Genomic DNA, 54391 nt, shown 5'->3' on the forward strand with positions numbered 1-54391 from the left:
CAATTACAAATAACTCATTAAAACCCCTTAAAAAACTTATTAAAACAACAAAAACATATATAGGAAATGACTGAAATATCCCTTTATTTTAGGTTATATATCCATTTCATTTTCATACTCTCTCTGAAAGATTGCGATGAAAAATAAAAAGCTTAATACATCATTCGGTTCCTTAACTTATTTTATTTTCTCAGTTTTGTCCCTTAACTATTAAGTGTATCAATTTGGTCCCATAAGTTTTCCTCCGTTTACTGATGTGGTCTTCTCCGTTAGTTTTTTTATTTCTAATATTTTTGATATGCTTTCAACCATTCGATTGCAGGTCTATTGTATACAACAATGAACCACCAACACCTAATTCTTTTTCTTTTCTTCTTCCCCTTCCCTCTTCTCCTTCCCTCTCCTTCCTCTTGATCTTCGTCATCTTAAATATGAATATGAAGATCATGTAAACCTAGAAAATTAGAATTGAAATGCAGCAACACAGCGTGGTTTTTTCTTCTGAAAACATAGTAAAAGAAAAAAGGGTCAAAGAGGGAGAGAGAAGTAACATTAAAAGGGTGGTTTTTTCTTCTTCTAGAAATAGTGATAAATCTCCAATTCCCAATTTCTTAATTCGAAACCCTAATTTTCTTTCTTAGTTCCAAATTCCCAATCCATTCAATGGCACCAAAGGGAGAAAAGAAGCCAACAGAGAAGAAACCTGCAGAGGAGAAGAAATCCACCGTCGATTGATTTTTCAAAAGAAGAAGATTAGGTCGATTTTGCAGTGAAAAGAACTTAAACGAAAATGGAGTAATGAAACCAAATGGAAGAAGAATGGTGGAGGATAACGAAGGTTTTTTTTTTTTCTTCCTGGGTTTGTGTTGCTGTTTTTTATGGGTTGCCATGATGATTATGCTGATGATTATGAAGGATAAGAAGGAAGAAGATGAACAAAGGGAAAAAAAATATTAATTGTAGGTGGTTTACTGTTAGATACAATACACCTTCATAATTCAACAATCCTTTTTTTTTAAAACAAGATCAAAGGGTTAAAAATAACAATTTAACATGGTCTATGGTGGACCATCTATAACATTAGTCCACTTTAGATATTCAGGGTTAAAAACTAACGGAGAGGACCAAAATAGGTAACGGCAGAATACATAAGGGACCAAATTGAGACACTTTATACTTAAGGGACCAAACTGAGAAAATAAAATAAGTTAAGGGACCGGGGAATGTATTAAGCCAAAATAAAATACTCCATGAATTTTTTGGAGAAAGAGAAAGTAGTTAACATTTTTTTTGTTTCGAGAGAAAGATAACACACCAACTTTATTGAAAAAAGATAGTGTGTGTAAAAAAATATGAATTGTTAGTGAATTACAAAGAGGGTATAATAAGAAGAAAAATACCTGAAAAAAGAACAAAAAACGTATTAAGATAAGCTAAGTTGTGTCATTAGCGACAGAGCCAGAAATTACACGTCGAAAGGATCAAGTCAACAAAATTTAATTTCATAAAGAAAAACTATATTTTGAAGTACTCTAACGCATACAAAATTAAAGAATTCAAAAGTAAATTAGGGGAATGAATTGTTTTTCCCTAACCATCTTTCAACTAGGGGTGTTCAAAACCGAACCAATCCAATAGAAAAACCGCAAACCGAACCAATCCAAACCGAAACCGTAAAAAACCGCATTTGGTTTGGATGTATTCAGATCACTTTTTTACTCAACCGCATGGATGGTTTGGTTTGCGGTTTTCATTTTACGAACCAACCCAAACCGCAACATAAGAAAAACTTTAATTAAATTTATGTCACCTAGACCAATACTCATAGAAACTCAATGAAAACTTTTATAAAATGACATATTTTTTTCTCTTGTTAATTTTTTTTCTTTGCTTTTTATTTCAAAAATATATTTAAGTGCTACTTGAACCTTTATATTTCTTACATAATAGAATTACTTTGTGTTCACGTTTTTAATTCGGTTTATGTTTTTTTGGTGAAAATGAAATTGTAATGTGAAATGAAATTAAAAACATTGTCTAAAATATGTTCAGTTTTACCTTTTTAACTCGATTTTAATCTTGAAAACAAAAATTTCTATTGTCTCAAAAAAACCGAACCAACCGATCCAACCCAAACCGCATTGGTTTGGTTTGGTTCGGATTTTATTTTAAAAGTCAACCGAACCAAACCAAACCGCATGCTTTTTTATCTTGCAGTTCGGATGACTTTTAGACTCAAAACCGAACCAGACCGCACCGCAAACACCCCTACTTTCAACGTTAAAAAATAGACTTAATTGATGTACATCGTCAATTTGAAAAGCTTCTACACAATTAATGGATTATAACATATAATATTATAACGTTTAACTTTTATCATTGATTGTGATGTACTCTTTTTCTAGTAACGATGCTTAAAAACTAAACTCTAACAAGGTTGGTACACAAAGTTTCAATTAAATTTGGTTAAAAATAATTGGTCAAATATATATATTTTGGTCCTTTAAGTTTGATAAAAATATTAGGTTAGTTCTTTAAGTTTTTAAGTTTCAAACATGTCTTTATTACCCTTTTAAGGATTTATTTGAAACTTAAAAACTTCAAATAGGTGCATTGAATTAACAAATTAAATAACGTATTTGAAATTTTAAAAAACTTAAAAGACTTGTTGAAAACTTCAAGAAACTTAAAATTTTTATTTAAAACTTAACAAACTTAAAAGACTAGACTTGTATTTTTGTCAAACTTAAAGATTAAAAGAGGTATTTTACCAAAAATATTATTATGCCACCTTTTCAATTCAATAACGGTGCAAAGAATAATATTAATTCATGGAAGAAAAAATTTAAAAGATTTGTTTTACTTGATCTTAAAATAAGTTAAGCATTTTTATTTTAATGAAAAAAATAAACTAAAAGTACATACAATTTTTTTATAGCATTGATAAATAAAAATAACTATATAAAAAACCACATGACATATATGATTGAATATTTGTTAAAAATATATATGACTAAATATTGATAAAAGCATAACAAAAGTGTGGTCGTACACCCACTTGAGTTGACATGATAATGTTGGACTTGAGATCTTAGAATGAGTTCCTCTCAATATCTAGGGTTCGATTATTACATGTGCTAACTTCGATAGACTAGTTTGCCGTATTAAAAAAAATTGTGCTCAAACAAAAGAGACGTGCCTCCCCTGCCATATGTTAAACCCCTCAAAAAAATGTCTTATGTTAAACTAGACTTGATACATAATAAATGCAAATCAGTTACTGAGCAAAAGTGGAATATGTGGAAACTAATGAACATGTTAAAGAAAGGAATTGTCATGATATGATATTGATGTCTAGTAGGATAAAGAAAGGAATTGTCATGATAACTTTTGTTTATCCACTTTTATTTACTGTGACATGTTGTCCAAGCTGCAGATCACCCGATATCAATCTCAACCGTGTAATTCTCCTCATAATTGGCTAGTCTAAAGCCGAAAATCCTCCTCGTACTTAACAATGTTCACCCATATATCATCACCAAAAGACAGTCATGTAACATACTCCCTCCGGTCTCAAATGTAAGCAACTTTTCACTTTTTAGATTCATTCAATAAATGTTGTATGTGGTCCATAATATAGGCCACATACAACATTTATTGAATGAACCTAAAAAGTGAAAAGTTTCTTACATTTGAGACCGGAGGGAGTATGCGTCAAAATTTTGATAACAATGCAACAATGCTGACAACATCGGATCACCCATGTGCACGTGATATGTCATAAAATTAATATGCAACTGACCATAATGCATCAACCAAATACAAACTATGAAGTCGTTCTACCACTTTAATCCTCCAAACTCGCATCCATTCCCTGTTGTCATCATCCAAATTAAAACTACACCATAACTTGTAAGCAGACACAATGGAAAAATTTATACTTCTGCATCGAGCCATACTATAATTTCCATACCAAAATCCACTTTAGGGTGAATAATAGCCTACATAATTTTAATAACTTCCCTAGGAAGATAGACACAATATGATTATGCAGTTGGTCGAGAACGTATATATTCAAACCAATCACTCTCAAACCTAGTGCAATCCATTCAACACTCCAAACACTGGTTTATTCAATGTTTCCAATTAGAGGTGTTCAAATCCAAACTGATCCAAAATAAAACCGCAAACCGATCCAAAAAAACCGAAAACCGCAAAAAACCGAATGTTTTTGGATGTGTCTGGATGTTGTCTTGGAAAAACCGCTATGATCGGATCGAATTTCGGATTGCCGTTTCAAAACCGAACCGAACCAAACCGAACCGCAAAAGTAAATTTTTATACTTATTTATTATTTTATTAGTATTATATATTGCATTAATATATTTCTTATTGGTATTTAATCTTATATATTGCATTAATTTAATCTATATTATTACTACTTCATCTATTTCAAATATAATCAATCATTTTCATTGTGTAATGTTAACTTTTTTAATAAATTTGTGTCATATTTTGTATCAAACATATTATTTTACGGTGTATGAGTAATATTAATATTAATAAAAAAATTACATGTTGCACTTTGGATATCCAAAAACCGATCCAAATTAAACCGCATATATTTGGATCGGATCGGTTCGGATTTTTTTAACATAATCATCCAAACCGAACCGAACCGCACATGATTTTTATTTTGGATCGGTTGATTTTTTACCTCAAAACCGATCCAAACCGAACCGCAAACACCCCTATTTCCAATTAACCAATACGACAATTACTCAGTCTATGACCACACTAGAACCAACGTTTTCAACACCTCAACTTGGTCACTCTTCCAATTATATTAGTCATATTTGGCTCTGAGGACACTACACAAAAAAGAGTCACATGTGTCTTTCAAATTCCAACTTAATTTGAAAAGACACACCTTATTTGAATGCTATAATCTCTGAAGACCAAGCCATATATGGGACCTAGGTCGAGCCACCACGTCCCGTTTCACATAATGCATGCGTTATTTGAATGCTATAATCTCTGAAGACCAAGCCATATATGGGACCTAGGTCGAGCCACCACGTCCCGTTTCACATAATGCATGCGTTTGCCATTATCATATAACCCAAAATAAAGGACGTTTTTAACTTCTAAATTTCACTCAAAACAACATTAGGCAAGGACAAAGTCGTCGTAAGAAACATCCAAACTACTTTGATGACATATTTCACAAGAGTTGCTCTCCATGCAAATGAAAAATGGTTAACTTTTGACACAAAGAGTTTACTTTTAAATTGATCAGTCAAATATTGAAAGTCCTTGTTTTAGAAGCCTTACCCGTGAAATGAACTTCAATACTCTTCCCCAAATTATTAGTTTCCTGATAATCAAACATGTGGATAGACGTCCAGTACTCCGATTCACATGCTTCAAAAACAACATACAATTCTTCTCATTGTTCCCTTATTGTCTAGACATGGAACAATTTTTTGACAAATCACACACTATATTTGAACTTCAATAGCTTGACCAAATAATAACAAATGATCATCGACAAATATGAGATGTGACACTAACGTGCCATTCTTGCGAGCTCTCAACGCCTTCCGCTCACCGTTTGACATAACATTTGGCATTAGGCATTAAATTAAAAAGCATGTATATACTCAGGACAAAAAGATAAGTAGAGGTTGGATCACTATGCTTTATGCCTTTGTTCAAAGTAAAGAAATTGGACCTATCTGTATTTCTCCCTCATCACCATCCCAACATAAAAAATTCTTCTCCCTCATATCACAAATTACAAATAACTCATTAAAATCTCTTAAAAAAACTTATTAAAACAATGAAAACATATATAGGAAATGACTGAAATACCCCCTTTTAGGTTATCTATCCATTTCATTTTCATACCCTCTCAACCAGCCCCACCCCGCGCTTCTTCCGTTAATCACCCCCACACTCTCGCAGCTCGCATCCCTGACACCGGCGACGGCGCCGCCGCCCCTCTACTGCTCGCATCATTTCCATACCCCCTCCTCCAGGTCTTTTTGCACTTCACATTTTTTTGTCAATTGTTATCTTCATTTGATTCAATTCAATTTTGGTTAAAAACCATTCTATGTTGTTTGCTTAAAAATTGGGGGAAACTTGATCCTAAAAATTTAAAATTTGGGGGGAACTTGTATAATGTATTCTATGCCTTTGGTGAAAATCAAGAGCTACTTTGGTATTCAATAGTTTCTATGCCAAGAAAGAGATTAATTAACTGGTTTATCAAATTTCTCGGTACATGGAAAATGAAATAAAATGTAAGATATTTCTCTTCACCATTGAGAAATGGAGTCACAAACCACTTTTTACGAGCTTATTATTCTCTTCAAGTTCAATAGTCCTAGCTTTATTTGATTGGTTTACACTTTGGTGTTTTATGTTATTGTTTGTATTTTCAATTTTTTGCATTTTTACTAATAGTTCACATTTAGTTAGTATTTGTGTTTTGCGGTTACTTCAATAATCTGCTTTAACGAATAAATGTTGTCATGTTGCAAAGATAGTGATATTTTCTTTCTTTCTAAACCCTTTAAATTGAAGCAATACTATAGGAATTTTCATTCGAACTCATAACATCAATGCATGTTGGTCTCTCATCAGTCAAAGCAAAGAGTTATCCAGTCTCAGTAGTTTGTGCAATTGTTATTATCTGTGTTTTACAGTTAGTTCAATAGTTTGCATTCGAAAAAATTGGTTAGTATTTGTCGCTCCCTCAATATTTTAGGCAAGATCTACCACTCCGTTTCCACGTATTCTTCAACCTCCCTGCCCCGGCCCGGCAAAACAATATATCCACCTTTAATTGGGAACTTGTTTTTCAGGACAATCACTCCATGCATGGGGACCACGTTATAGAAAGTTTTTTTTTTTTAAATTTAAAATAAAGGGAAAGAACAAACTGAAAATAAAAACCTAGGTAAGGGGGAAACAAGGTGGATGGATGCTAACACTGGTTTGGTTTTTTTCACAGACATCTCTCTGCATCGGTGTTACCAACAAAAAGAAACAAAGATAATGGCGACAAAAGCTTTAGCCTTCATCCTATCTCTCAATGACTGCTTTGGTTCCAAATCGCCACACACTGCTTCAAAAGTTTCCGTTTTCTCTGTCAGATGTTCCGCTGGTAACCTTCCGTGCTCTTTTTTGTTCCACCGGTAATACTCATAGCTTACACAAACGAATTAATGCATGTATAGGTAATGGAGAAAGGCCATGGAAAAATTCAGATGCTAGACTTGTGCTAGAAGATGGTTCAATTTGGAAAGCTAAATCATTTGGTGCTTCAGGAACCCAAGTTGGTGAAGTTGTTTTCAATACATCATTGACTGGGTAAGTCAAATCATAAATCATAGGCTATTCTCTTCTTGTTGTTTTATTGCATTGCTTTTTACCCAATTGAGTGTGTTTTTGATTTGTTATGTCTGTGTTCCTCAGGTATCAAGAAATTTTAACTGATCCTAGTTATGCTGGACAGTTTGTTCTCATGACAAATCCGCATATTGGGAATACTGGCATAAATTTTGGTTGGTATCTATTTATATTCAATTCTCATTTGAATCCTTGTGTTTCGAGGTCGTTTTAAAAACCACCTTTGTTTTGTTGTCTGTCAGATGACGAGGAATCAACGCAGTGCTTTCTTTCTGGTCTAGTAATTAGAAGTTTGAGTATCAGGTTTTATTCTCATGCTCTGGAAATATTTTCCATTGATTGAACTTACTTTGTTTTAGTCTACCTACTCTTTATTTTCCCGTCTCTTTGCTATGGATATTTATTCAGTACCTCAAATTGGAGATGCGAGAAAGATTTAGGCGATTACTTAACAGAAAGGAATGTCATGGGAATTTGTAAGTAATTTATTTGAAGAGTTGTTATAACAAGAACATTACACTTTGCGTAGACTACAAGATTCAGTTTTTTCTTTTCTTTTGACATTGACGGTGTTTTGTGATGCAACAGATGATGTTGATACACGGGCAATCACACGCAGATTACGAGAAGATGGAAGCCTTATTGGTGTTTTGAGCACCGACAATTCCAAAACAGACGAGGAATTACTTCAGATGTCTAAATCATGGGATATCGTCGGTAAGGATTTGCATATTGGAGGAGATTATACAAATATTTTCTAAAGTAGAACTCAGTGTTGTTGAAGAGTGGCACTATTGTGCAGCAAATTTTTACAAACTCTTTTTGTTCCGCCATATGCGATTTAGTTCAAACTACGAAGTGTAGCGAAATTTGAACAAACTGCTGCTATTTTCTTCAATCTGCGATTGATAACACTGGCGGGATTATATGGCTTCTGTTTCGCTTTTGCAGGTATTGATCTAATAAGTGGAGTATCATGCAAATCTCCACATGAATGGATTGATAGAACAAGAGAAGAATGGGAGTTTAGCTCTAGTGAAGGGCCTAGAGACACTTTCCATGTAAGTTTATTTTATAAGTACAGTAAGCTGTTGGTCCTGACTCCCTTTTGTTGAATTTTGGGTAGCTAAAACTCTGTTTTGTACTGATGAATGAAATTTTAGGTAGTTGCTTATGATTTTGGAATCAAACATAATATACTTAGGCGGCTAGCATCTTATGGCTGTAAAATCACTGTTGTGCCATCTACATGGCCAGCTTCTGAAACTTTGAAGTTAAATCCAGATGGCGTGCTTTTCAGCAACGGCCCTGGAGATCCATCTGCTGTTCCTTACGCTGTTGAGACAGTAAAGAATATTATTGGTAAGGTGCCTGTTTTTGGGATTTGCATGGGACATCAATTGCTAGGCCAGGCTTTAGGAGGCACGACCTACAAGATGAAATTTGGTCACCATGGAGGAAATCATCCTGTTCGTAACCTTCGAACTGGTCGTGTTGAAATTAGTTCTCAGGTATGCAAACCAATGAAATTCTTTTTTGCACATTTATTTTTTAGCATTCCACCATAATCATAGTAATTACTTAAATCTATTTGAATCTAGAATTTAGATTTCTGAACTGAAAATTTATTAACTGAAAATGGTGAGCTTCATGCTCTTACAATGGTAGATGACTGAAAAAGAAAGATGAAAACTACAACAGTGTTATAAGAATTAAGAACTCCTACTCCAGAGCAATAGCTCCTACCAGAGAACTAGTCTTCTAACAAACTTCAAATTACTACACATGAATACCTCACTCTCCGTATTCTTCTCTTTTCATACATTGTTCTACCTGACTTAGTAACTAGCTGCAACAGACATAGTAACTAACTCTTATTTCACAACAGAATATCCCTCTAAAAACAAGGAAAATGCTAACTAACTCTTGGTGTCCTATCATTACAACCTCCTTTAGAAATAGCTATGTCCTCAAAGTTTGCATGTGAAGCTTGCTGTTTCAAGGATACTCTAGGTTCCCATCTTATGGTTTGCTTGTTCCCTTTACACTTTATTCATGGCATCCATATTAAGCTCCTTTTCCTATTTAACTCCCCGACTCTTAGAGCTCGTTTGGTGCACATGATAGGATAGAAGTAGGATAGGATAGAGAGTTGGATAAGAATAGGATATGATAGCGATAGGATAGACATCTATCCTATCACGTGTTTGGGTGCTCACATGATATGAAATATGAAAGATTCCATTATTTAGAGGTTCAACAAAAAAAAAAAAAATGTAAAACAAACGCAAACGGCTTCATCGCTGATATGTCGTGTTTTAGCTTTTTAACTTGATTTTAATGTTGGAAACAAAAAATTGCATTGTCTCGAAAAAAACCGCATCAACCGATCCAACTCAAACCGCATTGGTTTGGTTTGGATTTTATTTTACAAGTCAACCAAACCAAACCAAACCGCATGTTTTTTTATCCTGCGGTTCAGATGACTTTTAATCTCAAAACCGAACCAAACCGCACCGCGAACACCCATAGTCTTGCCATATGTTTCTCTTCAACCAAGCAGTCAATGACCTCAAACAAACAGTAAGTTTAGCACCGTATTTCCAATCTTAGTTTAGCAATTTCCAATCTTAGTTTGAACGAAAAAAAATAGAAAGTGGGTAGAGCTGTATTTCCAAATCTTAGCACCGTATTTCCAAAGAATATAGTAAATGCTGTGAGTTTTGAAGATTCCATAACCCAAAACTCAAACAAACAATGGGAACAACAAAATTTGAATGAAAAGGGTTTTGATTCTCAAAACGGTCAAGATCTGGAAAAAATTGGAACGAAAAAGGTTTGATTCTCAAAAGGGTCAAGATCTGGAATAATTGGAACGAAAAAACTAAGAACTCAAACAAAGAAATTAGTAAACTAAGATTGGAAATAGGGTGAGATCTGGAATACGTGTGAGAGAGGAAGAAGGAAGGCTAACGGGAGAGATGAAGAAGGAAGACACAGTGGTTGAGAGAAGGTTGGAGAGGAGAAACCGTATGGAGAGAAGCAAAGAAGATACGTGTGTTAGGTGAGTAATCCTATCAGGTCCATAACCCACCAAAAACTAAGGATTAAAATAACAAAGAGTGGATAGGATAGGATAAGTAATGGGTTTAAATTATCCTTTCCAATTGGAACAACAAACACCGGATTTCAGCAGGATAGGATAGTTTTATCATATCCTGTCTGCTTATCCTGCGCACCAAACGGACCCGTAGGATCTTGACATTGCAGCGTCAAATCTTCCTCCTTCCAGACAAAGTGGAATGCCCTTGCATCCCAATCAAACCTTACCTTACCAAGCTTGTGCGGCCAAGCCTCTCCCACAACCACGTTACTGCCTTCCAACTCTAAGACATAGACCTCAACCATGGTGGAAAATCCTTAAATTTGAATTTCGAGAACCTCACAATTCCCAACAGCCATGACACGACCTCTATTCCGTAGTTTTACGACTGTCGCCTTACTCTGGTCTGGTCTACTGGAAGTTGCAAAGTAGCCTACATTTGTGACTGGCCCCAGTGTCAACCATGAACATCAGGGACATTCCCTTCATGATACTTTCAAGAAGTAAAGGGTTGGGGAAAGAATTCTGGACTCTGTTTCCTTCCGGTGACCTACAACATCATAGAATTGCACCTACTGTAGCTTATTCGTCATTTTCCTTCAATTCAATCACAATCACTTCCCCCTCTTGATTCACCATCTCGTCGTCGCTGAGAATTACCAGAGGCAGCTGCTTCTCTGCACATTAGTGAAGGGGGTGGAAATTTTCTCTGCAGTGGGAAACAAAGGCGCCCTTGTCCTTGCATTCCATGAGTTATGAGTAAGGAAGATGACGAACTACTTTGCCATGGAAGTCGTTTCCACCTCCTGTGTCTTCTCTCCCCTGTCGCACAAAATTGGAATTAGCATCTGTACACGAGTTGACCCGGATTGGGCCGGTTTTGATTGCTACTGATCGCAGGCCCAAACCCGTTATTTCGCTTGCTCTGGTCTGGATTAAAACCCGGGCCAGATCCATTTCTTCCACTAGATCCGAAATTACCTTTTCCACCCGATCCTAGATCTGATTACTTAAATCTCCTTCCTAACCGCGATTCTCCACTGCCTAGATGAACCAAGGCACCACACAACTCAGTCTCAAAAACACGTGCAAGCTTCATTGCCTGGGTTTGATTCTGAGGGTTGAGGGTGCGCACTTTCAAATGAATGTCAGTGCGAAGATCCCCCAAGAAATACCCAAGATAATGTGCTTTGGCAGGCCCTCCTGAGAAAGAGAAAAACTCAAATTTTGTGATGTGTTTCTCCACATCCCCTGTTCGACGCAAATCTTTGAGTTCTTCGAATGGGTTGTCTCCCTCCGTATCTTTCCACCAACTCTTGTTTCAGTTTACCCCACGTCAAAGCGTCCTCCGTCTCACGTAGAAGGTTAAAATAATGGATGGTTGTGCCTTCCATACTCAATTTTGCTAATCTGATCTTCACCTCTTCTGATTTCCCCTGTACTTCAAAGTATGTTTCTGCGCGCGTGATCCATCCCACGGGATCACCGCCGTCAAACGGCAGCAATTCCACCTCCTTTACTGCTATCTTCTATTATGTGGCTACCTCCTCTGCAATCGTGGTCCCAGAAACACTACTTGGTGTAGGACGGCCAATAATCTTTTTGATTTCAGCCAAGATCGAGTTTTGGAACTCCTCCATTGTTTTCGCACTGAATCTTCCTTTGCTGCCATTCGTCCCTCAAGGGCATCAACTTGATCAGCCATCTTCGGTGGCACGGACAACAGTTCTTGATGCTAGCTCCTCCTCGAAACCCGGTTTTGTCGGATTTCGAGGAGCCAACATCAATAATTTATTGACTGAAACTAGAATTTAGATTTCTGAAACACAGAATTTATTGACTGAAAATGGTGAGTTCAAGTTCTTACAATGGTAGATGCCTGAAAAAAGAAAAATGAAAACTACACCAGAGTTCTAAATCCTACACCAGAGCAATAGCTCCTACCAGAGAACTAGTCTCGCAACAAACTTCAAATGACTATCAATGAACACCCCACTTTCCGTAACATTCTCTTTTTCTACATTGTTCTTCTACCAGATTTAGTAACTAACTGCTCAGACATAGCAACTAACTCTTTAATGTCATATCATGACCTTTTAGCCTTGTGATGAAGTAGAAATCAGCATAACGAATTCTGAGTACAGCAGCAAACATGTTGATGTGAAAATATCATGGGCAATCCTATATTTGTTGTGCCAATCATGTCTTTGAAACAAATTAAAGTCAATTTAGATAGCTTGTATTCTTCTTTTTTTTTTTTTTAGGGGAGATAGAAGTGTTCCATGTCATTCATTATATTTTGTCAAGAAAAATGTTTTCATTCATCTAGTATTTGTCCTTTTTATTCATGGCATTTGTATAAAAAATTGATATTTCTAAATTGATTTATAAATTGGCAGAACCACAACTATGCGGTTGACCCTGCTACACTGCCTGAAGGAGTAGAGGTTACTCATATCAATCTTAATGACAGTAGTTGTGCTGGTCTTGCTTTCCTTGCTCGAAAGATTGTGTCTCTTCAATACCACCCTGAAGCATCCCCTGGACCTCATGATTCTGACAACGGTGAGAGACTTTAAACTTGCACTGTTTATTAAAAGCATCTGTCTGTCTATCTGTTCAAGAGCATGATTGCGCGTTTTGTAGGATATAATTGTTGGATGCAATATGCTTTTACAATTTTATGCATTGACTTGAATTTGGAATCGAACAATAACCACTATTGTGTTTGGTTGATATTGCAGCTTTTAAGGAGTTTGTAGAGCTAATGAAGCAAGGGAAAAGCAAAACACCGAATGAAAACCTACACCAACTACAATCAGTGTAGGTCATTAAAGCGAGCTGCTATCCCACCAGGCTAGAAGAATTAAGCATTAAAGTATGTATAAAAGCTCAGCTTCTTAGTAGTTTCGAACTATGGTTTGTAGATGAATAAGGACTTCCTTGGGGTTGATCAAGATTTTCTTGTGTCCATTTTCTGTAGAAGGGCAGCCGATTGTCATAGGCTTGATAGTCTTCATTGAAGGTTAATGTGCTCAATGTAGTATCAAGAAGTACTCAATTCAGTACCAAGAACTGTGTTTTTAGCTAGCTATTTTTGTTAACCGGGTGGTTTATTACTGCTACAACTTGGGATGTTGAGAGTGAAACTTCTTATAATTTATTTATAACAGACCCTTGCTTTATTTGTTATGAATCCCTAAACCATTAGATGGAGTCAGCGTGCAACCAACATTTTATTTTTACTTGAATGGATATTTTTTTATTTTTTGTTTATGGGAGAATGAAGATTTAATTTTACGCATCATGTGAAAGCTAAACTTGATGATCGGATAACACACGCCATTGTTGATATGCATTCCTTGATCTCATGGTGCTAGAACATGCCCCGATGATAACAACTTTCTTGTAACTGTGGGGTTCGACTGGCCGTGCAGCATGCAGTTGGAAGAGGAAGCAGTCAATGGTGCTGGGGGGCAGTAATGTTGGTGGCTGAAATTCATTTTTTTAGATTTTTTTTTAGAATAGACTCCTAAGTTGATAAACAAATTAATAGGTGATATTATTTGTTTGTGTGTCTGGGGTGCTCTTTGTTTTCGCCTCTTTGCCTTGTTAGTCTTGGTGAATGTGTTTTGGTTCGGTGGCCTGGGTGTATCTCATAGCATCCCTTTGGGTGAGTGCTATGATTTTTGTGTTCTATAGTATTTTACCAAAATCTCTTGCTCGTCTTGTGCTAGAGGTTGTTTATTAATGAAATTAGCAGTTAAAAAAGTTGATGTTATACGGACATGTGTAATTTAAAATTAATCATGGTTGTTTAACTATTAACTCTATTTTCTCATTAGTTGTTATTGTCAAATCCATATTTTTTAAAGGTCTAGATTATAAGCTTTTGGAAAATTTTGAACAAACTATCCAAATCGAGCAACAACAACAAAAGAACAAAAATGATAAAATCAGTGATAAGAGATTCAATCTATACTCAACAAAGTGATTCAAATAAAGGACCTACAAATACTTTTTTCTCAAATAGAAATCAAAACTAAATTTGAACAGAACACTTGAAAATAACACTTCAACCCTGGAATCAAATCAACAATCATTGGAGTTGGAGGTCGATGGAGGAGGCGTCGTGACTTTGAGTGAGTGAGTGTGACTGAGATTTGGGGCTGTTTGGTTTCTATGTTAAGGTTTGATGAAGGTAGAAAATCTAATGAGCCTAGATTGGCTATAGCCACACGCATAATTAAAAAAAAAAAATAGAAATTTCTTATTTAGCAACCGAGTTTTCGGTCGTTGAGTATGAAAATCTGTCAATAATATGTTTAGCAACGGAAATAGTCATCTAAAATTTGGTTGCTAAATTATAAAACATTAAAAATTGACCACTAATATGTTTAGCGACTAAAATGGTGAGCGATATTTCAATCACTTTGTATAAAATATTAAAAATCAGTCGCTATTATTTTTTTTAGGGAAAAATCAGTCGCCATTTATTTAGTTACAATTGAAATGTATTTATAGACCCGTCGCTGCTAACTAGTGTGTTAAAATAATGTATTAAAGAGTGTATTGATAATCATTCTAAAAAAAGCTTTTTAAAAAAAAAAAAAAGAGATGGTCAACTATACTCCTCTTGTATATTTACTAAATATAATTTCAAGAACTTTTGATGAGCATCGCCTATTGTGATATATATATTATTATACACAATAAAATATGTATTGTAAATAAAACTAGGACGGTAACCTTTGAAAAAAAAAACTCAGATGGCAAAATACAATAATAGCCATTAAAGCTAATATTTTTTTTTGACAAAAGCCATTAAAGCTAATAAAAAATAGCTTATCATCTATTTTTTTTGCATGGCACTTGTGACGAGCTTCTAGAATATGCATTTCCTGTTTAGGATAGATGACAAAAAGATACCGCCCCCCTATACACAACTAAGCCCCTATTAGTGCATGCTAACCTCTGCCTAATACCAAAATTAAAGAATTTTTTTCCCATAATAGCACGGTTAAGCTACATGTGGGGAAGCATTAAAAAAAACTACATGTGGGAAAAATCCAACCAAGTTAGTAGCCAAATCATTGATTAAGCACCCATATTTAGAATAGGATACCCCATGACATACCACTTATATCATGATCTTCAAAATCTATCTACAAAGTTCTAGTTACTTTAGTGTGTCGAAACATGGTTGGCTTCAAATGCTCTAATAATTTAATTATATATGGAGTGAAACCTTCCCATGTGTCTAAATATAACAAGCAATACACTGTAGATAATTAGCATGTTGTCTGCGTCAATTTTTTATTATTCTGTTTCCTTCAAATGTAAACAACAAGGGCAATGTCAATGACTCGATGTCTTTATCTTATAGATCGCATGCAACTTTGCGTTGTATATTTAAAGATCTTGTGTAATTTATCTGATTGATTATTGGACTCATCAAACGACGCCTTTCAACTTTTGAAAGAGACTCTCTTTGACGAACGAATTACTACTATAACAAATTAACAATGTAGTAGAACCGTTGTGAATTCGATAAAAAATCACATCAATAAAATACTTGATGTGTGGAGCAAGTAATAATCAAGCAACCAAAATAAAGTGTATAAAGTTATATACACAAGCAAAAGTAGAAAACAACGAGATAAAAGAAAGAGAGAACACACGAAATTTGTTTACCCAGTTCTGTCCAATACTGACCTAGTCTGGGGGAGAGAGCAACCCTCCGTTCCACTATGTGATGAGTAACTTTACAAAAGAGATATCAATGGGTTACAAGAATAAGTCTCCCGCCTAATTCTACCCAAAGTCCCAATCTCTTCCCATGACGAAGAGACTCAATCCTAATAGTGTTTCCCAAGGTGAATCAACTCCAACCCTAGTGTTTGTTGCCAAGAGCAAACTCTATACAAACCCAAGTTTTCTTGTTGACTTCTAAAATATTGTTTTCAGACTCTCTACCTCTCTCAAGGTTTACACTGATACAAGGTCTATATTTATAGTAAAAGTATCCAAAAAAAAGCTGGAACAAATCTAGGCCCAGAAAATATGTTTCTGTTTTATGTTGTTACGAGAAATCGACCACCGATTTCCCTCCTTCGGCCGCCGAAAAAAGGCGAAACAAAAGTCTCCCAAAAGCAGTCAAAATCGGCCACCGATTTTTCTTCTTCGGCCACCGAATTTGCACATCCAGAAAATCAATTTTGAGTCACTTTCACAACAAGAACTATAGACCATGAAATAAAAACTCATTTTGTGGGCACATGGTATCTGTTGTGTTGGTTTCTGGTAACTTAGATGTGGTCCATTAGCCTACACGCAGGGTCGTCCTTATCAAATTGGAGACTTGACTCATAATAAAAATATGTCGTTAATAAAATAAAAACACAATTCTGCAAAGAAGAAATGATTATTGTGATTCTTTGAAATAACTTTCCAAATAGATTGATTAAGTGATTGAATACTTGTCTAAGAAGGAGAAATAGTGTCAAAAGGATAGATGTATATGTTCGATTGGCGCGTGGTTGAGAGATAGAGGTCAAGAGGAATCACGAGAGAGGTTGAGAAGAAGAAAGAAGTAGTGTTGTTGTTGGAAGAAAGAAGAATCAAGAACATGTTTTTTTTTTCATTGATTGGGGGCTGAGGGTGGGTATTGGCTATAGATTTTTTTTAGGCCCGTCACTTTTGGTGTCCCAGCTCGGTTGAGCTGTTTGCACATCCCCCAAAGACGGGTCTGCCTACATGTTCCATTGTGGTTGGATTGGACTCGTTAATGTGTAGATGATTGCTGATTAAACTCTTCAAATTGCTCAGTTTTTAGAAAATTATCTATAGAGAATTACGACGTCATTAGAATTTACTCACAAATGTTTAGATTTTCAAAAAATTATCTATAGAAAATTATGATTCGATCAGAATTTACTCACAAAAAATGTCGATCTAGAGTTACGACTTCAGCAATTTAAAGGACTTATTGAATAATAACGTAATGTGCAGTCTAATGACAATTGGATCGGCCCATTTAGTGTTGGAACAAAATGTGTTTAACAATAAACCTTGAGAGTTTTGATGATAACAAGGTATTAAAAATTGTCAATTGGACTAGCTAATATTTGTTCAAGTGTACAGGATAATATACAAAAATTTATATCTTAAATAGGTTCTAAATGAACAAAAGAGAGCTAAGAAATCAACAAAAAGGAAGCTTAAAGCAACTGAAGAGAAAGCGCTCCTGAAGACAAAAGTGCTCCTGAAGACAAAGTGCTCCTGAAGTGATGACGTCATCAAAAGCTGAAGCTCATCAGAAGCTGGAAATCACCAGAAGCTGAAATTCATCAAGATGGAAGAATTAAAGCTTCAAAAGCTGTTTAATGGATTCGAAAAAATGCAGAAGACTGGGAATGCAAAACAACGGTCATTTTGAATGGATTTGAAGGCATTGGATATATGTTTATCTTCAAAAAGCGTTGACAAAAGTACAATTGTACGAAGTGTACAACCACCTTCTCCACTACTCTGTTGTGTCTCTGCTACAAGACAAGAAAAACAGCTCTGTCTGCAGAAATGTTCCTTCACAATGGGAATGGATTTGAAATTGATCCTTCATAGGACAACAACCATATCAGGCAAAAGATCATTGGTGATTGATCAAAGCTTCAAACGACTCTTTTTTGATGTGCTGGCAATTTCACAACGTCTCTTTCACACATCTATATAAAGGAGTGAAGACTTAGAGATTGGTAGAGAGACTCAACAACAATTTACAAGTGTCAAAACTCTGCTGAAATTGTTCTGCATTCAAAGTTCACTTAGAATTTCTGTTTTCAAGTTCATATCTTAGAAATTCTAGAGTCTTAAGAGTCTATATCTGATTTGTATTGTGAGCACCTCTGATTGTATATCAAGTGTTCAACCTCAAACATTTTTCCTTGTAATTCTGTTTGATTAGAAGTCTCTTGCAGTTGTGCTTGAGCAATAGAAGTCTCTTGATTGTGTTCAGGAGCATAGGAAGTCTCTTGCTTGTGTGCTTGAGCAATTTGAAGTCTCTTGCTAAATTTAGCAGTGAGCAATTGTAATCAGATATTACATTTTAGTGAACTCTCCTTGGAAGTGCAAGGGGGACTGGACTACTTCCGGTTTGTGGAAGGAACCAGTATAATTGCTCTCTCTCTCTCTCTCTCTCTCTCTCTCTCTCTCTCTCTCTGTTTTTATCCGCTGCATACTAATCCTGAATACCACTTCAGAAGCAGTTCTCACTTTGCTTCTGATTAGTGTTTTCAGCTTAGGAGAAAACGAAGAAAAAACTAATACAATTCAACCCCCCTTCTTGTGTTTTTCTCACCTTCATTTAGTTCATTTATACAACCAAATTTCTCATGCTAGAGTAGGTTGAAACATGACAACCCATTTGACGGCTCTACTCAATAGTACTTTATAAGTTGGACTTTTTATAAATTAAATTAAATTAAGCTATTCCCATTGTGATGCGGTTATAGACGGGATAAATATGAAATAGAGATGAAGGATCAAGAGAAACTTGTGTATGATCAGACAATTTTGGACACGATATTTGGATGAACTCATAATTTTTTTTAAAAAAATTTCAAATCAGTTTCTTGCTTTTATATTTTATTCCTCAAAACAACTTAAAACTTACAGTGTATTTAATTTAGATAGAGTAATTTAAAATTCCTTGAAAATTAGAATTTTAGGAATTCAAATATTTCAATTGAATTCAAACGTATAGTTTAATTTTCTTAGAATTTCCAATTACACTATCCAAATTAAAATGCACTATAAGCTTTAGGTTGATTTGATGAATATGCCTAACTTTTTATGGTTTTAGATGATAATAATTTATCTTGGGACATTTTTAAAACTTGGTATTTTTAAATTTTCTTTTCATAAAATAAAACTATTTTCCGCATATAACTGTAAAGATTAATTCATATAATCGTAACTCATTTAATAGTGTTTAATTGTTTATCAATGTATAAATATAGTAAGAAAAGAAATGAAGGAAAAATGACAACCACAAAAAATAAAAAGTGGTTTCTGATTCCCAGACAGGTTAAACCATCAGCAAATTAAAACAGATTTACGTGAACACTGTACTATGTTGCTTAATAATGGCCCCATGTGACTATAGTTTCATCTCATCCACTCGAAACCTAATCATCCATTACCTAGGTAAGCTCGATGTGGCTGTTGAAACCAGCAAATCACACCACGCCATTCCCTCATCAGTCTCATCCCCCAGCCCGTACAAAACAAAAGTAGGAGCCAACAATAAGTTAACAGAAATATCAATGGCCGTGATCACTCCATCTGTTCTCGTTGTTTCATGCAAATGGGGTCCACAATATTGGACTAGATCGTCGGGGATTATTGAAATATCAAGGTGTATGTCTAAGTACTGGTTCCCACCACGACTATAAGGGGTAATGGGCACAATTGTATATGGGTTACTTTTGGTACTTCCATGTTACTAAATTCGGCGAATTAGGGCACCAACAAACGTGGCGTGATATTGATAGGTAGCTTTGAATCCAAATTGAGTCACAGTCTTTATCTATTGCACAATGGGTTGGTGCTCTCCTATTGGTTGGTTGTGTCTAGAGTTAACAAAAATCCTCTTTTTCTTAGGAGGAGTGATATTTGTACAACCAATTGTTGTACAACTTGTGTGACAACCCATTTTTCTCTCTTCTTATTGGATAAAAAGAATAGAGAGAGAATGAAGAAGAGAGAGAATAAAAACACATGTGAGTATGAGAGAGAGGGTTGTCACAACAGTTGTCAAAAATTGGTTGTACAAATATCATTTCTCTAAGAAAAGAGAAATAATTGATTTTGATATAATTTATTTTGGTTAAAAGTAGTTCTCAATAAAAATAATTTATTTTGATATAATTTATTTTGGTTAAAAGTAGTTCTCAATAAAAATAATTTATTTTGATATAATTTATTTTGGTTAAAAGTAGTTCTCAATAAAAATAATTTACATTTGAATACATTCATATAAAACTGAGTTGAACTATAAATTTGTATGTGAAAATCAATTTTAAAACAAAAGCTATAGATCATAGCTTCTAATTTTAAAATTGATTTTTACACACAAATTTATTGTTAAACTCTTTTTTAGTTGCTCATTTTAGAGAAGTCACGTCCTTGTTTAAATAACCAAAAACTTGTGCCTAGAAAGTTGTATAATTTTTACTTTTGCATATCTTTGATTTATATTTTTAAGATAAAATTGATTATAATAGAATTTTTAATGATGTCCTTAAAACCATTTTTTTTTAAAGAAAATTCCACTAAACACTTACTCCCTCCGGTGTCATTTATAAGCAAAAAATGATTTTTTAGATACATTGATTGAATAATTAATGTATTCGGTCACATTTATGGGTTAGATACATTAATTATTGGATGTATCTAAAAAGTTATTTTTTGTTTATATGAAGTATATTAGTTTATATTTTTCTAACATAGAGTAGGCACAAAATAACTCAAACCAGATTTCTACAAAGATTAGTGATTCATTTGAGCAAACTCCATATTAGAATTGGACTGATAAACTTTCATTTTCAACCTGGGGTGAAAAAGTACTGTCATTATCGAGCCGTCCAGCTGTTACTGCTATTGGCCGTAGCACCTCTCCTCCTCCTATCAAACGGTCAAAGTTTCACAATCACAATCCCCAAAATATAAACAATCTACGTGTCCCTCATTAGCCACTACCACTGTGCACTTCTATTTTCTCCATTGGTTCTCACAATTCACACTCTTTGTCCTTCTTTTCTAACCAGTATCTCTCTTCCTATCGCCACGTTTCTTCTTCAACCAATCCCATCCCTACCACTCTTCCCTATCTCCACTGTTCAAACACGTGTTTTTTCTTACACGTGTCCCTTTCTCACTTTCCTATAAAATAAAACCTACCTTCGTGTCCATCACTTACTTCATTCATCGTCTCTATGCATTTATATTCTCTCCTTCTTTTACATCACTTTTTGCCCTACAACACCAAACTGCAACACCAAAGAAAGATACAAAACAAAACTCACCAAAGAAAGATACAAAACAAAACTCTTGAGTTTATAAAGAGAGAAAAATCATTATGGACGGTAGAGGAGGTTGTTGCATCGTAAGAAATGGTGCACATGATATGTCTACCATGGAAAAAATAATGCTTAGGTTTCGTCCTATAGCACCAAAACCTGTAGTTCCCGGAACCACCACTGCTTCCGATGGTACTTCTTCATCGGACAGCGGTGATGCTTTGTTCAAAACCAGCAGAACTAGAAGAAAGTACGTTAAAAAACTGAAGCAAAATAATACCACTGATAAACGAAGGATCCGCCGGAAGAAAAACGTTTCTTCACCGGAACAAGTTCAACCGGTGCCGGTAACTCTTCCTTTACTGCCAGAAACTCCGGCAAAAGAGCAAACCCTAACAGAAGAAAATAATACAAATCAGTGGTTGAGTTTCAAGAATTGTAGCAAAGTAGAAGCTGAACCTTATGGTTGGTACAGCACGGTGGAGCCGGTGACGGTGCGGTTAACAGTAGAGTGCGTAACCGACGCATGGGTTGAGGGTGAGGGACTAGGGAATACAGATGAAGAGAGAAGTGCAAAGCTGATGGTGGACACGTGTCCAGGGTTTATATCCGACGGGTACGGGAGAGTGACGTGGACAAACGGTGCGTATAAGGAGATGATGGGTGATGGAGTTGTAGCGTTGGTGATGAAAATAAATGGTGTGGTTTTGTATCCGTCGTTCACGTGTAGGGTTAGGGTTGTGCAGTTTACGTGTGGGAATGAGAGAAACTTGTTTACGTTACCTTGTGATGTGTGCAGAATGGATTGTGGTGGATTTGCATGGAGATTAGATGTTAAAGCTGCTCTTAGCTTGAGATTAGGTTGCTAATTAGCTACCTAGTACTTAGCTTAACTCATACTATAATCTTTTTCCAAAGGTATCCCTCCTTGATAAGATCATGATATTGCAGTTTAATTTGCTTTACTTTTTGTTTCAAATTTTACATTTTCCTCCATAAAATATTGAACTTATCTTTTGCTGGAGGAAAATGAAAATTTTAAATGAGAAAGTGTTTTTTAGTAATATTTGATTAGAGTTAGAATCATAAATGTATAGAACAAAGCTAGCTTGCTTGCTTGACTGTAAATTAGCGCATGTAGCTTTTGTTCCTTTGAGCTTGGAACACCGGGGAGCCAATGAATGTACACTTCCTATGATTATCGTCATGTAATTTAAGTATTTTATTGGCTAGACTCAACTCATAGCTATTAGCTCCTGCAGCTTTCTGGATTAGAATTATTTTTATTTTTTATGCTCATTTTAATTACTGTAAATTAAATCATTATCATTATTTTTTAAATATTTTTTTTATTGACGATAAGTCTTAAGTGTTTTTTTAAAATCTTTAATAATATGTCCTTCAAGTAGTTTTTTGTCCTAAAATTAATGACTATTCGATTTTGTTAATTTTTTAAAAGGATATTCGATTTTTTTTAATGCTATATGTACACTACTACTACAAGAATATGCAATTTTTATTTTTTTATTTTTTTTGAGGAAGTCAAGAATCAGCAATTTTTTTGTGTAGCGTACCTTGGGCGAATACAATGAAGAGTTAGTTTTTTTTTTTTTTTCAAAATAAATGATGAAATAGCCTGTAATGTTTTTGGTAAAGTTTTTGGTAAAATTAGTTTCTTCTAGAATTTTTCTGGGATTCTTGTTGTTGAAGGTTGATGGAGATAATATGAAGATGAAAAAAAGGAGAAGAAGATGAAGAAAACCTAACTTTTTTGAATTAAAACTAATGGAAATGACCAAAATGTGTAACGGAGAGAAGTTAATGGACCAAAATAAATCGAATTTTAATTAAGGGACCAAAGCGATACTACCTAAATAGTTAACGGATCAAGAATGTAATTTAGCCAATTTTTTTTTTTTAGTGTACGTTGGGCGAATACAATGAAGAGTTAGTTTTTTTTTTCCTTTCAGAATAAATGATGAAATAGCCTGTAATGTTTTTGATAAAGTTTTTGGTAAAATCCAGATGCATATGGCTTTTAATTTCCCGTTTTTTTGTCAAAAATATATTTATTTTAACAATATAATCAGGTATACGTCATAAAAATTAATTGTTTTGAATGATAATTTGTTCTATGTATAGTTTTGCAAAGAGATGAATTACCTATTATTGCACCCAAAAAATATAAATCACGGAGATAAAAGAATCTATCCTTCATACAAGAAAATTACTAGTTTGATGTTTTATATAAAACATTTATTCAAATTTATTATGTCTTATATTTAGGGACTATATAGTTACTATATTGAAATTTTAATGTGTCCTTTTTTTAAATTTAAATAGTAGTAATTAAATTAAATGTCATAAAGAAAAACGAAAGCCGTATAATGTGTTGGGGGATACATGGAGGGTGGGGGCAAATGGCTTTTAAAACTGGGTTGAAAGTAGGAATGGAATGGGTACGTGGTCGTATTGAATTTAACTTGGGATACCCCTTAACTTAAGCTAGCTATGAACTCTGGCATTTGCTCATTGCACCACGTTGCTACATCCAGACAAACCATTTATAGACTGATATTAAACGAGCTTTCAAATTGCCAGCGTCAAGATTCTATTTCTTTCTTTTTTTCAAATAAAAACAAAATGTAAAGTTGATCCACTTTTTTTTAGCCGAAACTAACCCTCAATTCTTGCATGGTTTTGCTTTGTCAAATCGTTTGGTTTTGTAATACAATCAAAAGGAAAAGATGGTGAAGAACCTGCAACAAAAAGATAATGACGGTCTTTCCCATAATTGTTAAAGTAAGGAAGAAGCTAACTAGAAATTAAACATCCTATTAAATATGTAACTTTAGTAGGTTTTGTTTTGGTCAAAAGACTTGGAACTCAAAAGCATACACTATTGCACTTACCTACAAACAAATGAACTGAGAGGGAGAGGGAGTGACGTGTTGGTGGGAAAGGAGAATAGAACGGTGTTGAGGTTCAAATATTAAAGCAAATTAAGGTTCAAATAGGGAAAATAACAAAATTATTTTTAGTCTTAAAAAATAGGCAAAATTACGATGATAGCCATTCAAGTTTGACCCTTTGTTTTAGATTGGTCTTTTAATTTTTATTTCCTCAAATTGTTCATGTATGTTACATTTTTAGATTACATGTTGTTGGTATAAAGTTTATCTCGGGATCCATCAAAGAATTTGTGAGACATAAAAGATGGATTTTCACAACAATCATATATTGAACCCTCAACAACTTTCTCAAGGGGCATTTATGTTGCATTATATTTGCGATTGTAACATTTTCTTTTAACAAATTGTGTTAAAAAAAAAAAAACATGTGTGACATGTCGCACAAACAAATAACTATATAACCAGACCTAACATCGTTATGAAGTTTTACTAACCTTGTGTCTCATGTGATTATCGTTTTGAAGTTTTACTAACCTTGTGTTTCATGTGATTGATTAAATGTAAAATTACTATTTTTTATTTGTAGTATCTTTTGACGCATCGAAAGATTGACTACGAGTGTAACCCATTTTTTTTAATAGAGTAACTTTTTTTTTTTTTAGAAAGATAGAGTAACACACTTGTTGCTTTAAACTATATTTGCATACATATAATTATAAGTGCATATGTCACCTTATTTAGTATTTACATTTGAGGTTTATGGTGTCACAATGATAAGTAATGATAAAAAAAATCATCCATTAATCACCCTCCATGACAAACTTACAATAATCCTCAATATCAAACTTGACCATGACAAAACCATTACCAATATCCATGATTTCAAAACCTCATGGATTTTCCCACGAGATTTACAACTAGTGCAACCCTCCAGGATTGCTCAAGACATTCAAAACCTTGTCATCAATGTGCACCATAGGGTGTATGTGATTCTTGTCTTGACAATCAAGTTATCCAAGATTCTCTTTGTCACGTGGAGTTACGGCGACATTCTGACCTATGGCCTTTTCCCTGGACGAGGCTTTTGGTTGATTATCATTTGATGGTAGTAGAACGTCGCCATAGCTCCACGTTAAAAGAACATATAAAATAACAAAATAATATGTGAGACCTACTCTGAATAAATAATTTCCGTGACCAAAACATGTTACAAAACCATGCTACTGATCCATAAAACAAACTATTCCTCAATAAAACTATTTCTCTTGTAACCAAATATGTAGGATATTGAAAAGAAAAAATAAACTTGAGCTATATAACAATTGCCAATACAACATGGTCCAAAAGAAATATATGACCCTATATCGTAAAGAATTTAAATCAAGTGTGTCTCAGTAGCCTCATTTCTGCAAATGAGGTATATCACAAGCAAAATTTGTGGTCCTTAGCTTGCAGTATGACCTGCCTCAAAGCGCCAATAGGAGCTAATATCATCAACGAGACTCCAAATACAATGCAAAACTGAGACTATGACAAGAAAAATCAGATTCATAAAATAAAAAGTAACAAAAATATACAAATATTGGAAAGAAAAAAAAAATTATAGTTTACATACCCAATTTGCAAACCAAGACAAGCTAAATATCCTGGGTTTGTAGATAAAAATCCACATTATGCAAGGGAGCTGCAAACCATCACAAAAATAATTAATACCAGCAGCGCCGTGATTTTGTTAAACTTACCATTGATACATGCACTTAAAATATTTTACTTTTCTTACAAAATATGTGGTTGGAGCAAAAACAAATCCCCCAAAGAAGCTGAGAAGCCCACCAAAGAAAGGAAATGTAATTGCAAGGACCATGGTAATTGCTGCATATAAGTAATTGTTAAATTAAAATTCCCTATATACATGAAATTTAGTGCATGAAATGGAGACTTCAAAAGAGAAGGGAAAGCAAACTGACAAACATATAAATTTCGAATCGCGAATCGAAGAAACCGAGTTGGCTTGAAATTCATCTTATCTGCTAGAAATGATTCCAACATATGAAACACCGGGACGGCATAGACCTAACAAGAAAATTAATTAAGATAGCAAATTTCGTCACCGGGATCACTGGACACTACAGTAAATAATCCTTGTTGTTAAAAGATCCAACGATTGAGATCCAAAGTTCTTGATTGAACATCGACTTAGATAGAATGACTATAAAAATTATTATCTACGATGAAACAGAGTTCGTACCTGATAACTTCCAACCACATGAACAACAACAAATATATTAGCAGCAATGATAAGCCAACCAGGTTTCTCAAGTGACAAAAGGATGTTATCATCAACAGAGTTTCCGAAAGCCCGGTAACCAAAGATAGTGACCGGAAAATAACACAAAGCCACAACTAAATAAGCAACGATCATTCCCCTCCACATGGATACTTTGGAGGGCTTTTCAGGTGTGGAAGGGATTGTTGATTGAATCTCCAAAATCACATTGTGACCAGCATAACCAAAAGCTATATCCCCCAAAGCACTAAATATGCCAAAAATATTTCCTGCTTTGGTTGCATATCTGCTACCATATTGAACATCTGGTAAGGCACCCCTGTGAATTGAAGCTATCCAAGCAATGGTTGAGTAGCTGTTGAATGAGGAAAAATAATTTTATAAGGTCAGTTTATGACTGGGAAAAAAAATTGTTAGTTACTTCAGTATGGTGCGAAGATCCATTTTAAACAACTTTTTTATATATCCCCCTGCTAACTGAACTGAATTCTCATAAAAACAAGGATCTTGATTGTTGCGGTGATAATACCATCCATTATATGGTCGTTGATTTGAGATCGAACAACTCTAATTATACATGCATTTAATCAATTTTAAACGATCTCGACCAATGATTAAAATTGGACCGTTAGCAAATAACTAAAATTCGCATATCAGTATGCAAACTAAAATACATTTTTCTTCTAGACTAGAAAGCATTGTGTTTCTCAATTCATCGTTAACTTCAATTTTTTTCATTAACAAGTCTTAAACCCTTGCATGCTTTTATTTTGCTCTGCAATTTTTAATGAAAAACATTATCTTTAGAAAAAGTCGTGATATTTAAAGTTAAGAAATTCAAATTTAAATATTCTCTCAAAAGGTTTTAAATCTCACTTGCAATTCATTACAAAGAATTACATTCAAATACCATTGATGTGACCTACCTCAGAGACAAGACAGCCGCGACGAGGGAAATACCAGCAACGGAGTTGAAACTAGGAAGATGGGAGAGAACATATTGAACAAAAGCAAACACCACAATGAAGTAAGTTGTCTTGATAGGCTCACAATCATCACAAATAATCTCATGAAGTTTCTTAAGAGATTTTGCACCAATAACCATGTAAACTATATCAATTCCAACCTCCACCATTAATTGTTGAGGCACCACAATCCACAAACCAAGTCTTTCTCCAAATGCATGCTGGCCTAATTCGTGATACTTGTCAAATCTTTTTCCTGATACGGATTCATGCATTTCAATCATTTGCCATGCAGTGTACAATGTACAAATCCATGAAAGGACCAAAATCGTAATGCCTAAACCCCTGCATCCACAACAATTAGAGTGTGTGAATTGAACACCATATATATAAATAAGTAAACATATATTAATATATCCTACGAAGCATAGACATGTACAACATATGTCGTGTCCTACTAGTGGTGTGTCACACACCAATACATGTCAGACACCGAAGATTCTTTTTATCAGAAATGTCGGTGCTACAAAGAATATATCTATATTTTCAAATGTTGATGAATGAAATGGGAAGAATAAAAACTTGAGTAAAAAAAAGTTAACCATCCAAGCTGAGACATAGCATAGGGAAAGCCAAGAACTGCAGCTCCAGCCATGGCAGTGACATTATGAAAAGCAGAGTAGCAACACTTGGCGTTCCTTGATTTAATGTTGATATTTGCTTCAGACATTTTTGTTTTCTTTGTTTGAAACGGTTGGGTTTATGTTTTCTTCCTTACTTCCCACTTTCTCCTACTTTTGTGCAACTATAACATATATAGCGGTTTCCATTCAGGAACTCTTATTTTTAAATTTTCGAATATTTTTCACTCTTTTGTTAAATTAAAGAAAAGTTAGTTTCTACTTTCTATACATGGATGTTAAGAAATAATAATAACAAATACGAGAAGATTATTTTAATTTTCTGAGGTTGAAGATTGTCTTAATTTTCCTATAATATGAAAAGATAATTAGACAATAATGATCAAAAAAATTATACTTTGATAGTATCAAAAAGAAAGAAAGAGATAATTAGATAAATTTAAAATTAGTTGAGTAAATTTAATTGTCATAACAGTTGAGCCCTTCATTAACATTGTATCAAGCTCTACTGCGGATCAATTTTGCTGCAATGGCGTGAAACGCCAGAAATGTAAATCCTCTGCTGCCTCCCATGCCGGATCCATGCGTTGCAAATTTCTAGAAATGTTTATCGTGTTCATGCTTACGATGGCCCTTCATATTGATGATGATTACCAGGGTTGTTACACATTCAATGCATCGTGCACTTGGCGTGAAAAACAAATTTGATTTCGTAGATGGAACGATTTGTTCCGAATCCAATTACTTTCGATTCAAGTTACAGGGCCTTGGACTCGCTGCAACCATGGTGACTCTTGAATTATGAATACGGTTGAGGAATTGATTACATGTAGCATGTTATGTTTTCCTTGAAAATTCCTTTGATATGTCATATGTGGAATGAGTAGAAGGAATGTTTAGGACATTAAACTAATCAACATTTGAGAAGACATGTTCAAGGAATCCTGGCAATCAATATGACAAATTGGTGAATTTACCTCATAGCAAAAATGTGAATCAAGGATCATCATCAACTCAGTTTAATGTGGTAGCACAAATTCAAAACTATGTTCACACTTTCACAAAAGTAGCTTGTCTATCTTATAATTCCTTGAGTAGCTCAAATTTTGGATCTTGGATAATTGTCTCAGGAGCAAGTGATCACATTTGCTCCTCTCTATCACTCTTTGATTCTTGCAAAGTTACAAACACGTCACACTTGTCCAAGTTATAGGTTGCCAGATAGACCTACATCCTATGCAAAATTCTATGGATCTATAAGTCACCTGATTTTCATTTTCATGTCTTCAATGTGCACTTTGTAATTGAATTTTCCTTGAATTTGTTATCTTTAGATGGATTGCTATGTTCCATGATGGGTGAATTGATTGAGGTTACTGAATATTTATCATGATTTTCCCTTTGTTTATATTGATGAACGCTCTGTACGTGACATAAGTCATTATGCTAAACAAGATACTTTCTTACGAATTGAGTAAAAACCTAGCAGCTATGGGTGGGTGGTAAACAGATCCACTTCGATATATGGGGACCCTTATATACTCAACTTATCTTGGCCACAAATACTTTCTTAGAGCATCTCCAATGGGGGGTCCTTACTTAACAATGACCACTCTCCGTTAAGGACCCTCCATTGGAGGAAGAAAAATTGAGTCCCCGTTAAGGAACATACAACTATATAAGGATCCACTCTCTCCTGGGTAACTAACGGGTCCCACGTTTAAAAAAGTAATAAAATGTGTACTACTTGGTCCCACTTGCATAAAGAAGTAATAAAATGTGTACTACTTGGTCCCACTTGTAAAAATGAGTAATAGATAAATTATTTTTGTTTAATATGTAAAGATAGTGAGACATATTTAAGTACTTTTCATTGGAGTCCTTATTAGTGTATTGTCATTGGAGTCATTGAGTCCTTAATAGGTACTTTTATTAAAAAATTATAAATAAGTGATATGTCACGTGGGGTCCATTTAAGGAGTCCTTGTTAGGGAACTACCATTGTGGATGCTCTAAGTTGGAAGTGACTAATTTATTGTAATAACTGAAAATTAATTCAGCACAACTATCAAAACCAATGGAACATATAATGCCCCAGAATAAAGATTTTTTTTTTCTCGCAGGAGAATAAAAATGTTAATAAGATATCTTTTTGTCCAAAAAATAACGTATTTTAACGACGCAATCAATTTAATTGTTACACTTCTATCTTTTGATTCCTCTTCAAAATAAGTCGTGCGATTTTAACATGTATACATCAAGGTTACCAAAAAACATGTATACATCAAGAATAAGAATAAAGATTTTTTTTTTCCATAGGAGAATAAAATTGTTAATAACATATTTTAATAATCCCTAAAAAAATACATGAGTTATAAAATAATTTTAAATGTATTTTCACTCAAATAGTTAACATATTTTGATGAATCTATATTAATATTAATTTAACATGATATATACAAGGGGAAAACAAAAGAAACGATAGAAAAGCTTTTTTTCCTCCTCCTCCAAAACATGATATATACAATGTAAACTTTTCATTTCAACGATACTAAACAATACTACTTCGGAAGAAAAGTAGAAGTACAAAATAAAGTAGATTTTTGTAGTTACAACAATTTTTTTCAATATAAATCAATTAAGATATGTTTCTTACTAAATTGAATTGAATATCTAACAAGGGCCACGTAATAAAGCTATAGAAAGCATCAGATGAGATGAAAGGGCTATACATTTTCTTTCTCAAACATGATCTCGTCCTCACAATTCACGACGAATCACATGGCTCAAGAGACATGCAAAAGAGCACGGCTTTTCAATAATCAAAAGTAAGAAAGTGACATTTAAAATAATGCGCTATATTTGTTATTATTGAAAATAAACAACCCTTTGCTCTAGAAACGTAACAAAAGCAATCAAACAATAACAAGCAGATATCCATAGAGATCATACAAGTCACGTGATTTTACTAACATTCACGATAACTGCTTATGCAAAAATAACAATGACCAAATTCGACCAAAATTGCAGACTTTTCATTTCATCTAGGAAAAAATCACCCACTTTTTCTTCCAGAGATGCATATTTTTGTTTTATGTTGACGTTAGTTTATAGAAATTTTAATGCTCTTTTCATGGCGTATATGTGAAACTTGGAAAAAACGCTTATTATCACCCAAATTAAATACGGTAAATGCATAAAAATCCAAAACAACTCATTGCTTATGGTATTAAGCAACCAAAAACAAGCTTCAAGTTCAGGAATTCAACTTATTACATTTAAAAAAGAGGGCCTAACGGCTGCTAGGCTAATAGACTGTAAGAAACAAAAAGCAAGCCAATTTATAGCACTACCACGGCAATGTAACAGCTTAAAGTTGCTTTGCAATGTGAACGATGAGGTCAACCACACGGGTACTGCAGAAAATTAAACAAAACAGGGATTAGATGCAGAATGAATAAGTGAGCATCTAGTTTAATTACACTTCAAGAATTTCAACCAACTAGGATTCAGATATCAACAATAAACCAAGGTCAGACTGAATATTACCTGTAACCCAACTCGTTGTCATACCAAGAGACAAGCTTAACAAAATTGTCATTTAAGGCAATTCCTGCCTTGGCATCAAAGATGCTTGACCTGGAACATTGATAACACAAAATTAACTCAATTGTGATGACTTTAATTCTATGATGAAATAGTAAAAAAAAAAAAATTAGCCACCAGCGTGAACACTTCTAGATTGCCTGCAAGTATAATATTTACCTGGTATCACCAATAAAGTCGGTAGAGACGACATCGTCCTCGGTGTAACCAAGGATTCCTTTCAAGTTGCCCTCGGACTCCTCCCTGCAGAAACAGAAATGTTAAAAATCATATATCTCAGAATATTGAAGTCCTGCTAAAATACTTGATCACAAAGGGTAACACTGTGCATTGTTCACTTACTTGATAGCAGCTTTGATTTGATCATAGGTGGCGGCCTTCTCGAGCCTCACTGTAAGGTCAACAACTGAGACATCCACAGTTGGGACACGGAATGCCATTCCAGTCAACTTTCCATTCAAAGCAGGAAGCACTTTGCCAACAGCCTAGTAAGACACAGAATGAAAACCACATCAAGAGAATCATCACAGTAGACAACACAATAACAGTGGACAAAAGTCTGAAAACAGAGTCAAATATTCTCACCTTAGCAGCTCCAGTGCTGCTAGGAATGATGTTAAATGAGGCAGCTCTTCCACCTCTCCAGTCTTTGGCTGATGGCCCATCAACAGTCTTCTGGGTGGCTGATTGGCAAATCAGCATGAAAAGAATGAATTAGGCACCAAATAATAAGATAGCAAATCCAAGAGTAACTCACTAGCACTAAACCTACCAGTGATAGAATGAACAGTGGTCATCAAACCCTCAACAATGCCAAATCTGTCATTGATAACCTACAAAATAAATAAACAGGTAACAGTTATGGCCTCATACGGTAAACCAACATGGAAATTAGAGAATAAAATATCAGTTGGCTCATAATACCTTAGCAAGTGGTGCAAGGCAGTTGGTAGTGCAGCTAGCATTGGAGATGATATCAAACTCTGGCTTGTATTCCTTCTCGTTAACACCAACAACAAACATGGGAGCATCCTTACTAGGGGCAGAAATGATGACCTTCTTGGCACCACCCTAGATTAAACAAACAAAAACATAAATATTCCCACTACACTTCATACAAAACTAATCAATGAGAACATCCATAAGATTCAGTAAATAGAAGATATTAACAATACATTGCAAGTTGTGGCCTGCTAGAAACTATTGTAATATTGCAACCATTGTTGTCGATCGCAGGTAGCTGAAAATAGTGGTTTGTTAAAATTCCGCTACGCAGTTGTGATATAGTGCCACTATAGCAGCTATGTGACAAAATTTAATACTAAATAATGTATCGCAGAACAATAGTAGTGTGTCCAAAGTCCGCTACGCAATAGCAGCATAGCGCCAGTATAGCTGCTATTGAAGAACACTGATTGCAACATTGATCTGAATAATAATATGACATGCATGTTTTAAAAGAGACAAATGTTACGGCAGTATGCAAAAAAACGAGAAAACCATGAGCATGTTAAGAAAATAGATATAAACAAAACATGCACCACATAATAATATCAACATACATGTGCAGCAATTGGGAAAGTAATAAAAACTCAAATTTTAGTAATAATATCATCATATATGTGCAGCAACTGGGAAAATAATAGCTCAAATTTTAGTAATAATATCAACTATTATGTGCAGCAATTGGGAAAATAATAACTCAAATTTTAGTAAACAGTAATCAGGAACAAAAAAGTGTAGCCAATGAAATACAAACCTTCAAATGAGCAGCAGCTTTGTCCTTGTCGGTAAAAACACCGGTGGACTCAACAATAATATCAGCACCAGTGCTAGCCCATGGGATCTCTTCTGGGTTCCTAAAGCACAAAAAAATAGACATACGAATCAAACACACATACTACTCCAAATATCAATATTATACCAATACTAATTAAACAGTAACACTACTTATTATATTCCCATATCTACACCGAAATTAAATACACATACATAAAAGCCTAGTTGCATATATAAACATTAAACATGCACAAAAGCATAACAATTGAAAGAAAGAACAATAGCATACCTGTGAGCAAAGACAGTTACTGGCTTCTGACCGAAGAGAAGGGTTTTAGAGTCTTTAACAGTGAGTTCATCGTTTTTCCATTGTCCGTGAACACTGTCATACTTAAACATGTATGTCTACACACAAACCACACAGAAATAAATCAGATCTAAAAAAAAAAAAAAAAGCTTAAGAACGCTCACAAAATAATAGACAAACAAAAACCGAAGGAAGAATTTTGTACCATGTAATCAGTGGTGATGAAAGGATCGTTAACAGCAACGAGTTCAACATCATCTCTCTTCAAAGCAACTCTAGCAACCAAACGTCCGATTCTTCCAAATCCTGTCAGTTACGAACAAAATTAACAAAAAATTAAAATAACTTCAACAAAATTTAAAAAAACAAATCCGATCTATGCAGAAATGAAGAGAGATCGAAGGAACTAGAATATTTACCGTTGATTCCGATCTTGATCTTGGCTGATCCACCAGAATTCGAAACAAAAACAAAGGAAAAATCAGATCAACTTAGACTAATTGAAATATTAATGGAAAATTAACGAAAAATTAAGGAAAATAATGAAGAGGTTATGAATAATTACCACCACCCATGGCTGAAAAACAAAGAGGATGAAGTGAAGTAGTAGAGAGAGTAGAGTGATAGCGGAAAGAACGATGATGAGTAGAAGGTTGTAGAAGAAATGAAATGAGAAATAGGGTTTTAAGGATAAATATAATAAAATAATGACTTGTTTGTGGGGGTAGGTCAAGTTTGGTTCCGGGTTTTATCCACGCTACGTGACCGGTGCATGACCCGTGATACTGCGCTGGTAATTATGTTTGTGTTGTCAATTGGGTGGGACCTAGCACGGGTTTCTTTCTACTTTTTCGTTATCAAAGTAGGTTCTAGAGTGTGATGAAATGACTATTTAGTGATAATACTTTAGAAATTGTTGATTGGAAGAATGTAGGGGTAAAAATGTCATTAGGGATCTGGTATTAGGATATTCGTTAGTTTCGTTGTAAAGAATTATTCACCAATTATTCGTGAGTTTAGTGAAGTGGCTAGGTGGCCACAAGATTCGAATTCGAATTCGAGTTCAAGGCCCATATACGCGTGGCCTGCTTTTCACACACATTCCTTTTTGCTTTTTAGCTGATAATATGAATAAGGCTTAATTGCATGTTTGATCCTTATGTTTATTTTAGTTTTTAAGTTGATCCCTTATGTTTTAAAAGTTTCAACTTGATCCCTTACGTTTTAAAAGTTTCAAGTTGGTCCAAAACGTTACTCACATTGAAATAAGTTAGTCCCTTCTGCGACATGATATTGAGTTTAATAAAACAAAAAAAATGTTTTAAAATTTAACATCAACGGGAATGTTCCTACCTTGATACGGCGGATTCGTGATCTAAAAAACATGAGTTGGCAAGTTCAAATCAACCATATATGGCGTGAAGGAAACAGATCGGCGGATTGGCTAGCAAATTTTAGTCTATCTTTAGACTCCTTTGATTTACATGTTATTGAGACTCCTCCTAGAGAGCTTCGATGTCTCCTTTTTGATGACATTTCTGGCGCTTGTATGCCTCGAAATGTTCGTTTAATCGCTTAGTTTTTTTTCTTGGGCTCAGCCCTCTTCTTGTACCAAAAAAAAATTGATTTTCTAAATAAGTTAAGTTCCATCACTCATATTGTCACGCGAATCTTTAAATGTTAAGTGACTGAAGAGACTAACTTATTCCAACGTGAGTAATGTTTTGAACCAACTTGAAACTTTTAAAACGTAAGGGACCAACTTGAAACTTTTAAAACATAAGGGACCAAATTGAAAACTAAAATAAACACAAGGTATGAAACATGCAATTAAGCCTATGAATAATAATCATTTTAGTCTTTCATATTAACATTTCATCTTCAAGGTGAAGTTTGTTAGAAGACAAACGAAATAGTTGCTCATACTTTAGTTAAGGCGGTCTGTTTTTAGCTTAGTCACGTATTTTTTATTTTTATCGTTCTTGTATTGAACATTGGTTGATTAATGATAATAATTAACTTTGTTTCGGTAAAAAAAATCATTTTAGTCTTTCAATGTGTGACAATAGTTTATCATTGTATTGAAATTTTAAAATAGTATTTTATTGTGTATTATGTTAGTCAAAATAGTTTACTAGGTTAAAATATTATCCTAATAATGTCATATAAATCCCACAATATAATTATTTATTGTCATATCAATTTATATAACTACTTCGTTATTGTCATATCAGTTCTATTTGAAAAAGAGTTAATGTCGACATTGAAAGACTATTTAACTGTCAGATACTATTTTATTGCAAAATTTCATTGAGGTTTTATTAGCGTGAACATTAAGAGACTATTTTAACGTCAAAGACTGTTTTAAGTTGAGGTTGAAATCTCATCGAATATCTCTAACAAAATTTTATTGTGTTTTGGATTGTTGGATGATTTTTACCCAACTAGAAAAATGCAAAATTATTTTTGGCACAAGTTGGGTAAAAATAATGGTCAAAAATAAATTTTCATCGAATGTTCAAGTTGGGTAAAAATAATGATTGTTGGATGTTTTGGTAATAATAGTTTTATCTCATCGAATATTCTCAATTGGTCATTCAAAGATTTGTTCGTGAATTTTCATTGAGAATTTATCAGTAGTTTTTTTTTTTTTGACCGAAAGAATTTATCAGTAGTTTGTGATCATTAGCGAGCAAATTACACTAATAAAACTATTATTACCATCTTAAACCATAAAAAAGGAAAAATATTATGAAAGCAAATAATGGGTAATGTGAGGAGATTACTAAACCGGTAATAATCCTTGAAAAAAAAAAAACGGTTGACAAAGAATATTCATTCACGCCCTTTTGAACAACCAACCAAAATTTATTTTTTAGATATAGGAATAGATGCAGTTAAAGATTGTGGATCTTTCACTATTCTTGAACATTTGTCATAAGCTGGAGAATTGAGTTTAGTTATTAAAATTAAGAGTTTGGTTTTTTAATGTATTCTTGACTTTTGAAATTTCTATATGGTTTGATAGTATGCACCTAGTTTTCAAAATGTTGATGAAGAATGTCCAAACTCATAGTTAATTTAATAATACTCTTGTTATTTTAACATTTGAATAAAGTTTATTTTATTGTAAAAAAAATCAGAATTTTTTATTACGAACATATATTTTGAAAAATGCAAACATAAGGAGGTGTATTTGAAAAAACAGAGATGAATTCAAAAGCCCAATTTTAATTTTGTTGGAGAAAACTAAACCCGTAAACTTACTTGAATCGTGCTCTTTATCCAAATGGTTTTGCTCACTCCCAAAGTAAAAGTTCATACTGCCCCTACGCATGTTAACTCACGTAGCGTGAGTTAACTTACGCCAGTTATAAGGTGAACGTGACTTTAGTCACGCTACGTGACTTAAGTCACGCTAGTTATAAGTTGGCCGTGACTTAACTATCGCAATTTTTATTCTAATTTCCTTTATTTGAATTTATTAATTCAATACGCAATCGTAAAATAAATATAAAATAAAATAAAATAAAACAATGAACAAAAATAAAGAAACAAAAATAATAAATATAAAATATCATTTTATTAATATAATTTTTATTACATTTACAATGGGGTAAAACTAAAACTGCAAAAAAATAAAAATCACCAGAAAACCTATCTTCCTGTGGTAAAACTAAAAATAAACCACAAGAAAACCAATCTTCCTGGGGTAAAACTAAATCTGCACATTTAGTTTTACCCAATGTGGTTTTTTGCCCAAGAAAGATGCTCACTACTTATATTTTCCCCAGCATACCCACTACTTATCATTCTTTCTCTTTTTACACCAAAATAAAGAAGGAAAGGAAGAAGATTCATAGGGGGAGAGAGTGAGAATGAGAGATGGTGTGAGGAAATGGGGAAGTTTAGGAGTGTATTTATAGGGGGAGATTGTAACATAGGTTATATCTACCATAAATAGGGTCAAAAAATGTGTAAAAACTTAACAAAAAACGTGTAAAATCAATTAAATTCCATTGAACAAAATAAAAAAAAAACGTGTTCTCGAGTCCAGGATTTACACTAGCGTGAGTTAACTCACGCACAGGTTAACACTAGCGTGAGTTAACTCACGCTAGTTAGGCCGGTGGTCACAACTCAAGAACACGTTTGTTGGACTTTGGTCGGTTATTCAATCATGGTTTTATTGTGTTTTACACTTTTTTTTTTACTGTTTTTGACTGAATTTAGTGCATATAAAACCTATGCACTAAACAATTTTCAATTAGGCCTTCATTTTTTTTTTTGGTTACATTTAAGGCCTATATTCTAAATTAATTTATTAACTTTATTCTAAAATATTTTGTTTACATTAATCTAAATTATTTTCTTAACTTTATACTAAATTATTTTATTAACATTATTCTGAAATATTTTCTTAACATTATTGTAAATTAGTTTGTGCACATTAATCTAAATTAATTTATTAACTTTATCCTAAATTATTTTGTTTACATTAATCTAAATTATTTTCTTAACTTTATTCTAAATTATTTTATTAACATTATTCCGAAATTATTTTGTTAATATTATTCTAAATTATTGATTCGATATTATTCTTTAAATAAATACAAATATAAATAAAAGTAAATGGACTAAATTAATAAAAACAAATGGACTAAATATAAATAAAAGCAAATGGACTAAATATAAATAAAAGTAAATATAACAATATCTTATTTTATTAATAATTCGTACATTACAACAATTGTCATACAATAATGTTGAACTTATTCACTAAATCTACTTATTTTCTCCTTTTTGGGGTAAAAAGTAATCAATCTTCGTGGGGTAAAATAGTGAGCAGCCTTCTTGGGGAAAATACATCATCAACCATTGGGCTAAATTTAAATCTGATTTTTTTTTTACCACGAGAAGTTCTTTTTACCCACGGTAAAAAGTTTCTGCGGTTAAAAAAGCAGATTTAAAATTATCCCAAGGGTCGATCACTTCCCCAAGTCGGCTACTCACTATTTTACCCCGACGAATTTTGATCACTTTTTACCCCCAAAGAGAATATTGAAAAGAAAAAAACAAAGAAAGAAAGAAGAGAATTAGAGTGAGAGAGTGGGAGGAGATAATGTGAGGAATATGGGAAGTATGTGAGGGTATTTATAGGTAGAAATGTGAACCTAGGTTGTATCTAACATAAATATGGTCAAAAAAAACGTGTGAAAGTGGTAAAAAAACGTGTACATTGAATGTTGAAAAGCTGACCAAAGTTGGAAAAACGTTTGTTCTTCACCGGCCAACTAGCGTGAGTTAACTTGCGCTAGTGCTAAGTGGTACGTAACTTAAGTCACGTTCATACTACACTAACGCATGTTAACATGCGTAGGGGCATTTTGGACTTTTACTTTGGGAATGAGCAGAACCGTTTGGGTAAAGAGCAGAATTCAACTTACTTAGGTTTCATGGGTAGACCTGCCACTCATATGACAAATTTAAATTTATTTCTTTTCCCACCCTATTATCTTCTCATGCGCCCTACTCAATTGTGAAAATACCCCGTTTGGATTATACAATCTGAACAAATTCTTGGATATTATCGACTTATATAATCCATAAAGCCCGCCCGGACCAAGCCTAATTTGATTGGTTTTTTCCGTTTTGACTGGGTTTCAATATGGGTTTGAGTTTTTCCCGATTTCAAAACATGGGTACGAGACAAGTAACAGGGATATGGGTACCCACCCAAAACTCATACTCAAACCCATTATGAATGTTGAAGATCAATTTATTATTCCTTTTATATAAATAGAAACTCAAACCCAAAATCATTTAACTCACACAGACAGAGTCTTAGTCTTTCAGTTGACACTTATTTACCATAGTTCTCTCTTTTCTCCTTCCATATCTCACAATTTCGGCCTCTCATTTCTCCATTACCATAGCCATCAATCGTCGTCATCTCTTTGCGGGATAATACATTTACAACATTACGCTCGGAGCTGAAAAATATTTTTATTTTTATTAAAAAAAAGTTTATCCACTACTAGGATAGCGATGGGCGGGGATACCTGAACCCGTCAGGGGCGGGGATACCTGCAAATGTATCTATTAAAAAAATTAAAATTATTCAATCAGTATGACACGTCGGCGTGCCACCTACTACAATTTACACAGTCAGCACGCCAAGTAGACTTTTTTGCACAATCAGATGACCACAGTGGCTAAAATGAAAGAATATTCATATTACAGGGTCGAAATCCTAACTTTTTTTACAGGGAGTAAACCGGAACTCGACCAAATTAGAGGGGGGCAAATACATATTAACCCTTTTATAATTTCTTAAAATTTAACAACAAAATTTCATCATATTCATTTTTTCTTTTTACCAAAAAATAATAATATTCATACATTACAAAAAAATATCCATACATTTTATTTCTAACAAAAATAAAGCTCCTTGATTAAAAAAAAAACTTAAATAACAGATAATATTATTAGTTTGATTCATAGGAGAATTAAACATCAGTAATAATACTAGTTTTTTTTTAAAGGATAGTAAGCTTATTTATGTAATTTACTTAGTTTAATAGCATGTACGGATATCCATGGGTGCAAATACCATCAAATATGCAATTGTATCTATTAAATAACGGGTAGTATAAATAACCATTTATTTTATCCATGGATATCTACTAAGATATCCACGGTCATATGCTGATGCAATTTTTTTTGCCATCTCTAACTGCAACTAGTTTGGTGTTAACATCTACTGGACAAGGGTTTATGGTTATATGGTGTGGTTTGCAAACGAACCAAACACGCCAATTTATAGAAGTTTTCGTGCGTCTTGGTCTAGATAAACTGTTAGTGCAACATGAACCACATAAAAATCTCGTACTTGACTGATTCGGTTTGGACCAGTTTGGATTATATAATCCGACCAGTTCAAAATATGGATGGTGGCTTGGTCAGCGAGACTTACTCATTTAACACGTTTTTCCCCTTGACTGGTCAGCAATCATTAACCACATTTTTTAACCCTCCCTTGACTCATCGTTATACTCTATGGCAACATTTCCCCTATAAATGTCCGTTCATTCTTCACAAGTTCTCAATCCAACTCGTATTATCTCCTTCTCTTTTATACATTTATTTTGAGTGGTTTTCTTTCATGATGCCAATGTTCCCTGTTGGTCTTTCATACAAATGATCCTCTCAATTTGTAGGGATAGTTGGTCAAATGACAATGTTCCACTTTGCAAATTTGCACCAAAGACCAATCTGAATCTACGATCTGTCTGGATTTGAGGTTGCCCATCAAAGTCTCATTCTCCCATCTTCTTCCTTATGAGGATGTGCGAGAGGAAACAAATCTTTTTACGCCCCCTCCATCTTCTTCTACTACTAACTTAGCTTTAAGTGTCGAATAGTTTGTTGTAATAAGCATTATGTTAATGTAATTGTATTATAAAATAGGGTCAATTAAGTAAATGGTCCCTGTAAATATTCAGAATTCACACTTTTTAGTCCTTATAAAATTTTCCATCAGCATTTTTAGTCCCTATAAATTTTTTCATTAGCATTTTTAGTCCCTATAAAAAATTTCCATCAACTTTTTTAGTCCCTAAAATGCTTAAGGAAAATGTCACAGGGACTAAAAAGTGTGATTTTATTTTATAGGGACTAAAAACAAAACTGTGAATATTTATAGGGATTAAAAACTTAATTAACCCTATAAAATATTGATTAGCTAATAAAATATGTTCAATTATTGATGATTTGTATTATGTTTCTTTAAATTTATGTCTATTTTTTCTTCTTCATTTTCACTTATTTCATCTTAATAATGTATGCCACTCCTTTGAAAAGCTGATTGTATGCTACTTATTTTCACACATTTTCAAATTATATAATCCAAAAATCTCCAAAAATATGTTCGAGTTATACAATCTGAACGGAAGTATTTTCATAATTGAGTAGGACGCGTGAGAAGAAAGTAGGGTGAAAAAAGAAATATCCAAAATTTAAAGACTCCATAGTTAGTCCAATTTTGTTGCATGCCTCATCCTTCGTTTGAGTTATTCTTTGTTGTGTGCGCGCTCACGCACACATATACCCGTTTTAAAATTCATTTTTTTTAGATTAATTTTTAATCCAAGTATTTTTCTCTATGAACAAGTTTTTTTTTTTTGAGAAACAAAATCAACTCATTTAATTAATAGTATAAGTCTTAATGCAAGATGGCATATAAACATAAAGTTGGAAACTAGCATAAGATAATGACACTCTAGCACCATTATTTGTTTGTCTCCTAACGAAACTTACCTTAAAATTTTGAAATTTTTTAAGTGAAGTTCTGCATACTTCGAGAATAGCTCCAAACGTGGAATTGTTCGTGAGAGTGCCAGAGATCTAGACACCAAAGATAATATCATAGTACCAAGCCAATTTATCGCTGACCTTGTGCTTCCGCTTCGTGAGGTTGTGGAAAACCCTTACACCAAGCCATCTTTGCCGCTATATACTCCCCTATCCTCTTGAACGCACATGCCAACACCATAACATCTCTGCGCCTAGAATGTTGTTGCGTCAACACTGCATTTAACTTCTCTCATTGTCGGCTTACTCCACCGTTTTTGTCTTTGCCTTTTACATACTAAAATGGATAAATGCAAAAATTAATCAATAGAGTTTCTAAATATTGAAACCAGAAGCTTTCATAATAAATATTATTTGTAAAACTCAATTATTGTAAGATTGTTTTAGTATTTCATTTTTCAAAATTAATTTTTTTGGGAAGTTTATCGTAAATGAATCACAAGTCATTCCATTCTCATGAAAAATTATTTGCCAGCAGAAGGAAAATCCGATAACATATATTCATCATGAATTTTGGAAATTAATAATATTGGTTATATCCCCTCAATTTTTTTTTTTGGTTATATTGTACAAAGTTAGTTTATTCGGATGCAGATTAATAATATTGTTGATAAAAAGTTTAATGTACAAAGTGTTTGAATAATCAAGAATTTAATAGATCTATACACACACCATCAATGAGAAAATGTCACTGTAAATAGCATAACTCCGGTTTGAAAATGATATTTACAACGAACGGTAGGCTTGCGGAAACATCCCGATACACGTGGATTGTTTTCATTGTATCATTGATCGCTGATCTCCATGTTTTCAATCCCACCACTCATGTACTCCACTAAAATCTGAATTTTAATTGGTCAATTTTTTGTCGTGATAATTTTGTGAAGAAAATGTCGCTGTAAATAGCATAACTCTTTTTAAATGAAAGTAGTCGTGCAACTCTTTTTTTTTAAAGAAGTTGTGCAACTCTGTTAAATGATTTTGCCTAAAAAAAAGAAATGAATTAATTTCTTTTTAATAAAATATTTAGGCTCTGTTTGGTAAAAATAGCGGATAACTTATAAGCTAGCTGATAGCTTATAGCTGATAGCTGATGAGTGGTAGCTGATAAGCTAATTGAAGTGTTTGGTAAAATTAGCAGTTCAACTAGCTGATAAATGTAAAATAACATAAAAGGACATTTTGAATTCATAATAAAATTTATATAAATTGATATTTAAAATATTTTCTTTAAAAAAATATTTAGAATACTTAAAATTTAGTAGTTTAAATTTATTATTCATGTTTCTTCTTTTTTTTAAGAAAAATAAAATACGTTTCTATCTATTCATTTTAAATTATAAATCTAAGAATAAAATTATAAACTGTAAACTAACAAAAAAAATGTTAAATTTATCTAACAATGCGTATATGTGTATATGTCCCTTAAAAAGAAGCGTAACAACATATGTGTTTTTTTTTAAGAAAAAAAAAACGTAACAATATATGTATTATTAGAAACGTAACATGTTAAAATATATATATATATATATATATATATATATATATATATATATATATATATATATAAACGTAACATTTTGTTAAAAAAAAGAATATAAACGTAGCATGTTAGTCAAAACAATATTTAAAAAAATGTTAGTCAAAACAAAATATATAAACGTACATTAAATCAATTATAAAGGGGTAGAAATGGATTTTAGATAAATCAATAAGGGTAAAAGTGGAAGAAAATATGATAAGCTATAAGCTATAAGTTCAAACGCTACTTGGAATAGCTTCTGAAAAATAGTTTATAAGCTCGTGAAATAAGCTATAAGCTCATGGTAAAAAGCCATTACCAAACGGGACTTTTTTTGCCATAAGAGCTTATAAGCTATGAGCCATAAGTTATAAGCTTCTTTTCTGGTCTTACCAAACATTTCATTCTTATGTGTGACATAAAATACATGCTGACTCACTCAAAGAGTTTTTATTTTAAAGAGTTCAACTAGTTACAAACCCGTGCTTCGCACGGGTTCAATAATGGATTCGATAGAAATTTTTTTTGAAAGAAGAGATGTTAAAACTACGGAACATTGTGATTCATCATAAAATATGTATGGGTTGATTAAGAGAGCATATAATCACTTTATGAGATTAGGAATTGACGTAATATTTAGGATGAAAACAATTGGAACCAATAAAGGAAACAATCATGTGTGAATTATGATTACATGTTATCCAAAATTATAAAAAAGAGTGTTGTTGTTATAGAGTTACCAAAAAAGGATTGATACCCATATTTAAAACAGATGGAATCAAGCAAAGAAGTAGCATCAGTGAGTGAAGATAATCTAGTCTAGGATTAGAGTTAAGGTGATCTGTTGAAAGTGCGGATCATGAACACCAAATTTTTATTTGGGAACGACTTGAACGTGCATATTTTTAGGTGGCTTCTCTAGGTCAAAAATTAGCTTATCACCTACCTCTAACATATGTTCTCGGCAAAAGTTGAACCATTGGCCGCCTAAGTATTTTTCGTAACTTGCTCTATTTGCCGATACTTATACCTTTTTTGAGCTTGTTTGTCGATGAGTGTGATTGTTTTCCATGTTCCTTTTAGAAATGTCCTTGATATCTCATTTGGAAAGTGCTAGGTACAAAACAAATTGCAGTGTTAATTAGATGTTATATACATGTACATTTCTAAAACATTTACCAAAGCATTATAAAGATTTGCTGTAGGAAAAAAGCATGTTCTATTTTGTTCAAGAGATTAGGAAAACAACATTATAATTAACATGATACTAATTGGAACCAACAATGTGCAGATTAACGTTACATAATAGTTAGGTTTATAAAAGAGACTGCAAGTGTCATAGACTAACCAAAAAGGGGATTTTTGTCAATATTTACATCAGACCAAATGAAAAGAACAAATGGCATCCCAAAGTCAAGATAGTTTACGATTACATTCCAAAGCGATATGTCAAAATAGTAGAAGTTCAAATAGTTCAGCAGCAAAGATCTACTTTGGAACAACTCGAACGTGCAAGTTCTTCGATGACTTTTCGAGATCAAAGATGAGCTTACCACCTTCTTCCATCACACGTTCACTGCAGAAATTGAACCATTGCCCACCCAAGTATTTTTCGTTGCTTGCTCTTTTGGCGGTAATGAGGCGACATTTATACTTTCTCTGTGTCTGATCATCAATGAGAGTGATTGTTTTGCGCTTTCCTTTCAGAATTGTTCTTGACACCTCATTTGAGAAATTCTAAACATGGAAATAACTGCAATATTAGTCTAATGCATATTAACATGGATAAGATGTATGCGAATATAGTTATATATAATTTATAAAATAAAGGTAGCATAACTGATTTTAAGCTAAAGAAAATTTACCATGACTTCTAATTTATCTTCCTATTATCTTCATATAAAGTCTAGATAAATGCATGCATGTGTATTATATGTACCCCGTTGACCAATTAACATTGTTGAAACAAATGAAAATTAAGCATCACTCCCGCATGTGCATCTATAGCTAGCACCATTTGACATTGATGTCTTCAAACATTTGGTGCAACTCTCATAATACCATCCAAACTAGTTAGGATTGAATTTAGTTATTTTCTAAATAGTGATGTAGAATGTATCCTAACAAAAATTATGCACATGAAATAAAGAATAATGCAATACATATTTTTAATTTGTGCGTAAAAAAACTCAAAGCATGTTTATGTATAAAAAAAGCAGACCTTGACTAAGTTTATAAATTCAGCAATTGGCCTAACTTGAGACAGATTGGAAAAACCGTTGTACGAAGTACGTTGAGAAGAAGCTGAACTCTGACTTAAGTTCTGACTGAAGATTTGACTCTGAGCTTGAGAAGTGTTAAGGTCACGACAATAATTCGAGAAACATGGTCAAAAAACAATCAAATCAGATTGTGAAATAATAAGTTACTCTAACACTGTATTGTGAAATCATAATGCAAATTTAATAAGTTTTAAACTTCTCAACAACCGGATGATGTAGGTTGATGAGCAGCCTCGAACCTGACTAATTGTTACATATATTTGGGTTGTCATTGACTACAGAATGGTAGCAAAGAACTCAAGGTAAATAGATGGTAAATGATAAAGCTACGGAGTATTTTTCCCATAGTGTTGCATCAACTATATTCCCACTACATAAGGAAAGACATCTTTCAGATCATTATCAAACTTATATAAAATCCTATCATCTGATGCTGAAAAATTAGAAAATAATACCTTTTATCTTTCAACACAATGTTCGTACATGGTTTCTTTCCAGTCTGAATTGGCGTTGTCTTGACAATCTCATGAAGATGGCCGATGATTTCTTAAAAAAAAAATTACATCTATAAGAACATATAATCGGAGAAAACACAGAAATAAATTAAAGCACGTAACTATACCATATAAAACGGCAATTTTGAATTTTCCATCTTGAATTTCCTTAAATGACTTAAAGCGAAATTCAGTTAACTTGTCATACTTCTGCACCTTTGTACTAGAACCAAAAACAACCTTAAAGGGATTAAATGCAATGTCATTATCAAACACATGACAATTATACAAACTATAAGTCTTGTTTTCCTCGATCAAAGCCTTCCAATGCTCCAATTCTCTATATCGAGTTATTACATGCTCCAAGTCTCTATATCGAGTTATTTACAAAAACTATAAATAAATCAAAATGTACACTAATAAGTTACATTGATAAATCATAAAAGAAATTACAACAAATCTTAACTAACTCATCTAAGCTTTGCATCACAAATAATGAGCTTCATATGTTGATTCTCATTACTACCAGTCACAATCCAAGAATCCAGTACTCCAAATTCTATTTTTCAAATGTCCAAATCATTTTTGAGATCCTTAGTGTAGTCATAATCCCCTGACATTGAAGGTCCTATATAGAAATACAATAATACATCATTTTATTTTATTTCCTTTGCTCATTCTGATATCGAAATAATCTAACACATTTCTATGTGATCAATTTTGTATCATCAAATCAACCTGATCTTAAATGCACAAATTTCAGTATCATCAACTTTCTGGACCTCACTAATATGACCAAAACAAATTTACACCAATCAACTTTCGTACGGCTCAATGATATAGGAAAGAATAAACCAAATATAAAAACTGTTACAACTTTAGGATTACTCATAAAAACTAAAATAACTCACATGCATCCAAAAAAAAATCAACTACAGTACCAGAACCTAAAATAACAATTGTTTCAAAACCTTACCATGAGCTAAAATTCAATCATCATGACATCTATTATACTCCACATAACAAAGGAAGATTTTTCTACAATCATGCAACATAATAGTTTATGGTACATAATTCATTAACAATTGAAAAAAATTAAAATGCAGAATCGTGAAAAAAGGAAGAAAACCACCTATGATGAAGCAAAAACTAAAACAGTGTCGAAAAATGAACCCCTCAAGCCATAAAAATCAGTCAACTCAAGTCATGCATGGTCTCAAAACCATGAAAAAAGGAAGAAAATGACCTCTTATGAAGAAGAAAGTGAAACAGTGTTCCCAGCTGAACTTAGATACCGTTTAGCCAAGGTTTTTTACGGTCTAAAAGTTACTTCAAAACAAAGTTAAAATAAAGGCCTTTAAGAAAGAAGCAAAAATTGTTTGTTTTCTTTGTTTTTTTAGTTTTAAAGCTATTTTTAAGTTAAATGTTGTTTGACAAAATATTGTACACACTTTGAATTTTTTTTATGGTGTCTGGGGTTCGAACTCCGGACTTGGCATATATTTATGAATTGTTCCTATCTTCTGAGCTAAACTCACGAGGACAAAACTTTGAATTTATTATGAATTAACATAATAAATAAAAAAATGTTTAAAATATTTTGTGAAGGCTAAAAATGTTAAAAAATAAAAGATAATTTTTTTTACAAATACTATATTTACGCAATAACGTTTATTTTGTGTAACATGAATACAAATCTATATCATCATATAAATGACTTGTTATTTTTTTTTTTTTGTGGTGGCCGGAGTTTGAACCCCAGACCTTGCATATATTATGCATTGTCCATATCAACTGAGTCAAGCTCACGAGGACACTTGTTAAATATTTGAATAGGAGTCTGAAATAATAACATAAATAATATCAAAATAGTTGGTTTTTTCTATTTCAATTATACTCTATAACTAATTTCGTTATAAGAATACCATATTTTTGGTGTCTTTCAAAAAGATAAGAATTTATATTATATGATATTATATTTGTTACATTGTTGGTGTCATGCAAACATATATGTTTAGTTTTTTGAATAAAAAAAGATATGCATAGTTTGTTAATTACAATATAAAGGTGCAAATATATATATATATATATATTTTAGGCATCTAGACCTTTTTTGAAGAAAAGACATCTACAATTTTACTTTTAATTAAAATCAAAATTTTATAAAAATAACCATACGTATTATGCAACACCAAAAAAATTTATACGCATTAGCGTAACAAAAAAAACAAACACACATAAAGTATTACTCTAAACACTAATGTGTGTGTGAGTATATTTGCGAGGTTGAAAAAAGAAAATAAAAATATTTGGTATCATTAAATGACAGCGTGAATAAAAATATTTGTGAGGTTGTGATGATTAAACTATATTGAAATTAAATATATAAGTGATAAAAAGATAATAAAATTAAATGGAACCTCCTTAAAAAAAAATAAATTGAACGGTTCCAAAAAAAATTAAACGGAAGAAACACACATATTGTAATATAATATCAAAAAATAAAAGAAAAGGTTCCCAACGTGAATTGAAGAGAGATGCTTGTGAAATAAATTGCCGAGAAGTAGTTTTTTGAAGTAGCATTCAACAACTTTTGGCCAAAGCTCATTCCATTCAATTTTATGCATTAAAAAAAGTACTTTTTTAGTAAGTACTTAATTGATATTGTATTTGGCCTAACTTCTCTTTAAAAATGTAGAGAAGTTGAAAAAAAACCCGGGTCAAACGGTATCTTAATCTCTCACAACGGCAGTGTAGAAGCAACTGAATTTGGGAGAAAAAATTGGAAAAGACTTAAATATAAAAAATTGGAAAATGGTTAAAAGAAAAGGTTCCCAGCGTGAGTTGAAAATAGGTGCTTGTGAAATAAATTATTGAGAATTAGTTTTTTAAAGTAACATTTAACAACTTTTGGCCAAAACTCATTCCATTCAATTTTATGCTTTCAAAAAAATTACTTTTTTTTAGTAAGTACTTAATTGATACTGTGTTTGGCCTAACTTCTCCTTCAAAATGTAGAGAAGTTGAAAAAAATCAGGTCAAACGATATCTTAATCTCCCACAACGGCAATGTAGAAGCAACGAAATTTGGGAGAAAAAATTGAAAAATAGTTAAAAACATAAAAATTGGAAAAATAGTTTTTTTTTTGACAAGAAAATTGGAAAATAGTTAAAAGTTATTAAAAATATAAAAATTATAAAATAATTATAAAAAATTGGTGAGGGACAAAATAGTAAAATGCACCCATAAAAAGGTGAGGTGGCAAAACCAAATTCTACTAATTTGGAAATTACAAAAATGCCCCCTTCTAGGGGCAAATTGGTAAAATTATAGGGATTAATATTTTATATATAGTAAATAATTATAAAAAATTGGTGAGGGACAAAATAGTAAAATGCACCCATAAAAAGGTGAGGTGGCAAAACCAAATTCTACTAATTTGGAAATTACAAAAATGCCCCCTTCTAGGGGCAAATTGGTAAAATTATAGGGATTAATATTTTATATATAGTAAGTAGATAGATTGATCGAGATTAATCAGGACACATAACCCACTATTTAGGGGTACCCTACAATTAAATTCTCTTCAAGTTCCATCAGGTGGCCCTAGCAATTACCACAAGACGATACCAACCTGGCACCTGCTTCATTTGTCAATACTAATAGTGATTTTTCAGACTTCTTTTACTACTCATAACTTATTGAAACGAAGGATCTCTAAGTATCGCCTCAATCACACGATCCAGTGATTGGAGACAGATAGAGCTAATCACAAACACTCAGAAGCAAAGACTTGTAACAAAACAGGAACACCCCACTTGAACGTGGTTCTGTCTCTCTTTGCATGAAGAACTATATGCATCATACATAAAACTCCAAATATTACTTACCAAGTTACTAGTTACTAAACAATGATTAAGATATTGGTCAAAAAAAAAATGATTAAGATATTATTTATTATTATGACGAAGGATATTTTCCCCCATTTTAGACATTAATCATATAACGTGCGTGATATCTTTATTTGGATTGAAGTTGAAGCTTAGAGATCCAATGAATTTAAGCCACTCATAGGGTCAACCTAGTTATCCAAAAAAATTATCTTATGGTCAAACCAATATTGCAGAATGTGGCATGTTCTTAGAATAGGCAACATCCCATTTGCTAAACCCTAGGGGCCTGCATGCCTAGAATTACGGGTTCATGTACTCATCTATTACTTCCTTGTCTGTTTTCAATCGAAACAAACATTATGTTTACTATGCTTAGCCCATTTCATTTTCATGGCGCAATAACCATCAATATTGTGGGGAGTTTGGAAGGCACCAAAAACACTAAAGACTAATTACTAGAATAGCCAAAACCCATAAGATAAGAATATCACATCTTCAATCTTGTGTTTAGATGAGACTATGATATCATTTGTTGGGGGTTCAAAGAGACCACAAAAAAAATAAGAGACTAATGACCATGACAATCATCAAGGGACTAAAACACATCATCTTTTTGGGTTTAAGTGTGAGTCTTACCGTTAATATAAGTTAAATGTTCGATATATAAGAGATGTGATTCAATTTTTCAATGTGTTAAGATTTTGGGTGAACAAGTCTTGGTTGTCTTGAATCATTAGCATGTTGTTTTTGGAGCTTCCTGAGACTTGTCAAAAAAATTGGCATCAAAGTCATAGTTCGGTTTAGGGGTGTTCAAAACCGAACCAACCCAATAGAAAAACCGCAAACCAAACCAATCCAAACCGAAACCGCAAAAAACCGCACTTGGTTCGGATGAATTCAGATGACTTTTGCACTGAACCGCGCGGTTCGGTTCGGTTTGCGATTTGCATCTCAGCAACCGAACCAAACCAAACCAAACCGCAAGAATAATGAATATTACTTAAATATGTACTAGCCCAATTACATAGCTCAAGAATAATCTCTTTTGATTCGATTTTTCCATCGTTGCACCATCAGGTTCGATTATAATTCCTTTCCATCTCTTTCAATTCATTTCCAGTGATGAATTTGTTTTCTTTACTTCCCAATAATTTGTTTCATGCTTATTTTTCTTCTTAATTTTACATATTTTGATATAAGTTTTACCTAATATTTTATCATATAAACATCAAAATAAAATGTCCTATGTTTATTTTGTAACAAGTTGGCAATATTAGAGTTAATGTAATATTTTTTTATCTCGCAATAAACCGCACAAACCGAACCAATCCAAACCGCATTGGTTTGGTTTGGTTTGGTTTGGTTTGGATGACTTTTTAAAAATCAACTGAACCAAACCAAACCGCATGCTTTTTTATCTCGCGGTTTGGATGACTTTTTTGTTCAAAACCGAACCAAACCGCACCGCGAACACCCCTATTAGTGGGGAGTATGAGTGATTCCTATTGTATTGCATCCTTGTATTGAACTTCCTCCTGACATGTAGTTTGCAAGACATGTTTTGTAGGTTGTAACATGCAATTCAAATATAGGATTAGGGATACTCAAACTTCACGAGGGAAAAAATGTTGGTTGGTTCAAATGTGAGTGATTAATCCTATTAATATTGTTGATAGAATAAAAAAATGCAAATCACATTGATAACGAGAGAAGATTAATTACATCAAGAGATACAATATTAGTTTTATATAGCCAACGAAAAGAACCACTAACTAATGTAACTACCAATAACTAACTTTTATATCTAAAGTCTCATCGACTATAAATGTATTCAATATGACGCTGAATATATAAGAGAGATTGTTCATTTTTTTTTTTTATCAAATCTTGGTATCCTATTTAATTACTCATTATAGCGCGTTGTTGGTCTTGCCGCTCGGCAAACTCCCCAACACATCTTAATCTAAAGTCTATGAAATTATCTATATTAATATTCTTCCTTTAGATCATTTATAATCGATGTATGACTAAACAGTCACTTACATTTTGAACAAACTTCCAATATCAACATCATCTTTTAAGTTATGGCACGATTGCTAGATAGTATCTGAGACCATTAGGCCGTAAGAATGTAGTATGAGTTTGATCTCTCAAGCGATCGATCGATCTTTTAGTGAGTATATAAGATAAGCAAAACCCTCAAACATATGAATAGAGATTCGACTTCATATATAATTTAAGATAATATAATCTTGTTAGTGCGTTAACTGTTAATTTTATGTACATTGTTTATAGCTAATAACGATGGTAAATGATCACTGTTAAATTCGGCTCATTACGTTATCATTTATAATAAAGAAAATGGTCACGTGTAATGCAGTTGAAGAACATGTGAAATAGGGGGAAGTGTAGGGTTTTGAAGTTATTATTACGGTATGCTACTTATCATTTTCAAGGTAAATTCATGTATCCACAGACCACGACAAATAAATAGTTAACCATTATTGTAAGATGGAAAAGAAAACTATTGGCCCCAAAGGAAGTGTATCATAGTAGAAAAGGACAAAAAGATGGGCACATGCTCACATGATTTAGCACATGAAAAACTCTATACCCCCCAGGGTCACGACAAGAACTCCCTGTGTGCTACGTTTATGGTGAATATATATAAATATAGACTTCAACTATATTCTATGTTTGACCCACCTCTTCTATCATGATTCGTATCTATCTTTCATATATTGTATTTACTTCAATATACGTACTTTTGTCATGCAATGGTAGTTGCTCATGTCTCATGATTTAAATTTCCAAAGGCTTGTTTTCTTTTTTCTTGACAACGGATATGAGCTTTTAATTTGTACTACTGATAATCATTGAGTACTTCAATGATTCACTAAATTATCATTCTTATTATTTGATTGAGCTATCATCAATAATCAGACCTTCAAGGAGGATGGTCATACAAAAAGAATTACTACATACACTAAACCTTGCTGTTTCAATTAATTAATGGCGAGTATTTGTTCCTAAGAATGTTTATAAATAAAAGACAACGTTGGTTCAAGTTATAATAGCTTGTCAGTTGCACATGATTAAATATCGTTCGTATATATTGTGATTGAAAACTTAATCACTCATGTAGACACCTATGTTTTTTACGGTGTCCTTTGCCAAATAAGGTGTAAAAAATAGATTAAATAAGAAAGTGCGTGAGCACTTAAATCTTAAAGTCATTTTCTTAAGGTTGAATTGATCATCTTGAACGCTTCTCTTAAATGATTACAAGATATATGATCTTTTACTCCCATTATTTTTTGGATGGTTGGACCAATTTTATTTTTTTTACAAGTGAAACAAGTTTTGCATTATGTACAAGTTGGTTTCTACCATTTGATCAATAAATCACAATTGGATCAAATGAGGTATGACCCGACTTATTTATCTAATGAGGTATGACCATTTTACTTAGGCACATTAGACAAAACTTATTTTCCAATTCAAAACAGAGAGCATGCAATTTCATCACGTTATCGTCATATGTTCAATCTCATATGTTTATAAGAAAAATGGAGAGGGGTCCTATCCTTTTATCCTTTTATGTAAGGCTCTACTCATTCTTTCATTAATAGTCGTAAGATACCAAATAATACATCTCCAGAAAGAGTTGAAATTGTTTCAACCATCGTGAATCGATTCAATTATATATAGTATAGGCTATAGCTACAC

General features: G+C 33.1%; 4 protein-coding genes across 5 annotated transcripts; 2 read left to right on the forward strand and 2 right to left on the reverse strand.

Annotated features, from left to right (window-relative positions):
* The first annotated feature begins 5916 nt into the window (after positions 1–5916).
* Positions 5917–13738, forward strand: LOC146901618 (carbamoyl phosphate synthase small chain, chloroplastic-like). 2 transcript variants are annotated; one of them, XM_085735952.1, is made up of 11 exons: positions 5917–6041; positions 7022–7174; positions 7248–7380; positions 7486–7574; positions 7662–7722; positions 7828–7895; positions 8008–8136; positions 8371–8480; positions 8583–8930; positions 12922–13087; positions 13267–13738. In XM_085735952.1, exons 2-11 carry the CDS (start codon positions 7066–7068, stop codon positions 13347–13349), a joined length of 1296 nt encoding a protein of 431 aa, XP_085592078.1. In that variant the 5' UTR covers positions 5917–6041; positions 7022–7065; the 3' UTR covers positions 13350–13738. The 2 variants fall into 2 exon arrangements, with proteins under 2 accessions (XP_085592078.1, XP_085592079.1); XM_085735953.1 differs by having other exon boundaries at positions 7257–7380.
* A 7760-nt stretch (positions 13739–21498) lies between these two features.
* LOC146901619 (uncharacterized) lies at positions 21499–22839 on the forward strand. Its single transcript, XM_085735955.1, has one exon. The coding sequence runs from the start codon at positions 21660–21662 to the stop codon at positions 22467–22469; it is 810 nt and encodes a 269-aa protein (XP_085592081.1). The 5' UTR covers positions 21499–21659; the 3' UTR covers positions 22470–22839.
* A 2904-nt stretch (positions 22840–25743) lies between these two features.
* On the reverse strand, positions 25744–28558 carry LOC146901620 (lysine histidine transporter 1-like). Its single transcript, XM_085735956.1, has 7 exons — positions 28367–28558; positions 27726–28109; positions 26761–27154; positions 26480–26585; positions 26293–26384; positions 26128–26196; positions 25744–26033 (listed from the first exon to the last, which is right to left on the reverse strand). Exons 1-7 carry the CDS (start codon positions 28492–28494, stop codon positions 25935–25937), a joined length of 1272 nt encoding a protein of 423 aa, XP_085592082.1. The 5' UTR covers positions 28495–28558; the 3' UTR covers positions 25744–25934.
* Positions 28559–31598: 3040 nt separating this feature from the next.
* LOC146901621 (glyceraldehyde-3-phosphate dehydrogenase, cytosolic) lies at positions 31599–34752 on the reverse strand. Its single transcript, XM_085735957.1, has 12 exons — positions 34663–34752; positions 34517–34540; positions 34303–34403; positions 34080–34195; positions 33771–33870; positions 32936–33082; positions 32784–32844; positions 32597–32694; positions 32354–32496; positions 32171–32254; positions 31955–32044; positions 31599–31821 (listed from the first exon to the last, which is right to left on the reverse strand). Exons 1-12 carry the CDS (start codon positions 34670–34672, stop codon positions 31776–31778), a joined length of 1020 nt encoding a protein of 339 aa, XP_085592083.1. The 5' UTR covers positions 34673–34752; the 3' UTR covers positions 31599–31775.
* Positions 34753–54391: the final 19639 nt, after the last annotated feature.

This window comes from Medicago sativa, chromosome 8 (genome assembly GCF_051527215.1).
Source record: "Medicago sativa cultivar Bolivia chromosome 8, Bolivia_mono, whole genome shotgun sequence".
NCBI classification, from domain to species: Eukaryota; Viridiplantae; Streptophyta; class Magnoliopsida; order Fabales; family Fabaceae; genus Medicago; species Medicago sativa.

Coding starts and splice junctions, on each gene's coding strand:
- LOC146901619 (XM_085735955.1), top strand. CDS start 21,660: ATGGACGGTAGAGGAGGTTGTTGCATCGTAAGAAATGGTGCACATGAT.
- LOC146901620 (XM_085735956.1), bottom strand. CDS start 28,494: ATGTCTGAAGCAAATATCAACATTAAATCAAGGAACGCCAAGTGTTGC. Junction 28,110..28,366: donor GCTATGTCTCAGCTTGGATG/GTTAACTTTTTT, acceptor TTGTGGATGCAG/GGGTTTAGGCATTACGATTT. Junction 27,155..27,725: donor GCGGCTGTCTTGTCTCTGAG/GTAGGTCACATC, acceptor CTCATTCAACAG/CTACTCAACCATTGCTTGGA.
- LOC146901621 (XM_085735957.1), bottom strand. Junction 34,404..34,516: donor GATCAAGATCGGAATCAACG/GTAAATATTCTA, acceptor CGTAACTGACAG/GATTTGGAAGAATCGGACGT. Junction 32,045..32,170: donor GACTTTATTGGTGATACCAG/GTAAATATTATA, acceptor TCAATGTTCCAG/GTCAAGCATCTTTGATGCCA.
- LOC146901618 (XM_085735952.1), top strand. CDS start 7,066: ATGGCGACAAAAGCTTTAGCCTTCATCCTATCTCTCAATGACTGCTTT. Junction 7,175..7,247: donor CTCTGTCAGATGTTCCGCTG/GTAACCTTCCGT, acceptor ATGCATGTATAG/GTAATGGAGAAAGGCCATGG. Junction 8,481..8,582: donor GGCCTAGAGACACTTTCCAT/GTAAGTTTATTT, acceptor ATGAAATTTTAG/GTAGTTGCTTATGATTTTGG.